The 72,089-nt window shown below is 41.9% G+C and overlaps 2 protein-coding genes across 4 annotated transcripts; one reads left to right on the top strand and one right to left on the bottom strand.

Moving 5' to 3' along the window:
• Positions 1-28,566: 28,566 nt before the first annotated feature.
• Positions 28,567-41,555, top strand: LOC308306136 (protein NLRC3-like; the record flags this gene model as incomplete). Its single annotated transcript, XM_080751035.1, has 6 exons — positions 28,567-28,582; positions 28,714-30,481; positions 31,133-31,175; positions 33,982-34,016; positions 34,984-35,042; positions 40,976-41,555. 6 exons carry the CDS (start codon positions 28,567-28,569, stop codon positions 41,515-41,517), a joined length of 2,463 nt encoding a protein of 820 aa, XP_080607161.1. The 3' UTR covers positions 41,518-41,555.
• A 13,550-nt stretch (positions 41,556-55,105) lies between these two features.
• Positions 55,106-61,835, bottom strand: LOC308290868 (neurogenic locus notch homolog protein 2-like). Of its 3 annotated transcripts, XM_080732781.1 has the most exons (6): positions 61,430-61,835; positions 60,380-60,474; positions 58,973-59,060; positions 58,496-58,636; positions 56,795-57,051; positions 55,106-55,839 (listed from the first exon to the last, which is right to left on the bottom strand). In XM_080732781.1, exons 3-6 carry the CDS (start codon positions 59,007-59,009, stop codon positions 55,738-55,740), a joined length of 537 nt encoding a protein of 178 aa, XP_080588907.1. In that variant the 5' UTR covers positions 59,010-59,060; positions 60,380-60,474; positions 61,430-61,835; the 3' UTR covers positions 55,106-55,737. The 3 variants fall into 3 exon arrangements, with proteins under 3 accessions (XP_080588907.1, XP_080588908.1, XP_080588906.1); XM_080732782.1 differs by lacking the exon at positions 61,430-61,835 and having other exon boundaries at positions 60,380-60,507; XM_080732780.1 differs by lacking the exons at positions 58,973-59,060; positions 60,380-60,474; positions 61,430-61,835 and having other exon boundaries at positions 58,496-58,956.
• Positions 61,836-72,089: the final 10,254 nt, after the last annotated feature.

Genomic DNA, 72,089 nt, shown 5'->3' with positions numbered 1-72,089 from the left:
TTAGTGTAATCACTGACTGTACTTTATGTTTTAGTTTAGTGTAATCACTGGGGATGGTGTTTTTTACTGGTGTTTCAGTCCGAGTGTGGGGAAAGGGTGCGTTCGGAAATGCGCACCGGACTGCGCGGGCGTTTATCGTGGGCTTGCCCAGGCCTTACGGCCTGGGCATAAATATAACGATTGCATTCACCACGGCTTCGTAACTCGCGCGGCGCTCCGCCGGCCGCGCGGCCCTGGCCCGCTCTTCGCGGCCACTCGCGCCTGCGGCGCTCGGGGGCGAAGAGCAGGACCAAGGTCCGCTGGCCTTCGCGCCGCTTGCAATGTCGTGGACAATAAAACGAGCGCACCCTTTCATACACTCTGACTGAATCACCAGTAAAAAACACTCTCTCGTAATCACTGACTGCACTTCACTTTATGTTTTAGTTTATTTCTACTGGGGCTACAGTCATGTTGTGTTGGAGGAGGGGAATTACACTTTGGAATAGCCTCCCAGGCTTCTTGTAATGTCAGTTATAGTGTTGGATGAGTATAGTGACAGAGACTGTCAGAGATAGACGTTTAGGCTACACCTTGGACAGGAACGATATCTAGCAGATTCTAGCCTAATAATAAAGTATGGCCGAGTTATTAATAGAACTGCACGACCGTTTTGAATGCAGCTTCAAAACCTGTGTGTCATTAACAATAACAACAACAACAGCAGCAGCAGCAGCAGTCAGTGAGAAAGATATGCCGTAAATAAGATTAAGAATATAGACTATATGAACAACATCTATCTAAGCCCATCCTCACCTCCCCTTTCCACTGTAAATATCTGCTTCTTCTGTTTATTTTATTGGTGTCAGGTAGATTCGCCTAAAACTATTGATGTGGTTACGGAGTTCGTATAGGATAGCTGTGTGTGGACTAATGGTCACTGTTTGACAGCCAGGTAGTCTCGCGTGGCCAGAGGGTTGCCTCCGCGATTTGGTCAAATGCTCCCAGCATACAGTCTGGCAAACCCAAGCCCCCAGAACCCAGGGCTAGATTTGAAGCAGCCCCGATGGTGGCCAAAGTTGGAACTGCAGCCTAAACGCGCATTTTGGGCCCGCCCCCTCCACTCCAGACGAGAAGCTAACCGCTGCAGCCTGCGGGAAGTCTGCATGCAGCATGTCTGCAGACGTGGGTCTGAAGACACGGGTTTGCAGACCCCATACTACTTGACTGCCCCCTAGTGCTTCGGTGACTGTGCAGACATTGTAGTCACTTGGACAGGGCGTTTATCGTGGGCTTGCCCAGGCCTTACGGCCTGGGCATAAATAGAACGATTGCATTCACCACGGCTTCGTAACTCGCGCGGCGCTCCGCCGGCCGCGCGGCCCTGGCCCGCTCTTCGCGGCCACTCGCGCCTGCGGCGCTCGGGGGCGAAGAGCAGGACCAAGGTCCGCTGGCCTTCGCGCCGCTTGCAATGTCGTGGACAATCGAGCGGCTCCGCCTGGAGCTAAGGCTGCCACTGGGAGCAGTAGAGAGGTTGACCTGGGTCTGCAGTGCTGGGTCTGCAAACAGGTCTGCACTGCAGACCTGTTTGCAGACCCAGGTCTCGCAGACGCCTTCCCGCAGGTTGCAGCAGTTACTACTTGCTCCAGACAGGAGAGGAGAGCAGCGTGACGTCATTTTGGAACCACGGTGGTTCCAAATTCCCCAGAATGCACCTGGATTAGCTACATGCTAGCACGTAGCCGTTGCTTCAAAACGCCACTGAGCACTTGCATTGAAATGATAGTGGGGGCGGGGCTCGTCCGCTCTCTATTTTATATATACTCTATGGGCAAACCGGGGAAGAAACGATGAGTGCGAGATGAAGCGGAAATGAAGCCCCCCACGTCACTTCCGCTTCAGTCTCACATCACACATATTTATCATTATATAAATAAAAATCATATAAACATGTTTAGCTTGCTGCTTAGCAGAAATTACATTTTAAAATATATTTTATTGAATGGTAATGCCCGTTTCCGATACTCGCCGTTAGGGAGCTGCTGTTCCAGACTCTATATAGCATTCAGAGATTGTGGAATAGTTGTCTGGCTACGCGAGACTAACAGCCAGGTAACACCACTGTCACAGTCACTGTGAATATTTAAATGACAAAGAGATAATATGCAAACATGGACAGTCAGTCTGACAGCAGAATTGAGAGTAGGAGAAATGAGTCTTCAACTGCGGTGAAAAGACTCTTGTCTGTGTGTCTGTCTGACTGCCTGGCTGTCTATTGTGTGCTAGTGCAACGGTTCTCAACCTGTGGTTCGGGGGCCCAAATTATTTTAGGGGGGTCCCCAGATGATTAACTTAATGTGAAACATTGTTTTCTCTCTCAACAGTAAACAAACCAACATAAGGAGAGGGTATCTGCACACTTCTAAAGTGACGATTTAAGGACGTTTTAATACTTCTAAAATGACAAATTAAACATTGGCCAAATTGTCAAATATTAGATGCAGACATTTTTAAAATAGCAGATCTACATGCTCACAACGCCTCGTAGATCTGCTATTGTCCCAATAGAACCGTGTTATACAAAATGTAACGGTTCAGGGTGGGGGGTCCCCGGTTAAAATTGATTATTTGGGGGGTCGTGGTCTGAAAATGTTGAGAACCACTGGGCTAGTGTGTGTGCCTACAGTACAAAAGACAACAAATGCATGGCATTGTATTTGAGCTTGTTTTCATGCAGGGTGAACCCTGTCCTCACGTCAGTCAGCTGAATGATCTTCTATTGTATGTTTAAACACTGACTACAGTCATAGCATAGGCTACTCATAACATAATAACTTGGGGGTGGAAATGAGACATGGTGGGACTTGCCCAACTCCTTCCCTGACTGTTATGTGTTGGTTCCTCTGTGTAGAATAGATGACATGATATCATCTGACTGACTGCAGCCCTAGAGCTGTAGAGGCGGGTCAAAGTCACATTATAAAGGAAATGAAAGTGCGCAGCTCGGGAACCATTTTGAGAAACGATAAAAACTGTGAACTTGGCAGTCTGGACAACATGTGAGGATGACAAAACAAAACACAATAAGGACCAACAAACGTAAAGTAAGTGTTGTTGTTTTAATATTCACTACTAGAACCACTTGGTTCTCACAGGAACAGTTTATAGGCTACTTTATGCTTCTGGTTTCTACTAAAGCTAACACTCCCTGTTGTCTAGTCTGCCTGTCTGTAGTTGTTCTCTGTGGTTAATCTGGTTAATCTGGTCACCAGCAAAATACAGGGTAAGATGAACCACTGGGTAAGATGAACCACCCCTTTATCTTTAAAACTATACACATGAGTTGTCATTTGACCTTAAAATAAGAACACAAACATCATTTCCACCTGGCTGTGGAGTTTACAGACACCTGGGCAAAGTGGAAAGCATATTTCTACCCCAAAAAGTGTTTTTTGCTGGTCAAAGTCAATTTTGTACTTTTATAATGATTTTTATGTTAAAGCAAATGTACCCAGGTCTGAACTTATATAGCATGTATGTTGGTGATATCCCAATGTATAAAACTACGTGAATCATTTAGCTAAAGATGAGCCTTAAGCATCAAGCTAGCCAGGTTTTGTCAAAATGGTGGCTCTGGGGCAAGATGAATCTGCACATGCCTTGGGGTAAATTGAAATGTGAATCACCATTCATATATATTTTTTTATTAGGTATTTGCTACTAAAATGATGCTGAATCATCTTTCATTTTGATGAATACACTAATTTAAGAGAAGTTTTTAATATTATATTAATAATTGCAAATATTAAAAGGTTCTGAATAACAAACGTTATTTAATTGGTTGTAATATTTTTTCTTACAGTTTAAATAACCGTAAGAAAGGAAATAAGACTATTTGCAAAAGGGAAATGTGTTATTAAACTATTTCTGATAAGTACATACATTCTTTGTTCAAGTTTAAACTGTTAAAAGTTAAGAATATCACGTGGGTCAACTTACCCCTTTACTTGGATCAACTTACTGGGGCAAGTTGAACCACATGACCACTTTTTTTTAATAAGTCATATTTTTATGGTCCTTTGTCATAGACACTTACTTAACATTTCAAATGATAGCAGACATCCTGAAATATGTCTAGATGTTTTGAATTTACTACCATCTCACTTTTTCTTGATTCCAGGTCAACATAAGCAAAAAGTGGTTCATCTTACCCCGTTCTCCCATTTAGACAGAGCAGAATAATTATAACTAGAAAAATATTGTTCCTTCGAAACAATTGTGGGCTCGCTTCAAGCCAGAAAACAATGGCTATAAAAGCACAAAATGTCAAGATCGCAGGCAGTGCTCTCTTTGACGTTACTGACGTCAAAGATTGGTCCATTTTGTTCCAAAAATGTGTTATGCAAAAGTTGTCGCTATGACAGGCCAATGTGAGAAGGTTGGTATCTGTTCCTTGACATATTGGGAATGTGCTTGCAAGATTTCACGCACATCCCAGGCTGTGTTCATGATTTGAGGTGTTTTTGGCTTTGGCCACTTTATTGCTGCTTGCAGCTATATTTATTATTATTATTTTTTTGTGTGTGCACTTCATAGGCATGTTAGATAAAGGTCCTTAGATTGCGTGTAGAATGTTTCATGCAAATTGCAAAAAAAATCCTAGAATAAAAACGGGTTTAAGCGTTTTAAAAAACGCTCAAAATTATATAGCGCCCCCCTTTGGCCATTTGGGGTAAGATTGGTTTCAGTGATATTTGAACTAACCCTCTACACTATTTTGTCATGAAAATGTGACTTTGCATGTATGTTTTAGAGGAAGAAGAATAATTTGCATAAAAATGCAATATTGATTGAATTATTAAAAAAGCATGTTTCAATTTTAAAGAAATCCGATCTGACAGATCTTTAGATATCGGTCCAAAGTTCACGTAAAAAAAGTTTTGTGCACGTGACGCGACAATTCCAGAATAAAAGTGGGTTTACGCGTTTTACAAACTGCTCAAAATGGCGGAAAATCTTAGGGCGGAGCTTACTTAACAACGACACAGATGTCTTCTGCTTGAGTCAAAGCACGCGTGTAACAAGTTGCATGTCTTCAAACGAAACGAGTCATGACTTATGCCCGTTTGAAGTTTGAATTTTCAAATGCTTTGTATAGCGCCCCCCTTTGGCCGATTGGAATAAAATTGGTTTCAGTGATACTTTGACTAACCCTCTACATCTTTGCCAAATGCCATGAATGTGTAACTTTGCATGTATGATTTAGAGGCCGAAGAATAATTAGCATAAAACCGCAATATACATTGAATTATTAAAAAATCATTATTTAACGTACAAACTTCTCACCACATAGACTGTGAAGATATAGGTTCAAATTTCATGTGAAAAAAGTTTCATGCGCGTAACGCGAAAATCCCAGGAGGAGATCGATTTTTACTGTTTTTCATATAATTCCAAATTGTGGGAGACCTAAAGGTCAGAGGTCAAAAGTTAGAGGGTAAAAGTTGTTCGGCATGAGGAGACGCATAAGTGTATACAGGTTTCATGGCTGTATGTATAACACAGCACGAGCTATACCTGTTCAAAGTTCGCACTTTCGAAGGCTTCCTACAGCGCCACCATTTGGCCGATTGCTATAATAAATAATAGCACACTTCGCCACTGTAAGCTGAACACATTGATGTTTTTATTTTCATTTTCTCACTAAGTATGTAGGAGTAGAAAGGAACCGAAGATCCCGTCTACTGATAGATAAATAAACAAATAAATAACTAGAAAAATATTGTTCCTTCGAAACAATTGTGGGCTCGCTTCAAGCCAGAAAACAATGGCTATAAAAGCACAAAATGTCAAGATCGCAGGCAGTGCTCTCTTTGACGTTACTGACGTCAAAGATTGGTCCATTTTGTTCCAAAAATGTGTTGTGCAAAAGTTGACCCGCTGGTGGCGCTATAACAGGCCAATGTGAGAAGTATGGTATCTGTTCCTTGACCTATTGGGAATGTGCTTGCAAGATTTCACGCACATCCCAGGCTGTGTTCATGATTTGAGGTGTTTTTGGCTTTGGACACTTTATCGCTGCTTGCAGCTATATTTATTATTATTATTTTATAATTTTTTTGTGTGCACTTCATAGGCATGTTAGATAAAGGTCCTTAGATTGCGTGTAGAATGTTTCATGCAAATTGCAAAAAAAATCCTAGAATAAAAACGGGTTTAAGCGTTTTACAAACTGCTCAAAATTATATAGCGCCCCCCTTTGGCCATTTGGGGTAAGATTGGTTTCAGTGATATTTGAACTAACCCTCTACACTATTTTGTCATGAAAATGTGACTTTGCTTGTATGTTTTAGAGGCAGAAGAATAATTTGCATAAAAATGCAATATTGTTTGAATTATTTAAAAAAGCATGTTTCAATGTTAAAGAAATCCGATCTGACAGATCTTTAGATATCGGTCCAAAGTTCATGTAAAAAAATGTTTTGTGCACGTGACGCGAAAATTCCAGAATAAAAGCGGGTTTACGCGTTTTACAAACTGCTCAAAGTGGCGGAAAATCGAAGGGCGGAGCTTACTTAACAACGACACAGATGTCTTCCGCTTGAGTCAAAGCACGCGTGTAACAAGTTGCATGTCTTCAAACGAAACGAGTCATGACTTATGCCCGTTTGAAGTTTGAATTTTCAAACGCTTCGTATAGCGCCCCCCTTTGGCCGATTGGAATAAAATTGGTTTCAGTGATACTTTGACTAACCCTCCACATCTTTGCCAAATGCCATGAACGTGTAACTTTGCATGCATGATTTAGAGGCAGAAGAATAATTTGCATAAAACCGCAATATTTATTGAATTATTAAAAAATCATTATTTAATGTACAAACTTCTCACCACATAGCCTGTGTAGATATAGGTTCAAAGTTCATGTGAAAAAAGTTTTGTGCACTTGACGCGAAAATCCCAGGAGGAGATAGATTTTTACTGTTTTTCATATAATTCCGAATTGTGGGAGACCTAAAGGTCAGAGGTCAAAAGTTAGAGGGTAAAAGTTGTTCGGCATGAGGAGACGCATAAGTGTATACAGGTTTCATGGCTGTACGTATAACACAGCATGAGCTATACCTGTTCAAAGATCGCACTTTCGAAGGCTTCCTACAGCGCCACCATTTGGCCGATTGCTATAATAAATAATAGCACACTTCACCACTGTAAGCTGAACACATTGATGTTTTTATTTTCATTTTCTCACTAAGTATGTAGGAGTAGAAAGGAACCGAAGATCCCGTCTACTTATAAATAAATAAATAATGACAATATCTAAAGTGTGCTCGCCTTATAGGCGAGCCCACAATGACAATATCTAAAGTGTGCTCGCCTTATAGGCGAGCCCACAATTACACACACACACACACACACACACACACACACACACACACACACACACACACACACAATGTTTCCGTTGCAGACCAGATGTGCAACATGCAGAGAGCAGGCCACGTGGTTGAGGGGAAGCTGCCTGTGTGAAACACAAGTTGTTTTAAGGAAGTGGTTTGGTTTCCTTTTCAGTATTTAACGTTTGTGAATGTAGTAAGCTATTTTACAATTAACAGTTATACAATATATTTTAATACAAAGGAACTGCTGAACTAGCCGACATCTCAAAGCTGCCAGCAGTCCATGACTTGGTTTAGAGGATGATACATTATTTTAACCAGGGTAAAGTATGTGAATAGTATTATTAACATGCAATGGTGGAAAAAGCAGCCTACTCACATGTTTTACTTAAAGGACAACTTTAGTTTTTTACAACAAGGGTTCACATTTTAGATTGTAATTAAAGAATATAAAAGATGAGTGTTAAAATTATTTCATTTACTTCTTTCTATTGTTTTAGGGATTCTTATTTCAGCACGAGTACAAGTGGCTAAAAACAAAGTTGTCCTTTATATAAAAGTATTAATACTGCAATATAGAAAGTCCAGAATTCAAAATCTACTTGAGTAATTAAGTACAAAAGTATTGGCATCAAAATGTACTTAAAGTACCAAAATTAAAAATACAAAATGTTTGAAAATAGCAGATCTACAAGCTCACAATGCGTCGTGATGCGACACGTTGTGAGCTTGTAGATCGTCTATTTTCAAATAGCCATGGTATATGATGAAAAGAAACATCACAAGGATGCAACTGGGATGTTGCCTGGGGTCGACGGGGGTTTCGGGTCTCGCAACATCATACACCCTCGCCCAGGTGACCCAGCCAGGGTTGATCAAGTCCCGACTTACGTACCAGTAGCTATCCACGATCAGTCCTATTAGTATAAAATAAGGCCAAAGTGTTTTATTATTTATATTTGCAAAGTATCTGGTACTTAAATGTAGTGGAGTAAAAGTAGGCCTACAATATTTGAATCCGAGATGTAGTGGAGTAGAAGTAAAAAAATTGGAATTACTCAAGTAAAGTACAAATACCTCAAAATTGTACTTAAAGGGATATTCCACTTTCAAAAAAACTTTTGGTCATTGTATGGTCTAATCAGGCTTGTATGAACACCCTGAACAGTTTTTAATTTGCTTCATTAAATATTTAGATATTTGATGTAAATGTTACCAGGCCCAACATGCCCAGGCCCTCTCCACATACACACCCATTGTAACTTCAAACTCCATTTTAACCTTGATAGATTCATCAAAAACACCCATTATTTTTTCTGGTGACTCAAACTACCCTCCTAATATGTGAGCAGACCGTGTTTTTTCAATAACTTTTTTCATTTATTTTCAATAAAATATTATTGTATTTAATGTTTTCCATTTTCCCAAAGAATTATTAAAAATAAAAGAAAAAAGTTATTGAAAAAACACGGTCTGCTCACGTATTAGGAGGGTATTATGAGTCACCAGAAAAAATAATGGGTGTTTTTGATGAATCTATCAAGGTTAAAATGGAGTTTGAAGTTACAATGGGTGTGTATGTGGAGAGGGCCTGGGCGTGTTGGGCCTGGTAACATTTACATCAAATATCTAAATATTTAATGAAGCAAATTAAAAACTGTTCAGGGTGTTCATACAAGCCTGATTAGACCATACAATGACCAAAAGTTTTTTTGAAAGTGGAATATCCCTTTAAGTACAGTACTTAAAGGAACTATAGTCAACTTTTTCATTGTAGGGCCGACACTTTGTTTACATCCTAGTCTATAGACTAGAATGTAAACAAAGTGTTGGTCTGACAATGGCCAAAATGATTATTTTATCATTATTTTACGCTTTTTGTGGTCATTTTTGAATAGAAACACATATATGAAGTTTATTTTTTTATAAAATATTTTCGAAACATTATTTTTATTTTAGCATCCGTTTTTCAAGAAAAAGTTGACTATAGCTCCTTTAAGTATATGTACTTAGATGTACTTAGTTACTTTACAACACATGATATTCAAAGGACACAAGGTCTCCCTGTTCTTCTATTGTGACATTTCAATTATGTGGTGCAGTAGGACACCTGTTGGTTGACAAGAGCTACTGCATGCATCTGCATCTACTGTAGTCTCATCATTATGATGGTGATATTGTTGTTCATCTACTGTAGTCTCATCATTATGATGGTGATATTGTTGTTCATCTACTGTAGTCTCATCATTATGATGGTGATATTGTTGTTCATCTACTGTAGTCTCATCATTATGATGGTGATATTGTTGCCTCATTGCATGCTCACAGTTAATATTTCAACATATCATCCTATGTCAATGGCATATTGATAATACAGAATGATATTGAAAATATTACTGACACCGTTCTAGAAATGTGTTGTCGGCAACTAAACTCTCTCTCTCCCTCTCTCTCTCTCTCTCTCTCTCTCTCCTCTCTCTCTCTCTCTCTCTCTCTCTCTCTCTCTCTCTCTCTCTCTCTCCTCTCTATTTCATTGATTGTAATCTTGACAGGTTTAATGAAGAGCAACATGGAGAGCAAGAAGGAAGCTGACAAACATCACATCCACAGAGCAGAGTCTCCAACACCCAGCTGTGTGTCTATGAAGAGTGACCGCTCTAAAGGAAGAGGTCCTCTCTTCAGTGATGAACCTGGACCTCCACACACACAGTATGTCAATCCTCCTACACAATATATAACACTATAATATGACAAAGTGATCTCATGCTAAGTTATATGTGCAAATTACTATAAAACAAGACGTGTTCGTATTCAATCATTAGCTATTAACTTAGTGTTCAGTTTGTGATTGAAGTGGTACAAATCACAACAATATGGTGTTCAGTGGTGAAGTGATTTTTATCTCTGCCAGACTGAAGGCCAAGAATCTGCCTGTTTTCTGTCTGTCTGTCTGTGGCTAATCTAGCAAACTACTAGATTGAAACGAGTCACATTTCTTCTGCACACTGACAATAGGTAGAGGAAGCCAATCCCTGCATTATGTATATATTTTCATGGTGGCGCTATACCAGCCCACTTTACATTTTGGCAAATGAGTCTTCAACCATCAAAGACTGATAATGTAGCCAACCCGGCCTGGTGGAGATACAGTCTGGGGTGAGATGCCGTGGGCTCGGTTGGGCTCGGTGAGCCCAGACGTATCAAGCTGCACGCACACGTGCCCCACGTGCACGCACACACACGCACGTGCACGCGCATCGTTAAGGTGTGTGACCCACGGTCAACACTACACTTCAATCCCCTACCTGGCTGCTTTGCATAACAATACTCTGGTATGCTTTTTTTAATAATTCAATGAATATTGCAGTTTTATGCAAATTATTCTTCTGCCTCTAAATCGTACATGAAAAGTAACATGTTCATGGCATTTGGCAAAGATGTAGAGTGTTAGTCCAAATATCACTAAAACCAATCTTACTCCAACTGGTCAAAGGGGGGCGCTATATCATTTTGAGCAGTTTGTGAAACGCTTAAACCTGTTAGGATTTATTTAGCAATTTGCATGAAACATTCTACACACAATCTAAGGACCTTTATCTAATATGCCTATAGAGCATCGCAGCGGAAGTAGAGTCCTGGTGTCACTTAATATTCCCCATTCATTTTCGCCATAGACTTTTACAAAAATATTTATAACAATTATGTTAAGTCTCGAACCAAGCCATCCAGGATGGAGGTGAATCATGACCATACAACCTTTGATGCTATGTGAAAACATTAAGGCTGGGACTTTAACTGATTAATTGTGATTAATTAATTACAGAAAATTAACGCGATTAAAAAAATGTACGCATTTTAATCGCACTTAGTTTTTGCACCACAGAACCTTCAGTTCCGGGCATAACGATCATAGCGATGCACCAACCAAGAAGAGACAACAAACGCAAAGGGAGAAGTAGCCGATTAGAGCGCTTTGCTTGGCCTAGTGGATGCGAAATTTAGATTTAATTTGACTCGCTCGTACAACAAAATGTGTTTTACTTGGAAAAAAAATGCTTCTCAGGTCAAATATCGATGTGCGATTAAAATGCGATTAATTGCGATTAATTAATCACAGAGCCTGTAATTAATTAGATAAAAAAATGTAATCGCATCCCAGCCCTAGAAAACATATTTTAATATTACATTATTTGATATACTACATTTAAAGGGATATTTCACTTTCAAAAAAACTTTTGGTAATTTTATCATCTTATCAGGCTTTTATGAACACCCAGAACAGTTTTTAATTAGTTGATTGAATATTTAGATATTTGATTCCTTGTTGAAAGTGGAATATCCCTTTAATAACTACCCTTTGTTTAGCGATTTTCAAAATGTTCTTTTCATAGAAACAAAGGTTTTATGGTCATGATTCACCTCCATCCTGGATGGCTCGGTTCGAGGCTTAACATAATTGTTATAAATATTTTTGTAAAAGTCTATGGCGAAAATGAATGGGGAATATTAAGTGACACCAGGAATCTACTTCCGCTGCGATGCTCTATGAAGTGCACACACAAAATAAAATTAAAAAAATATATAATATAGCTGCAAGCAGCAATAAAGTGGCCAAAGCCAAAAACACCTCAAATCATGAACACAGCCTGCAATGTGCGTGAGATCTTGCAAGCACATTCCCAATAGGTCAAGGAACAGATACCACCCTTCTCACATTGGCCTGTCATAGCGCCACCAGCGGGTCAACTTTTGCATAACACATTTTTGGAACAAAATGGACCAATCTTTGACGTCAGTAACGTCAAAGTGAGCACTGCCTGCGATCTTGACATTTTGTACTTTTATAGCCATTGTTTTCTGGCTTGAAGCGAGCCCACAATTGTTTCGAAGGAACAATATTTTCTAGTTCTCATGTCATTTTGGTCAGTCATGGTGTCACATGTCATTTACATGGTTTCTGTTCCCTGTAGTATATTGACGAGGCTTGACAACGACTTTATAGTTCAGTGAGTTTACTTATTCCACAGCGTAGCATACAGCAGCATAGCATTCACATAGTAACAACTGATCTACTGAAAGTTGCACGACAGTACCGTTAAGTGTACTGTAGCTACGGGTGCCCAAGAGGCACAACACCTCATATGTGACATCCCCCTTTTTATAGATTTTTTCCATTACATTTCATTTTCTTTTAATACATTTCTCTTTTTTTTTTCTTTTTTTTTTATGTTTTCTTTTTTCTTTTTCTTTTTTAACCATATCGAACAGGTGGTTTACTTTGCCGACCAGACCTGGTGTGATACGAGAGTCCAGGTTGTTCAACAGTTGTTGCTGTTGGGACTGTAACAACTGCGTGCTCAGGTGAACTTGGTGGTGGTGTTGCAGGTCTGACACTTGTGTCACAGTCTTTTGTCCCAGAGCCTGTGTTCAGATCACTGTCCTCCTGACCAATGTCACGTTCGATAGTAGCAGGAAAGGTTTCCTCACTCGTTGGTCTCAGATGTTTGCGGTTTCTCCTGTACTGTCTCCCATCAGGTGTACGGATAATGAAGGATCTAGGCAGCTCGTGTCTTTGCAGAACCACAGCTGGCTGCCAGGTCTTTCCTCTCTGCATCCTGACATTGTCACCTGCTTGCAACTCAGACAGGCTGGTGGTTTGCCTGTCAAAGTACAGTTTGTGCTTATCTTGTTTTTCTCTCAGCTTGCTGCGTACCTGATCAGACCCCTCTGGAGTAAGCAGTGTGGTTGAAGTTGGCAATTTTCCTTTTAGCCGCCTTCCCATTAGCAGCTGTGCTGGTGATAATCCTACACCCTCCAGCGGTGTGTTGCGATATTCCAATAGTGAAATGTAGGGATCACCATTGCTGTCTTCTGCTTTTTTCAGCAAGTTCTTAACTGTCTGTATTGCCCTTTCTGCCTGACCATTAGATTGGGCATAACCAGGACTGGAAGTGAGGTGTGTGAATTCCCACTTGTTTGCAAAGTCTCTAAACTCAGCACTAGCATACTGAGGAGCATTATCAGAAATCAACAAATCACAAATACCTTGCCTAGAGAATATCGATTTCAGTGCTACTATGACACTGTTACTGGTGGTATTCTTTAGCTTAACGATTTCTGGGAACTTAGAGAAATAATCCACACACAGTAGAAATTCAGATCCTCTGAAATGAAAAAGATCAGTCCCTACTTTCTCCCACGGCCTGTGAGGTAGGGGGTGTGAGAGCAGCGGCTCTCTCGGGTTGCTGTTATGGTTCTCATTACACATGGCACACTGAGACACCATTTCCTCAATTTGTGAAGACATGTGTGGCCAATAAAGAATGTCTCTGGCTCTTTCTTTACACTTCACAATTCCTAGATGTGACTCGTGTATCTTGTTCAGCATCTCCTGTCTCATTTGAGTTGGAACAATGAGCTTGGCCCCTTTAAACATCAGTCCTGATGTGTGAGTGATTTCATCTCTAAAGGTCCAATAAGGCTGCATTGTTTTCGGTACTGCACTCCGTTCCTTGGGCCATCCCCTTAGTGTAATGTCTTTCAGTAACTGCATTTCGGGGTCGTCTGCAGATGCAGTTCTGAACTTGTGCAGTTTCTCCTCTGACACAGGTAGCTGAAGTGTGATTGAATTCACTTCCAAATCTTTCTCCAGCAGCTCCTCTTTCTGCTCATTAAGGAACGCACGGCTCAGTGCGTCTGCTATATGAAGCTCCTTGCCTGGACGATAGTTGACTTTAAGGCTGTATCTTTGCAGCCTCAGCAGCATCCTCTGTAGCCTCATTGGAGCTTGATGTAAGGGCTTTTTAAAGATGCTCTCCAGCGTTTTATGGTCACTCTCAACTTGAATGACCTTCCCATAAACGTACTGGTGAAACTTCTCACATCCATAGACAATGGCAAGTAGCTCTTTTTCGATTTGCGCATAACGGCGCTGACAGTCACTGAGTGCCCGTGACGCATACGCTACTGGCTGTCCCTCCTGCAGTAGGACTGCTCCGATGCCTTCTGAGCTGGCGTCTACTGACAGAGTCACTGGTTTGTTCACATCATAGAACTTTAACGTTGGAGCATTAGTGACCAGCTGTTTGAGTTGCTCAAAACTCCTCTGCTGTGGTTCCTCCCAGTGCCACTCGGTGCCACCTTCAAGCAGCTTTCTTAAAGGAGCACTGATTTCTGACAGGTTAGGAATAAACTTTGCGAGATACTGGATCATGCCATTGAACCTCATTAATTCCTGTTTATCCTGTGGCGGTGGAAGCTGTGTCACTGCTCTGATTTTTTCCTCATCCGGTTTCAGTCCACTGGCACTGAGTTTGTGTCCAATGTATTTTATCTCCGTTGTCCTGATTGTGCACTTCTCTCAGTTGAGCTTCAAGTTATTGTCTTTTGCTCTCTCCAAAAGCAATCTCAGCCTGTGATCATGCTCTTCCACAGAGTTTCCCCACACAAGCATGTCATCAATGATATTCACAACTCCTTCAAGCCCCTCGATCATCTGTGCTATGGCCCTCTGGAACACCTCGGGTGCCGAGCAGATGCCAAACGGTAACCGCAGGAAACGGTACCGTCCAATTGGGGTATTAAAGGTGCAGAGCTTTGAACTCTCTTCATCCAATTTGATTTGCCAAAACCCTTTATTTGCGTCTAGTACTGAGAAATACTTAGCGTTTGGCATACGGGAAACTACTTCCTCAACAGTCAGTAATGGATAGTGCTCCCGTTTAACAGCTTCATTCAAGTCTTTTGGATCCATGCAAATACGGATTTTCTTAGGGGTGACCACAGTAACCATACTATTGACCCACTCTGTTGGCTCTGTCTGCCTTGTTATGACGTCCATTTTCACCATGCGGTGTAACTCCTCCACCACTCTGTCTCTAAGCGCCACCGGAATCCTCCTGGGAGCGTGCACGACAGGTGTGACAGTGCGGTCAATCTGAATATGGTGCTGACCAGGTATGCAACCCAGTCCACTGAATAACTCCTCATACTCTTTGAGGATGTCATCCTCCTTTGCAAGTTCATGCATCCTCTTCACCAAGCCTAATTTCACACACGTGGCTCCCCCCAGTATAGCTGGTACATTTTCTTGTGTGATTTCAAACTCAATGTTGTGCTTCTGGCCTTTATATTCACAGGTTAGAGCTCTCTTGCCCAGCGGTGATATTTTCTGCCCAAAGAAAGCAACAAGTTTGCTCTTACTCGCCTGGAGTCGGCCTCTGACCTCCAGTGCATTGAATGTTTTCACTGACATTGCATTACAGTCTGCGCCTGTGTCCAGTTTAAAAGTCACAACTTTTGAATTTATTTTTAGGCTTTCCATCCATTTTCCTCCCTCAGTTTCGGATGACTCCATCACACCGATGTGCTTGTCATGTGACTCCATCACACCGATGTGCTTGTCATGCTCCTTACTGAGTGTGCCAATAAACATATCAGCATTTTCCTCTTCACTTTGCTCTACTGCATGCATTCTCTTTCTATATGGCTGCTGATTCTGTGTCTGACTCTGTGATCTACACATCTTGGCAAAGTGATTTTTCTTGTGGCATTTGTTACACTCTTGGCCAATTGCAGGACATTTATTTGGTCCATGTTTGAAACCACATCTGTTGCATTCAGAACCACTCTGTTCTGTACTTGATTTCAATCTAAAGTCTTTTTTTCTGACAGTTTTCACAGCATGCATTTCCACTTCTTCTGTCAGTGCTTTGACTTGAGTAGTAGTTATTTCACTTGCCCTGCAAATATCAATGGCCTTTTCTAGTGACAAATCTGATTCTCTTAACAGTCTGCCTCTCACTTGATCATTAGTAATGCCACACGCAATTCGGTCACGTACCAGTGAATCGTGCAGATCTCCAAACTCGCAGTCCTTTGCCTTGTGCTTTAAATCCGTCACGTAGGAATCAATGGGCTCCGACTGCTTCTGTGCTCTAGTGAAGAAGATGTGCCGTATATACGTTAAGTTTTTCCTTGGCTCACAATAGTCCTTAAACTTCTTCTTCAGCACGGCTATTTTATCTTCTTCCTCGTCGGCGAAGACGAACGTATTGGATACTTTAATCGCCTCCTCTCCCGCGACCGTAGAAAAGTAGCGCACTGCACTCTTTCGGATTTCTCATCGACTCCACTGGCGACACTGAAGAGTTCATAACGCTGAATCCAGCTTCTCCAGTTCTCTGCGAGGTTTCCTTGTAAACTCAAATTTGGCGGTGGCTGGAACTGTGCCATCTCGCTCTTCCTTCTCCCGTCTTAACTTCTGACACCATGTAGTATATTGACGAGGCTTGACAACACCTTTATAGTTCAGTGAGTTTACTTATTCCACAGCGTAGCATACAGCAGCATAGCATTCACATAGTAACAACTGATCTACTGAAAGTTGCACGACAGTACCGTTAAGTGTACTGTAGCTACGGGTGCCCAAGAGGCACAACACCTCATATGTGACAGTTCTGGTTCTGTACAAACATTATGGACACAAGACATTAACTATCAGCATCCTTTATTTGAAACATGTCATCACATCTGCACTGAGCCTTTTCAAACACACTCACACACACACACACACACACACACACACACACACACACACACACACACACACACACACACACACACACACACACACACACACATACACACACAGCAAATATAGAGCAGGAAATAGATAGGAATATCTGTCTGTCTGACTTTTTATTACTGTTTCTATTGCTATTTTTGCAGTTTTTCCTGTGGTTTCAACATTAAGAGCCAAAACAGTTCTACTCTCTCATACAAATAAAATGACTTTTTCATTCCCATGATATGTACTGCATGATATGTACTGCATAGTACTGTGTTCTATTTGTCTGTCATTCAATGTTATATGAGATACTTCAATGGTTTCCAGTGGAAATAAGCTTAGTCTTTTCATGGATCTCCTTTTAGTAGACCTTGTACCAGTGAACTGTACCGTCATGAAACTGTACCTTTTCCTATGCAAACTTCTAATAAAGTCTTCAATCAATCAATAAATGTATAAACATTGTATGATTCCAGAAGTCACAGAGCAGAGTCTCCAACACCCAGCTGTGTGTCTATGAAGAGTGACCGCTCTAAAGGAAGAGGTCCTCTCTTCAGTGATGAACCTGGACCTCTACACACACAGTATGTCAATCCTCCTACACAATATAACACTATAATATGACAAAGTGATCTCATGCTAAGTTATATGTGCAAATTACTATAAAACAAGACGTGTTCATATTCAATCATTAGCTATTAACTTAGTTTTCAGTTTGTGATTGAAGTGGTACAAATCACAACAATATGGTGTTCAGTGGTGAAGTGATTTTTATCTCTGCCAGACTGAAGGCCAAGCATCTGCCTGTTTTCTGTCTGTCTGTCTGTGGCTAATCTAGCAAACTACTAGATTGAAACGAGTCACATTTCTTCTGCACACTGACAATAGGTAGAGGAAGCCAATCCCTGCATTATGTTTATATTTTCATGGTGGCGCTATACCAGCCCACTTAACATTTTGGCAAATGAGTCTTCAACCATCAAAGACTGATAATGTAGCCAACCCGGCCTGGTGGAGATACAGTCTGGGGTGAGATGCCGTGGGCTCGGTTGGGCTCGGTGAGCCCAGACGTATCAAGCTGCATGCACACGTGTCCCACGTGCACACACACACACACACACACACGAGTGTGCACGCACGTGGTCAAGGTGTGTGACCCACGGTCAACACTACACTTCAATCCCCTACCTTGCTGCTTTGCATAACAATACTCTGGTAGGCAGTTCTCACCTACGTCCTCATTTACACTTGTATATGCGGCCAGCAGAACGTTGGCCTTGCATTCTTTGTAGACCTTTAGCTCCTTTGGGAACCTCTCCCTCCGCTATGCAGCTCCGAGATGAGGTTCCTCACACTTGTCATCCACAATCGGTCAATTGGGGGAAGCTCCGCCGTTCGTGAACACTTCTTACCTTTTGTGAACATTCTATCCAAAAAGTAAAGGTCCTATACCGGTCTCTCATCGGTTTACTTCTCAAGCGTGGAAGAAAAATTAAGCAGCGTGTTGAAATAAAGAGTTTAAATCGCTCATTTTGTCAGAGCTGCATAGCGGAGGGAGAGGAAAGGAGCTAGCAGACTTTATTGTGTGTGGATGAGTCTATGTAAAGTCTATGTAAAGATATTTTATATTAAACTTAAAGGAAAATACATGAATTGAAACAAATGTAACTAAATAATAAGAAATATAATTACATTAAAAATGTTGTTTGTTGTTGAATAGCCTACAGTATTTCAACTATAGCACCGTGCGGCAGGCATGCGCAATAGCATCTGCATGTACACATGCGCATGCACGTGACGTGCACGCGCGCACGTGACGTCATGAATTTAGAGGGCCACCACTTCAAAAATCCATATCACAAAACTGGAAACATTATGCTTTCTGTTCTACTTATTCTCATGTCATTTTTTGACAGTCATGGTGTCACATGTCATTTACATGTTCTGTTCCCAGTCTGGTTCTGTACAAACATTATGGACACAAGACATGAACTATCAGCATCCTTTATTGGAAACATGTCATCACATCTGCACTGAGCCTTTTCAAACACACACACACACACACACACACACACACACACACACACACACACACACACACACACACACACACATACACACACACACACACACACACACACACACACACACACACACACACACACACACACAGCAAATATAGAGCAGGAAATAAATAGGAATATCTCTGTCTGACTTTTTACATTTTTTTCCTGTGGTTTCAACATTGAAGAGCCAAAACAGTTCTACTCTCTCATACAAAGAAAAGGACTTTTTTATTCACATGATAAATGTATAAACATTATATGATTCCAGAAGTCACAGAGCAGAGTCTCCAACACCCAGCTGTGTGTCTATGAAGAGTGACTGGTCTAAAGGACTTGGTCCTCTCTTCAGTGATGAACCTGGACCTCCACACACACAGTATGTCAATCCTCCTACACAATATATAACACTATAACATGACAAAGTGATCTCATGCTAAGTTATATGTGCACATTACTATAAAACAAGTCATTCAATCATTAGTTATTAACTTATTGTTCAGCAGTGTTGGCAGTGTTGGGAAACTTCACTTTCAAAACGAACTAGTTCAAGTTCAAGTTCAAAACTTCTAAAATGAACTAGTTCATTTCATAGTTCATAATTCTACATTTTGAACTAAAGTTCATGGTTCCTCAAAATTAACTGACTTAGTTCTTTTTCGTTCTTTTTTTAACCATAATATTTTTATACTTTTGGCTATTCAAATGTATTTTCTTTTAGACGTTGCTGCAAGCTATTATTTGTCAAAATTATATTTAGGTGCCTTGCCTTGTGCCCAGTCTCACCCTTATTGTGAAGGCAGACGTTTCTAACCGTCCGCCTTGGTTAAAATAGCTGATCTACAAGCTCACGTTGTCTCGTGGATGTGATGCGTTGTGAGCTTGCAGATCAGCTATTTCGGCATGCAACACTCATCATACGACGAAGCATAGTCAGGCTTTACTTGGGTGGGAGGCGACATAATGATGAGGAGACTCAGCGCTTCATGTTGTAAAGAGAAGCACACAGCTGCAGATAGCACCGCTCAGGCACTCACATATTAACGTCAGCGAGCCTGCAGTTGGGCAATCTGAGTACCCAGAAGTTCTTTTTCGGCAGCTGCAGGTGCTATTGGAGCATATGTGAATGTAAAGAAAGACGAGAGGACATGCGACCGCGGACCGCCGCACGAACGGGGCGAACGGGCCGATCAGCGCCGTTCACGGACGTCAGAATGAATGTGTTCGACAATAACGTACATCAACCGGAAACAATGAGCGTTCAGTTCACGTTCGCCCAAAATATGAACGTGTTCATGAACGATCGTTCATTGAACGCGTTCGGGTACAACACTGAGTGTTGGGTATCGTTACTTTGTATAGATTAAAAACGAATCCGTTCCGTTACTCTGCTAAGTAACTTAACAAGCTACTTTTCGCGTTACCGACCATTAAACCCACTGCGAGGGAGTTTGGTAAACATAAAAAAGAGTGCAGCCTACCGGATTGTTGTGGCTGTCAGCTGTGCGTGGCTGGCTGCGTGCAGCTTCAACGTGGATAATGTAATGACGTTGATCTATCCTTTATACCTTTCACCAAGTAAATCCAAAAATAGTGTGAATCCTTCCACAGCCTTACTAAAGGGCTTCCCTCAAGCCCTGCCATGTCGTGTCGTCCGTGACTAAATTAATGTAAACAAGACGCGCACAAAGTTCTCCTTATGTCTCTAATAGTCAGATGACCGCGGGTAACCCCAAGTTACACCAAATTTCGTAACCTGTCGTAAACTGTAGAATGACTACGCTACCACCACAGGCTGGCAACCCATTTCTGGTCGGTCACCCTTTTCCTTTTCCGTGTAAAAATGCGGGCCAGAGGAGAACAGCTCATTCAGGAAACAGCGCAAATGTGTCAGATGGATTATTTTTCCTTTGTGGCAACAGAAAGAACAGGGAATTATAGGTCATAAATACCTAATTAACGCCGTTATTTTTCAGAAAATGTAACTGTTAATGATCCTACTAAATTGCAAATGTAACTTGTTAAGTTTCTCCGTTGCCACCAAACCTAACGTCGCTACGTAACGTTTTTAGTTATAGCACCGTTACACCCAACACTGGTGTTCAGTTTGTGAATGAAGTGGTACAAATCACAAAAATGTGTTCAGTGGTGAAGTGACTGTTATCTCTGCCAAGTTGAAGGCCATCTGTCTGTCTGTCTGTCTGTCTGTCTGTCTGTCTGTCTGTCTGTCTGTCTGTCTGTCTGTCTGTCTGTCTGTCTGTCTGTCTGTCTGTCTGTCTGTCTGTAGCTAATCTATCTAGCAAACTACTAGATTGAAAAGAACCACATTTATTGTGCACACTGCCAATAGGCCAAGGAAACCAATCCCTGCATTATATTCATATTTTTGTTGTGGCGCTATACCAGCCCACTTTACATATTGGCCTATGAGTCTTCAACCATCAAAGTCTGATACAGTAGCCAAACCCAGCCTGGTGGAGATATGCACTCTGCTACTCATTCTCATGTCATTTTGAACAGTCATGGTGTCACATGTCATTTACATGGGTTCTGTTCCCAGTCTGGTTCTGTACAAACATTATGGACACAAGACATTAACTATCAGCATCCTTTATTGGAAACATTTCATCACATCTGCACTGAGCCTTTACACACACACACACATGCACGCACGCACGCACACACACACACACACACACACACACACACACACACACACACACACACACACACACACACACACACACACACACACACACACACACACACACACACACACAGCAAATATAGAGCAGGAAATAAATAGGAATATCACTCTGACCTTTAATTACTGTTTCTATTGATATTTTTACAGTTTCAACTAGGCCTGTCCTCTAAAAATTGACGAATCGACGCGTCGTTTTAAGCCCCGGGAATCGACGCCAATTGTTTGAGTCAGGCGAAAATATATATTTTTTTTTTATCACCAGTTAGCCTACTACTGCGGTGCACTGCTGGACTGGTGTCATGTACTTTCAATTGAGAGAAGTAGCAATTGGCGAACAGTTATTTATTGTCGCACCAGCGTAGGGGTGAAAGTGAGACGGAACGGCCAGAACCGCCGCTTCGTTAAAACATTCGGAGCCGGGATGGTGTTCTGTTAAGAGGAGAAGCACGCTGTCATAATCCCATATTAAATAACCTGCCACTGCACAAACGCACGTCCACAAAGTAAACAATCTACTAAAGTCAAATTAACATACACAAGTGTAGGCTACTAGTTACATTTTCTAATTAAAGTGCTTCTGTATTGTTCCAGTGTTGTAATCCATGATGAATGATTGTGTTTCGCTGTGTTTGCGTCCATGACATGTCCACACTGCTGGCTCTAGCTGGGAGCTGTGCCTCCCCCTGTCTATGATCCGTTCTAAACACTGACTCATTACTCTGTCAGTGCTCTGTTTCCCGCGACTGCGGACTGGATCCCATCGTTCATTTAAAAGAGCCGTTCAAGAGAGCGGAATCGTTCGCGAATGTCTCATCTATACAGCACGCTGCCGAGAGACGGGGCAGAGTTGAACAGCGAAGATGTTTTATTTGTACTCTATGGTTGTACACTGCTATGCAGATAACATTTGTGCTCGCTCACCGATATCACCGAAAACACTGTGTATTCAATTAATCTTAATGTATTATGTTGACGTGGTTTAAAGCAACACTTTTTTCTTATTTTTTTTTTTTTTTACACAAAGTAGACTATAAAACGATTCGTCGACGCGTTGGAATGAACCCCTCGAGTCGAGTCGACTTCAAAAATCCTGAGTGGAGGACAGGCCTAGTTTCAACATTGAGGAGCCCAAAACAGTTCTACTCTCTCATACAAATATATTTCCATTCACATGATAAATGTATAAACATTGTATGATTCCAGAAGTCACAGAGCAGAGTCTCCAACACCCAGCTGTGTGTCTATGAAGAGTGACTGGTCTAAAGGACATGGTCCTCTCTTCAGTGATGAACCTGGACCTCCACACACACAGTATGTCAATCCTCCTACACAATATATCACATGACAAAGTGAAAAGAGCCACATTTGTGCACACTGCCAATAGGCCAAGGAAGCCGATCCCTGCATTATGTTTATATTTTCATGGTGGCGCTATACCAGCCTACTTTACATTTTGGCCTATGAGTCTTCAACCATCGGTCAAAGTATGATAATGTAGCCAACCCGGCCTGGTGGAGATATGCTCTCTGTTCTACTTATTCTCATGTCATGTTGGACAGTCATGGTGTCACATGTCATTTACATGTTCTGTTCCCAGTCTGGTTCTGTACAAACATTATGGACACAAGACATGAACTATCAGCATCCTTTATTGGAAACATGTCATCACATCTGCACTGAGCCTTTTCAAACACACACACACACACACACACACACACACACACACACACGCACACACACACACACGCACACACACACACACACACACACACACACACACACACACACACAAACACACACACACAGCAAATATAGAGCAGGAAATAAATAGGAATATCTCTGTCTGACTTTTTACATTTTTTTCCTGTGGTTTCAACATTGAAGAGCCAAAACAGTTCTACTCTCTCATACAAAGAAAAGGACTTTTTTATTCACATGATAAATGTATAAACATTGTATGATTCCAGAAGTCACAGAGCAGAGTCTCCAACACCCAGCTGTGTGTCTATGAAGAGTGACTGGTCTAAAGGACTTGGTCCTCTCTTCAGTGATGAACCTGGACCTCCACACACACAGTATGTCAATCCTCCTACACAATATATAACACTATAACATGACAAAGTGATCTCATGCTAAGTTATATGTGCACATTACTATAAAACAAGTCATTCAATCATTAGTTATTAACTTATTGTTCAGCAGTGTTGGCAGTGTTGGGAAACTTCACTTTCAAAACGAACTAGTTCAAGTTCAAGTTCAAAACTTCTAAAATGAACTAGTTCATTTCATAGTTCATAATTCTACATTTTGAACTAAAGTTCATGGTTCCTCAAAATTAACTGACTTAGTTCTTTTTCGTTCTTTTTTTAACCATAATATTTTTATACTTTTGGCTATTCAAATGTATTTTCTTTTAGACGTTGCTGCAAGCTATTATTTGTCAAAATTATATTTAGGTGCCTTGCCTTGTGCCCAGTCTCACCCTTATTGTGAAGGCAGACGTTTCTAACCGTCCGCCTTGGTTAAAATAGCTGATCTACAAGCTCACGTTGTCTCGTGGATGTGATGCGTTGTGAGCTTGCAGATCAGCTATTTCGGCATGCAACACTCATCATACGACGAAGCATAGTCAGGCTTTACTTGGGTGGGAGGCGACATAATGATGAGGAGACTCAGCGCTTCATGTTGTAAAGAGAAGCACACAGCTGCAGATAGCACCGCTCAGGCACTCACATATTAACGTCAGCGAGCCTGCAGTTGGGCAATCTGAGTACCCAGAAGTTCTTTTTCGGCAGCTGCAGGTGCATATGTGAATGTAAAGAAAGACGAGAGGACATGCGACCGCGGACTGCCGCACGAACGGGGCGAACGGGCCGATCAGCGCCGTTCACGGACGTCAGAATGAATGTGTTCGACAATAACGTACATCAACCGGAAACAATGAGCGTTCAGTTCACGTTCGCCCAAAATATGAACGTGTTCATGAACGATCGTTCATTGAACGCGTTCGGGTACAACACTGAGTGTTGGGTATCGTTACTTTGTATAGATTAAAAACGAATCCGTTCCGTTACTCTGCTAAGTAACTTAACAAGCTACTTTTCGCGTTACCGACCATTAAACCCACTGCGAGGGAGTTTGGTAAACATAAAAAAGAGTGCAGCCTACCGGATTGTTGTGGCTGTCAGCTGTGCGTGGCTGGCTGCGTGCAGCTTCAACGTGGATAATGTAATGACGTTGATCTATCCTTTATACCTTTCACCAAGTAAATCCAAAAATAGTGTGAATCCTTCCACAGCCTTACTAAAGGGCTTCCCTCAAGCCCTGCCATGTCGTGTCGTCCGTGACTAAATTAATGTAAACAAGACGCGCACAAAGTTCTCCTTATGTCTCTAATAGTCAGATGACCGCGGGTAACCCCAAGTTACACCAAATTTCGTAACCTGTCGTAAACTGTAGAATGACTACGCTACCACCACAGGCTGGCAACCCATTTCTGGTCGGTCACCCTTTTCCTTTTCCGTGTAAAAATGCGGGCCAGAGGAGAACAGCTCATTCAGGAAACAGCGCAAATGTGTCAGATGGATTATTTTTCCTTTGTGGCAACAGAAAGAACAGGGAATTATAGGTCATAAATACCTAATTAACGCCGTTATTTTTCAGAAAATGTAACTGTTAATGATCCTACTAAATTGCAAATGTAACTTGTTAAGTTTCTCCGTTGCCACCAAACCTAACGTCGCTACGTAACGTTTTTAGTTATAGCACCGTTACACCCAACACTGGTGTTCAGTTTGTGAATGAAGTGGTACAAATCACAAAAATGTGTTCAGTGGTGAAGTGACTGTTATCTCTGCCAAGTTGAAGGCCATCTGTCTGTCTGTCTGTCTGTCTGTCTGTCTGTCTGTCTGTCTGTCTGTCTGTCTGTCTGTAGCTAATCTATCTAGCAAACTACTAGATTGAAAAGAACCACATTTATTGTGCACACTGCCAATAGGCCAAGGAAACCAATCCCTGCATTATATTCATATTTTTGTTGTGGCGCTATACCAGCCCACTTTACATATTGGCCTATGAGTCTTCAACCATCAAAGTCTGATACAGTAGCCAAACCCAGCCTGGTGGAGATATGCACTCTGCTACTCATTCTCATGTCATTTTGAACAGTCATGGTGTCACATGTCATTTACATGGGTTCTGTTCCCAGTCTGGTTCTGTACAAACATTATGGACACAAGACATTAACTATCAGCATCCTTTATTGGAAACATTTCATCACATCTGCACTGAGCCTTTACACACACACACACATGCACGCACGCACACACACACACACACACACACACACACACACACACACACACACACACACACACACACACACACACACACACACACACACACACACACACACACACAGCAAATATAGAGCAGGAAATAAATAGGAATATCACTCTGACCTTTAATTACTGTTTCTATTGATATTTTTACAGTTTCAACTAGGCCTGTCCTCTAAAAATTGACGAATCGACGCGTCGTTTTAAGCCCCGGGAATCGACGCCCATTGTTTGAGTCAGGCGAAAATATATATTTTTTTTTTATCACCAGTTAGCCTACTACTGCGGTGCACTGCTGGACTGGTGTCATGTACTTTCAATTGAGAGAAGTAGCAATTGGCGAACAGTTATTTATTGTCGCACCAGCGTAGGGGTGAAAGTGAGACGGAACGGCCAGAACCGCCGCTTCGTTAAAACATTCGGAGCCGGGATGGTGTTCTGTTAAGAGGAGAAGCACGCTGTCATAATCCCATATTAAATAACCTGCCACTGCACAAACGCACGTCCACAAAGTAAACAATCTACTAAAGTCAAATTAACATACACAAGTGTAGGCTACTAGTTACATTTTCTAATTAAAGTGCTTCTGTATTGTTCCAGTGTTGTAATCCATGATGAATGATTGTGTTTCGCTGTGTTTGCGTCCATGACATGTCCACACTGCTGGCTCTAGCTGGGAGCTGTGCCTCCCCCTGTCTATGATCCGTTCTAAACACTGACTCATTACTCTGTCAGTGCTCTGTTTCCCGCGACTGCGGACTGGATCCCATCGTTCATTTAAAAGAGCCGTTCAAGAGAGCGGAATCGTTCGCGAATGTCTCATCTATACAGCACGCTGCCGAGAGACGGGGCAGAGTTGAACAGCGAAGATGTTTTATTTGTACTCTATGGTTGTACACTGCTATGCAGATAACATTTGTGCTCGCTCACCGATATCACCGAAAACACTGTGTATTCAATTAATCTTAATGTATTATGTTGACGTGGTTTAAAGCAACACTTTTTTCTTATTATTTTTTTTTTTTACACAAAGTAGACTATAAAACGATTCGTCGACGCGTTGGAATGAACCCCTCGAGTCGAGTCGACTTCAAAAATCCTGAGTGGAGGACAGGCCTAGTTTCAACATTGAGGAGCCCAAAACAGTTCTACTCTCTCATACAAATATATTTCCATTCACATGATAAATGTATAAACATTGTATGATTCCAGAAGTCACAGAGCAGAGTCTCCAACACCCAGCTGTGTGTCTATGAAGAGTGACTGGTCTAAAGGACATGGTCCTCTCTTCAGTGATGAACCTGGACCTCCACACACACAGTATGTCAATCCTCCTACACAATATATCACATGACAAAGTGAAAAGAGCCACATTTGTGCACACTGCCAATAGGCCAAGGAAGCCGATCCCTGCATTATGTTTATATTTTCATGGTGGCGCTATACCAGCCTACTTTACATTTTGGCCTATGAGTCTTCAACCATCGGTCAAAGTATGATAATGTAGCCAACCCGGCCTGGTGGAGATACAGTATGCTCTCTGTTCTACTTATTCTCATGTCATGTTGGACAGTCATGGTGTCACATGTCATTTACATGTTCTGTTCCCAGTCTGGTTCTGTACAAACATTATGGACACAAGACATGAACTATCAGCATCCTTTATTGGAAACATGTCATCACATCTGCACTGAGCCTTTACACACACACGCACGCACGCACGCACGCACACACACGCATGCACGCACGCACGCACGCACGCACGCACACACACACGCACACACACACACACCGAAACAATGTCAACACGACGCACAGAGACGCATGCACACAGCTACACACAGCCACACACAGCACATATAGATGAGGAAATAGCCTCTAAGCTCACAACACTTTGCAGTGTGAGATTGTAGATAAGCTATTATGTTCCTGCACAGTGCTTGCTGGTGAATAATGGAATGATAGTTTCATGTTCTCTATTCCACTGAATAATGTAATTAATGTGTGTTTGTAGAATGCAGATCGGCACACCCAGTCAGACCACACGTGGACTGAAGACACCCAGTCAGACCACACCTGGACTGAAGACACCCAGTCAGACCAGCAGTGGACAGAGAAAGACTGGACACAATGTACATTAATTAACACAGTTAATAACTGAAGTGTTTGAAATGACAGAAGACATTGTCAGACTAAATGTCCACAATGTGTCATCATCAGTATCCATGTTAAATAATGATGCTATACATGTATCAACTCTGTATGAAAACCAGTGATCCACTGTTGTTTCTTTTGCCTGTTTTTCTTAGTTTTATTAACCCCTTAAACCCCATGTGTTGTTTTGTGGAGACCCTCAGGGCTCTATACTAGTGTATTTTCTGTTTTCACTCAACACTTTTTAGCTGAAAATAGCAGATCTACAAGCTTACAGATCAGCTTGTAAGTTTGTAGATCTTCTATGTTCTGTCAAAGTTTTCCCTAGAATACAGATGTTGGGATTTAAGTGGTTAAATTAATAATGTGCATACACAGCTGTAAGGATGTAAAGTTATAAATTCAACTGAATGTTTAAAATGTCTTCATTGTCTTCTCATAGCAGGTGTCAGTGTGCAGGAGGATTTAAAGGTTTATAAGATCACTTTGAACAGTCTGGATCGTGTGACAGACGTCACTGAAGTGCCCTCCCTCAGCAGCATCTTCACAGCGCTCTACATCACAGTGGGAGAGAGTGAAGGGGTTAATAACCAACATGAGGTCTACCAGCTTGAGACGCTCTCCAAGAAGAACACCCTCCATGACCAACCAATCAACTGCCGTGACATCTTTAAGCCCCTCCTCCTTGGCAGAGAGACACCAATCAGAAGAGTTCTGACCAAGGGAGTCGCTGGCATTGGAAAAACCTTCTCTGTGCGTAAGGTCGCTCTGGACTGGGCAAAGGGTTTGGAAAATCAAGATGTCATTCTCCTGGTTCCCTTCTCATTCCGGGAGCTGAACTTGGTCAGAGATGAGCAGCACAGTCTTCTCTCACTGATCCATGTTTTCCATCCAACGTTGAAGAAGGTCACAGCAGAGCAGCTCGCTGTCTGGAAGGTTGGCTTCATCTTTGATGGTTTGGATGAAAGCAGGTTGTCCTTCAACTTCAACAATGACATCATCTCTGATGTCACAGTGACATCATCAGTGGACGGGCTGTTGACAAACCTCATCGAGGGGAATCTGCTCCCATTGGCTCTCATCTGGATAACCACCAGACCTGCAGCAGCCAATCAGATCCCTCCTGCATATGTTGACCTGGTGACAGAAGTACGAGGGTTCACCGACCCCCAGAAGGAGGAGTACTTCAGGAAGAGATTCAGTGATGAGGAGCTGGCCAGCAGAATCATCTCACACATGAAGACGTCAAAGAGCCTCCACATCATGTGTCACATCCCAGTCTTCTGTTGGATCAGCGCTACCGTTCTGGAGGACATGGTGAAGACAGACGAGACAGGACAGCTGCCCACAACCCTGACTGCCATGTGCTGCCACTTCCTGTTGGTCCAGACGAAGAGGAAGGAGCTGAAGTATGATGAGGCTCATGAGGGGGAAAAAAGAAACAAGAAAAGAAACAGAAAAGAGAGAGAGAATCAACAGCAGCTCATGGAGAAGGACAGGGAAGTTCTTCTGAAGCTGGGCAGGCTGGCGTTTGAACATCTGGAGAAAGGCAGCATCATGTTCTACCAAGAAGACCTGGAAGAGTGTGGTCTGGATGTGAAAGACGCCTCGCTGTACTCAGGAGTGTGCACAGAGATCTTCAAAAGAGAGGGCGTGCTCTTCCAGAGAGCAGTCTACTGCTTTGTTCATCTGATCATCCAGGAGTTTCTGGCTGCAGTCTACCTGTTTCACTGTTTCACACAGAAGAACATGGAGGTACTGAAGACATTCCTGGGGGGACGTGACATATTGGGACGTGAATACACCAGTGACATGTCCTTGGCGGACTTCCTGTCCGGAGCCCACCGTAAAGCCGTAAAGAGTAAGAATGGTCACCTGGACCTGTTTCTCCGCTTCCTTCATGGTCTCTCACTGCCATCCAACCAGAGTCTGTTAGGAGGCCTACTGGTTCAGACACAGTACAGTCCAGAGAGCATCCAGAGAGCCATCAACAACCTGAAGAAGATGAATGATTCCCTTGCCTCTCCTGACAGATGTATCAACATCTTCCACTGTTTGATGGAGATGAATGACCACTCAGTCCATCAGGAGATCCAACAGTACCTGAAGTCAGGGGACAGATCAAAGACAGAACTGTCTCCAACCCAGTGTTCAGCTCTGGCCCACATGCTGCAGATGTCAGAGGATGTTCTGGAGGAGTTGGACCTGGACAAATACAACACATCAGACGAGGGCCGACGCAGACTCATCCCAGCTGTGAGGAACAGCAGAAAGGCTCGGTTAGTAGTCATGTGAATAGAAAACTTAGAACAGAAACAATGTACTGTACCTTCACACCACTACACTATAACTAAACATGATAGTTAAATCAACAGTGATACGAACGCACGCACGCACGCACGCACGCACACACACACACACACACACACATCACATACACACACACACACACACCCCCCTCAAAGTTACAACGGCCAATCTAAGACAAAAGGGTGACAGAGCTTTTCTGTGGCTGGCCCAGCTCTCTGGAACAGCCTTCCATCAGACTTAAAACACATCTCTTCACCCTAGCATTTGAGCCCTAGACCCCTCCCTCCCTGTGCCTTTTACCTGTCATTGTTTTATATCTTAAATGTTTTGTTTTTATAGCTGTTCTTACAAGGTTTTAAATGTTTACAAATGTTTCTATTGTTTTTGCTTTGTATTGTATTTGTTTTTACTGGTTTCTCATGATGTACAGCACTTTGGTCAACCTGGTTGTTTTTAAATATGCTTTATAAATAAATGGACTTGACGTGTGTGTGTGTGTGTGTGTGTGTGTGTGTGTGTGTGTGTGTGTGTGTGTGTGTGTGTGTGTGTGTGTGTGTGTGTGTGTGTGTGTGTGTGTGTGTGTGTGTGTGTGTGGTCTGATTGACCACCTCTAATTACAGACTTGTTGGCTTTGGTCGTCTCCTCAAGAAGGAATACATGGAAGTTGTGTCTTCAGCTCTCAGTTCTAATCCATCCCATCTGAGACACCTGGACTTAAGTTACAACCACCTGGACCTGGATCTACTGGATCTACTCTGTGCTGCACTGAAAAGTCCTCATTGTAGACTGGAGACTCTACGGTGAGATTAATTTACAATCATTATTTCCATCAGTGATTTATCATGTGATTATAATATGAATATTGTGGCATGAATAATGTTGATATCATAGTAACACACATTGACTGGGATAATGAGGAGGTACAGTAACTACAGTATGTACATGTTCACTAAATTCACTCAAACCACTCAAAGACTGTCTGTCTGTATCAGGGTAAAAACAAATCCAAGTAGCAATATCACAATGCAGCTCTGTTACTAGTAAAAGTAATAAATACACTTTATTACCAAATACTCATTATGCAGAATGCCCCCTTTTTATGTTTTCAAAATTTGTCGAAATAAAAAAAGGGTATAATAGGTGATAAAATAGGTGGTTTATGTATATTGCAATAATCTAAATCAGATCTGAAGTAAATGGTTACTAAAGTTTTCAAATAATTAATGGGTAGAAATTACAGTGTTTGCCTCTATAGATGTAGTGCAGTAGAAGTATAAAATATACAAAGTTGACATAATCAAGTAAAGTAAATAAAGTAAACTAAACTTGTACTTAAGTACAGAAGTTGAGTAAATGTACTTGGTTCCATTCCACCACTGGTCTGTATCGTCTCTTTCTCCAGCAGATGTCCTTCCTGTGTCTGTGACATCAGCAGTTATCAGCTTCACTTGTCTTAAACTGTCCATCAATTGACCTTTGACCTGTTAGGTCTTATGTGTATAATGAAGCAATAAGCCACAAGAGGCATGTGGTTACCCAGTATTTTATAACGTCTGAAAGGCGTGGTGAGACACGAAGCCAAGCCGAGTGTCTCCAACCCTCTCAGCCGTTATAAAATACAGGTAACCACATGCCTCTCAGCCGTTATAAAATACAGGTAACCACATGCCTGTGTGGCTTCTTGCTTTTCTAAAACGGTTGCAATATGGCAACATGAAAAATCATAGACATGTACCAATTAAAACTGTTCTATTTCACTAATAATTCACTACAAGGTCTGCAAGAAAGTAGTTCCCAGCTACAAGAAAGTAGTTCCCAGCTACAAGAAAGTAGTTCCCAGCTACAAGAAAGTAGTTCCCAGCTACAAGAAAGTAGTTCCCAGCTACAAAAAAGTAGTCCCCGGCCAGGCTGCAGAAACACCTGTTGCAATCAGAATGGGGTATAGGGGGGGCGCTTGGTGTTTTTACAAGCCCCATCCAGAGTCACTCAGTTACCGTCCTATGTGTGTGGGCGGTAGAGTTCTCAACGGGCCTGAAAATTAAGGCCCGTCCCTAACTGGGCCCTAACTGGGCAGGCCCGAGGCCCTACCCGGCCCTACTTGTTGGCATACATTTTAGGCCCTACCCGGCCCGAAAACCTTGGGTCGAGTCGGGTATATGTGTCCCAGCGCGGCTGACGGCTAGTCATTGAATTCTTTTTTCATTTTCATTTTTTCATTTCATTTGAAAGCTGGGAATCATAGCTACAAAATGATATATTGGTTGTGGAGATTGACCCAACAGTTTTGATTATGGCTTATAGAATGATGCCATGCTGAAATACTACTTTTGAGATATTCAAGTTCTAAATTTGGGAGGACCAACAGAATTATGTCCCGATCTCTCACATTAATTAAAAAAAGTCTTATTTACATGCAGAGTTAAGCTCTGGCGTTTAAGTGAAATGTAGCCCGATATTTATGACATGCTTTTGTGGCTTTATCAAATTTTAGGAACAAAATAATAATAATAATAATTTCAGCCCTGGTCTAAAGTATTGGCTTCAGAAATGACTGCCCCAGTGTCATGGTCGGGTCTATCATATAGTAATAGTAATAAAATAATAAAAACTAATAATAAAATAATAAAAACTAATATTTTATTTTTTCATTGAGCCCGAGGCCCTACCCGGCCCGACTAATTAGCATACATTTTAGGCCCTACCCTAGCCTATATGTCGGTCGGGTTCGGGTATGGTCGGGTTTGGAAAGAATTTAGCAATAAAAAAATAAAAATAAATACATTTTCTTTTTTCATTGAGCCTGAGGCCCTACCGGCCCAACTAATTAGCATACATTTTAGGCCCTACCCTACCCTAAATGTCGGTCGGGTTCGGCTATGGTTGGGTTCGGGCAGAATTTGAGAACTCTAGTGGGTGGTGCTTAGAAGCCCCGCACGGCAGGATTTAAGAGAAAATCAAGCGCTCCCTTCTCTAGTTCAGCTTCACAACACTGTGGAAAGAAATAACACACCTGGGTTTGATATAAACTGATTCAAGGTGTGGATTATTGTGTCATTTAGACACTGGTTTAATCAGAAACCAGCCAATCAGAATCAAGTATTGGAACTAACCATTTTATAAACTCTGTTTTCAGTCTCTTTGCTGGATCATCTGTTTTCAACCTGTTGCTGTTTCCTGTCTGTTGGGAGATTAAGTAAAGATTATTTAGTTCATGTTACTCTGTCTGGTTTTCTACTCTAAAACCCAGACAGTCCATCCAGACCAGGTCCTTTAATAGGTGGTTGTAAGCAGGTTCTCAGAATAATGTATTTTATAGCAGACAATCAAACATTGTGTGTTTTATTTCTCATTTAGACTGATGAACTGCTGGTTGTCAGAGAGAAGCTGTGAAGTTCTGGCCTCAGCTCTCAGATCTAATCCTTCTCATTTGAGAGAATTAGACTTGAACTTCAACGTGTTGCCGGTGTCTGGACTGAAGAACTTCTCTGGACTGGAGTCTCTGCAGTGAGTAGACTTGGACTGTGTCCATGTTGGTTAGTGCAGTGATTCCCTTGTTTCATGTTCCAATGGCATAACGTCTATTGTGCTAGTCTGCCCCAACAATCCCCTCCTCCCACCCCATTTATACAGTCATGCACCTGCTGAAGATTCATGTTTATGTGTATAATCTGTTGCAGTAAAATATCCAGGCAAAATACGCAAAATAAGATTTTCAAACATTTTGTACTTTTACTTTTAGTATTTTAAGTACATTTTTATGCCAATACTTTTGTACTTTTACTCAAGTATATATTGAATTCTGGACTGCTACTTGTAACAGAGTACTTCTACAATGCAGTATTGATACTTTTACTTAAGTAGAAAATGTGAGTACATTTTCCACCACTGCATTTTTCCGCATAAAGTTTATAAAGTCATCCTCAACCGTCGTTCAGAACACAAAACTGTGCTGTGAAAAAACAGTGCTCCTGTGTGTGTGTGTGTGTGTGTGTGTGTGTGTGTGTGTGTGTGTGTGTGTGTGTGTGTGTGTGTGTGTGTGTGTGTGTGTGTGTGTGTGCGCTGCGCGCGCGCGCGCGCGTGCGTGCGTGCGTGCAAATCGACTCTGTTTAGGGCAGAAGATATAATCTCGTCCCTTGCTAAATAAAACATAATGTCTATATTATCTGCTCCATTAAAATTCAAATAATGACAATTTAAATGAATCCTACTTGATGCAACATTCATTGCACTCCTTGTAAACTGAGCTTTGTCACGTTCATAAAGGTATACTACAGTAGCCTAGTAAGAAAAGGGTGGCTCACCTTTTCAATCACCTTTTTTTAATCAAAACACATATTTTTATTTTGCAAGTTCCCACAATTTTAGCAAATTCCCATAATTTCACTAGTAGCAGAAACACTGTAGTGTCAGGTAGTGGAGACGTTGTGTTAGACAGTCAGACATTGATGCATTGTTGTTCTACTTCCTACAGAGTGAAACATGGAGGAGAATTCTGGAATTCTAATCCTAAACCTCAACTCCTCTCAAGATGTGAGTATCTGTCTGTCTGTCTGTCTGTCTGTCTGTCTGTCTGTCTGTCTGTCTGTCTGTCTGTCTGTCTGTCTGTCTGTATTTGTATACAGTGTGTTATCCTCTGTTGGCCCCTCCCTCCCTGGATGCTGTCCTGAAAGCTCTTCAGTAGAGCTTCCAGTGAATGCAGGAGGTTTCTCTGCTCTTGGCCTGGTCCTTCACACCAGCTGATGCTTGTTTACAAAACACTCCCTCTACCTGACACACCTTCTGTAATGTTCAACCCTCCTTCTGCCACACATTCTGCTTAATGTCCCCCAAACACACTGGCCCTCATTTATCAACGTGGTGCAGATCACAATTTTGGCGTACACCGAAATGTAGTTAAGTCTCTGCATTTATCATTTCAATGTGACTTTGACGTTGGTGTAGGGTAGGATCAGATCTCACATCAAGTTCAGAGGTGGTGTAGGATTCATCTTACACCTCTTATTCCATTGTAGACATGCGGGCAGCATTGTCTAACTATCTGACAGGCAATGGACACATGTATCCACTCAAAAATGTATATCTTAGTAACACACTAATAAATAATCCTGTGAAAATATAACATTTTATAAAAGCATAATAGCCGGCTACATCATGGACATGCACGCTGATTTTATTTCCAAGTTACAATGACAAACAATTTAAATCTAGCGATATGGAAGCAATCTACATTAAGTGCTTTAACACTAACAGTATATTGCAGATCTGGCTCAGAACAAGCACAGATACGAACGCATGCAAGAGCATTTTCGGGACCAGCTTGGCGTGGCTGTAATCTTACATTTTCGTGGACTGTGAGCCTCCAATTTATACAGTGCCGTGAGTCCTTTATTAAGGATAAAACCTGAAGGTCCAAACCTGGCTGTGCCCAGCCCAGCGCACGCTGTGGATGATTTATTTGGGGGTCCACGGCCCAGCGGGGAGATGGCCAGCCCGTGCGGGAATTGTATATACCGGTACATGATTGTTATAGTTTAAGCACTCAAAGGCGCATTGCGCTCGTCGCCGATATTGGGTTAAAATGTATATCCAAACATAACCGTGGGGTCTCTCAATGTATACAGTAGCTACTGTACACTATGCTGGAGTTAATGATGAAACCCCACGCTCCACCTGTGCCCACAGCGCACCATCTTCCCCGTGGGCGCCGTGGATTTATTTATGCCACCTGGAGATCACTCAACACGTGTGTGTGTGTGTGTGTGTGTGTGTGTTTGTGTGGGACAGGAAGGGAACATATTAGCTTTCCTTTCGTTGTTAGGACGTATTCCGCTTGTTCTGGCAGTAAAGTCGGGGCTTTTCAAGAATATTTAAGGGCGTGTTATTTAAATTTCAGCCTGCACATTTATCAAGGCTGAGATCAAATGTACTCCAGGTGTGTCTGTTTAGGACGTGTTCATAAATGCCACTTGAACTTGGCCTTCGCAAAATTTGGGGAAAAATAACACTGTTTTTTACACTCCATTGATAAATGAGTGCCACTGTCTCTGGGTCACTCCTCCTTTTAGTTGGCTACAGACCATGACTGGAACAAGATGCAAATAAGCCTGGAAATGGAGACTTTTAGGCCCTATTTTGAACAAGCTCATATTCCTTAATAAAGTGATAACAGCACCATCTGATGCACAATTGGTACAGTATTATGCAAGTGGCACTGAACACAAACATGCTATTATGAACCTTGACCTAAAAACATACAGTTTAGAGGATCAGACCAGCTTTTATGCACAAACAGAAATGTTTATTAAGACAGAGCCTCCTCACAGTCCTCAGGTATTATTGAGGTACTTGTACTTTACCAGGTTGTTTCATTTCTTCAATACTTTGTAGCCTATACTTATACTCCATACTTTCTGAGGCAAATATTGTACTTTTTACTCCACTACAATTATTTGACAGGGTTAGATTTAAATTATGAATAAAATACACACAAAACCACTTAAAGCCTATAATTTGGCTTTTCAAACAAATAGCAGATTTGCAAGCTCACAACGCACTGCATCTCAGTGCTTTGTGAGCTTGTAGATCTGCTATTTGTGAAAGAAAAACTTGTAAACTTTCTGGAATATATTTTGATTCCATTACTTTTGTACTTTTACTCAAGTAAAATTCTGAATACCGGCCTTTTATTTTTTTACTGTGGTATTACTGCATTTACTTACCCCATTTAGGCCTAACCTATAGTAAGGCCTAAATCAGAAATTTGCCTACAAAAACTAATATGTTGCTACCTCCCATACACCAACACGGAGCTAGAAAGGAACGCCCATAAACGTCACATCCGGTTTTGTCGTGGGGGAAAACAATACACTTTTCTCCATGTAGTTAATACAGCGTACACAGTACACTATCGTTTTAATCACGTTCAGAGCGATTTTTTTGGACGATAAAACCCTCGACAGCCAAGAAAAATCCATCAGAAGGACTTCTGGAACGCAATCGTTCACTCGCCGTCGTAAAGTTCACTTATTATTAAGATAACAAGCCTATTATGGATGACTGATTGATTGATTGAACGCACCGCTGTGCAGCACGGAGCTACTGTACCTCGCAACCTCGTCTAAACTACTACTCCTGCCTCATCAAAACCTCTGGAATAAAACGGGACCCAATTTTACTCTTTATACGTTGACCACATATTCAGTCTACTACACCAAATCTATTTTTGCCAATCTATGCCGTGCCAAAAATCAACAAGCTCGCACATAGGTTGGACCCCGGTTATGTTCTCCCTGGCATATAGGATATAGAAGTCGGAGTTCAAGTGGTTTGTAATCAGAGTCAGATTAATATATTCCCCGCAAATTACACAAGCACTGACTGAGATGGAGATCTGTCGTTTCTGTAGGCTATCCAAGTTACACAAGCATGAGATGAGATCGGAGATCTGTTTTTCTCTCCATCTACTCTACTCCCTGTGTTACAAAAAAAAACATGTTTGCACATGCAGTGTTCATTTCAATCCTGGTAGAGACACTAATATTAATATGAGATATGAATATGATCAATTAAACGTGCCACAATATAAATCCAACAGCCAGGCCCATTAGTCGTCAATAGATTTGAAACGTGAATATGGTCTAAATCCATTCCAATTGCCTAATACACTTACAATGGCATCCTCCTCCTGTGTCCTTCCCGTACGTGTTCCTTGAACATCATTGCTGAATTAATGGCCTTTGTTTTTTGATATTGTGATTAGTGTAATTGATCATGTTCATGAAAATGTGAAAGTGTGTCTCTTACCAGGTGATTAAATCAGTCAGATAACCATGGCATTGATCCGACCAGTCCTATAAGGACAACAATTAATCCCGATGCTACTGCAGATAGTTTTTTGTCCATTTGCAGTAAGGAATCAATGTAATTAAGTGGTTTATAATCAGACTCAGATTATCCCCCGTGCATGTGTCAGAGTTGCACAATATAAGCACCCGTGGTCCCCCTCTTCCCTCTATGCTACAAAACCTGTTTACATTATGTCTTTAATCACCTGGTAGAGACACAATTACAATATATGATCAATTAAACTTACTCTAATATCAAAAAACAACAGTCGTTAAGTCGTCAATGTTGTTTATAGAACACACGTAGTGAGTTCAAGTAGGATAGAGACCTGATCTTTGAATATATGGCAGGATCGACGCCAGTTTAAAAGTATTTTCTGCAGGTTTGAAACTATTTAGGATAGGATTGTGTTGTGTTGCGTTGTGTCAGTGTGTAAATCCTTGCATGATAACAAGCTGTTAATGGCTGTAGACAACTGGAATTCATTTAATGTGCTCTATAACCATCATTGATTAATTAATGCTTTTCGTTTTTTGATACGATAAGTTTAATTTATCATAAAAAAAAATGTAACAGTGTCTAATACCAGACGGATAGTCTAGATAACCCATGGTCTTTGATGATAATAATAATAAATTGTATTTATAACGCACTTTACATTTGAAGCAAATCTCAAAGTGCTACATTAAAATCGAAAAACTAAAACAACTAAGAATTAAAAAAAAAAATTAAGAATTAAAACGAGAACACAGTGAATAAAATCAGAACATTGATCACCTATACACAGCTAAGAAAAACACATAAAACATCCAACGACTGTCTAGGGCCTAGGCAAACGCCTTGTTAAAAAGAAACTGATGCGACCTGTCCTTAATAATATCAGACAATATTTAATCCCAAAGCTGTTTAATTTTAAATGCATCATTTTTTGTCCATTGGCAACCAAGGAATCAATGTAAGACATTGCAATTAATTAAAACATCGCTATACTATTAAAAAATCGGATTTGAAAAACACGGAAATACCCATTCTACTAATGGGGGTTGGTGTAATGTTTTCCCCCACGCTTGACTCCGCCCCCAGCTATGACGCGCTGATGACAGAACGCCGTGTTGGTGTATACACTAAAATGTGTTCCGGCCTGAATGGGCTAATTACGACCGTCAGGTCGCAAGTTACTATGAAAAGCTCCACCGGCTGTCTGTCCGTCCGTCACGTCACACTTTTGGCTCTACTCTTATCTCTGCCACCGTTGCCCCAATCTGGGAACCCAGATCAAAGAAAGGGCGACGCCCACTAGGTCTGTCTCTCTTAGCGACTCTGAGGCTGTCTCGAGAGATTACCGTTGCCCCGATCCATGCTAAACATTGCACACACACTCCTAGCAAATCACAACCTCCACCCCTCATTTCTCACATGGCCCACTTCTAGCGCCACCATCAGGCCGATTTTTGCAAAACACATTTTTGGACACTGCTCCTACAGATTTTGGCCTAAAATCACCCAAGGCGGTACAAAGTCATGTCATCAACATGGATCTGTCCCATTTCCCATATTCCCTCCTGATTGGCTACGATTGCCTACTAAACTTTGTGTATGCGACGTGGCGGTCGCTTATCTCCCGATTAGGGGGAGTTACGAATGGCTCAATTCGTAACAAAGAGGAAGCTCACACAAACCCCAGAACGTTTTAATTTTTTTTATTACTTAACCCTAAATAAACCAATATAACAATCAACTCATAAAGAATCATGGAAGTCAGTAGTATCAGTGATGTATGTGAGTGTATGTGAGGGTGCGTCGGTCGGGCGGGTCGGGCGGTTGCAGCGGGGGGGCCCTTTGATTTGGAGAAGCGCCAGGGCCCGTGGATTCTTAAATCGTCACTGTTAACTGGAACAAAAAGGAAAAAGTGCTCCCATCTTGGAGCCAGGTCAGAGAGTTAGAGACTGGCCCTGCAGCCTCTTATATAGAGGGAGCACCAGGTGGGCCAGATCACTGATCACACACTCCTCCCTCCAATCAGCCTCTGAAATACAGGCACCGGGTTAGAAACCATGACAACCATATTAGTTACCCTGGGTTGTCACCCCCCCCCCCCCCCCCATTAGACCAGGGCCATACTATGGGCCTGCCAACAGAGTTGACCTACAAATATTCAATTGTTCCCATAACTTAAGGCATAGATTGCTTGCTAGATGTTAGGGATTCCTTCACCACTGTATTTCAATGTCACACCCCCCCCACTCAGCTACTTGGAATCAAGAGGCACTTTTAAGAGCACAGCAACTTTATCTAAGAAGCACCTTTAAGAGCTCAGCCAGTTTGAAACTAAGAAGTATTTTAAGAGCAGAGGAGCAAACAGGGACACAAACACATGATTACCTGACCCCTACACACCTCAAAGCGATGTTTTACACAGTGCACCAGCAATTCTATCGTCAGAACCTTTACTGTGCCTCAAATCCAAATAGTCTCTCTCTCTCCCTCTCTCTCTCTCTCTCTCTCTCTCTCTCTCTCTCTCTCTCTCTCTCTCTCTCTCTCTCTCTCTCTGTGTGAATATTGTAATACTTTTAAAATATTAAATATTTTTAATGTTTCCTGTCTTGTTCTCTCATCAGACTTCCATCGTCTCACACTGGATCCAAACACAGCGAGCAGAACACTCTGTCTGTCTGAGAGCAACAGGAAGGTGACTCGGCTGCCAGAGGGGGAGGAGCTTCAGTCATACCCTGATCACCCTGACAGATTTGATGATAAGTGTAATCAGGTTCTGTGTACAGAGGGTCTGACTGGACGCTGTTACTGGGAGGTAGAGACGAGTGGACAGGTTAAGATAGGAGTGGCTTACAGAGGAATCAGCAGGAGAGGAAAGGGTCCTAATAGACTTGGGGACAATGATCTGTCCTGGAGTCTGTACTGTGGAGGCCTTTACTGGGTCTCTCACAATAGTAGGACCACTTACCTCCCTGTTGTTTCCTCTGGCTCCAACAGAGTAGCAGTGTATGTAGACCATGCTGCTGGGACTCTGTCCTTCTATAAGGTGTCCTCTGATTCACTGACACACATTTACACCTTCCAGTCCACATTCACTGAACCACTCTACCCTGGGTTTAGGCTATGGGGTAAACCCTCCTCAGTGTGTCTTTGTGAGGACAGATAATGTCTCTGATGAGTTGACATCAACCAATATGGTTGTTATGGATGTGTGTTTGAACCCAGGAAGCAATCCAAGGTTTCCAGGCGACAGCAACATAGTTTATGTATATATTTATTACAGTGTATGTATATTTATATGTACAGTCAATACTGCAATGTAGAAATACTCTGATAGGGGAGTTTCCGGTGGCGCTGAACAAGATGGCAGCTTAGTAACAGAGCTCCTGCACCAGCCTATAATTTCCCCTAATTCAGTGAGTTTAATACATCTAAAGTGATACAAACAAAGGAATATGAGTGGGGGAAAGACGCAAGGAGAGAAAAAAGGAGGATACGAGCTAAGAAAAACCACCGTTAGGTCAATGATCGGGGGCGACGCAAACGTCGAGAAAACAACAACACAAAATGGAGACCGCGGGGGTGGAAGCGACGGCGGCGGCGACGACAGAGGCGGCGGTAGCCGCGGAGATGACGGCCAGGGCGGCGTGAACCACGGGAGCGGCGACCGAGACTGCGGGAACCGGGGAGACGGCGACAACAGCGGCGGGAGTCGCGGAGGCGGCGACCGCGGCGATGCGAGCCGTGGAGACGGCAACCGCGGTGGAGGAAACCGTGACGGCGGTGATCGACACCCAGTGATGGCACCGAAGCCACTACTGATGGATATGGCTTCTCTTAAAACTGTGGTGAGCGAGGCTATGGCGGCGGGGTTGGCCACAATCCAATCAGAACTTAAAAAAGACCTTTCTGAATTCCGAAAATGCCTTGGAGAAGATATTAAAAAACAAATGGAGGAATTTAGAACGGAAATAAACAGAAAGGTACAGGATTCTACAGACAAGCTGGATGGAGCAGTGAAAAGAATGGGGGAAATGGAGGAAAGCTTTGCCACCATGGAAGAATGGGACATTGGAGTTAAAGACACCCTCATTCAGATGCTCTCTAACCAGCAAGAATTGGAGGACAAACTGACTGCAATGGAAGGATATTCACGTAGAAATAACATAAGAATTTATTCAATTCCAGAGGGCGCAGAAGCGAATTCCACAGTCACATTCATAGAAAATCTGATAAAGACTGAACTGGGGGATATAAACCTGGTACAGGACCAGAACTTTGGAATAGAACGGGCTCATAGAGTTGGGCCAAAGCCGCCTGCGACCGCTCCACCGCGCTCCATATTGGTCAAGTTCCTTCAGTTTCCAGTGAAAGAGGAAATACTTATTACAGCCTGGAAGAAGAAACCCTGTGTTCAAGGTAAACGGGTCTATTTCGATAACGACTACCCGGAAGCTGTACAAAAAAAGAGAATGGAATATGCTCCAGTCAAAAAAGCTCTCCTGAATAAGAAAATACGCTTCAGAACCCCGATGACTAAAATACGAGTTGAATTTGAGAAGGGCGTGTACACAACATACGACAGTGCAGCACAAGCAACTGAAGACCTCAGAAGCAAGGGATTCACCGTGGAGAACTTCACCCCAAGGAACAAGAAGAAGAAGAAGGGTATGACAGCGGAAAAGCTTGCTGAGCTTCTGCCATGGAAAATGGTGAGGGCCCAGCACACTGGAGCCAAGGATCTGTTCCAGCAGCAGATTCGGGAGAGGCTGAGTGAATATCGCAGGAAGGAGCCTGGAGAAGAGGGAGCAACGCAAGACTAAGAGGAGGGGTGAGCGCCTTAACCCCCGGTCAAATGGAACTCGAGGTGTGTTATAGATAACTATGCAAATAACAGTATCCTTTAAATACGTTTAAAAGTTTTAGATAATGGCTGGTGCTTTGGTAATGTTTGAGCCACACATCTGTTTTTGTTTCTTTCTGCTTACGAGGGGCCCCATTTAGTGGCTAGCACCCCTCATTACGGAAGGCCTTCTTTGATGCCTTCACCTGTATTAGGAACTTTTGTGTTATTGTTGTTTTTTATTGTCTTATTTTCTTTTTCTTACTACTTGTTGAGGTCTGGGATGTTGCGGGTACAGTGTCAACCTTTTGTTATGTGGGATGTTGTCATGGTCTGGAATGATACAGGTCTGGGATTTACACTATCTGCTCACTGGTGGGTGCTGAATTATGGCATACAGGGCTTAAAAAAGAAAGAAAAACATGCAATACCAACACTATAATTTATTATCCCTAAATGTAAATGGGTTAAATAGCCCAGTCAAGAGGAGTAAAATGATTGCAAAAATAAAAAAGGAGAAGATTAATATTGCATTCTGGCAGGAAACCCACCTGTCCGATATAGAGCACGAAAAGCTTAAAAAAATGGGCTTTAAAAATACCTTCTTCTCCTCATATAAAAATGGTAAAAAGAGAGGTGTTGCCATTTTGATTTCTAACGCAATTCGATTTGAATTCATATCCAAAATAATTGATAAGGAGGGTAGATATGTCTTATTAAAGGGGAAAATTGATCATAAAGAGGTGACACTATTTAATGTCTATGCCCCACCAGGGAGTGATATGTCTTTCTTTAGGAAAATATTTAATTTGGTTGCTTCAGAGACGTATGGTACCTTGATTTTGGCAGGGGATTTAAATATCTTACGTCATTCTCAGGACTCCAGTAACAAGCAGAGACGTAGAACTCCTATAGAGAAACGTATTAATAAATCTTTAATGGACCTGGGACTGATGGATGTGTGGCGCGCTATGCATGGATCGGCCCCAGGATACACTTTCTTTAGCGCAAGACATTCAGTACATTCAAGGTTAGATTATATCTTTACATATAGTGGGGATCTACACAGATTGAAGGAATGTAAAGTGGGTCAAAGAGATCTATCTGATCATTCGGGGGTCTACCTGACCTTTCATTTAGATAGTAGAATAAGGAAAACATTATGGAGAATGAATACTAGCCTTTTGAATAGCACTGCTTTTAAGGAAGAAATGGAATCGGAGTTGACCGCCTATATACAAGTTAATGATAATGGAGATGTCAACCCTGGTATATTATGGGATGCGGCCAAAGCAGTTATCAGAGGAAAGATTATAGCCCGAACAGCCATGATAAAAAAGATTAAAGCACAACAACTATTAAAACTACAAGAACAGCTAAGGGAATTGGAACAAACACACATAAAAAACAAAGAACCTGCTATAATACAGCAAATCAGAAATACTAAACAAGAAATTGATAAAATAATGAGCGAAGAAGTGGAGAAAAACCTAAGATTTATGAAACAAAAATATTATGAAGCTGGACCCAAAGCAGCAAGATTATTAGCCTGGAGGCTCAGAAAACAACAGGCCGAAAACACTATATATAAAATCAGGGATCCAACCACGAAAGAGATTGTTAGTAATATGGATGCCATACAGAAGGCATTTGAAACACATTTTAAATCACTGTACTCCCAACCTGATCTAGCAGACAAGCAAACAATTGTAACATTTCTGGAATCATTAGATCTCCCCTCGATTGGCACAATAATGAACAAAAAACTAATTGCCCCAATAACACAAGAGGAAATAGATGAAGCCATCTCTAGTTTGAATTCTAATAAGTCTCCAGGGACCGATGGCTTCGGCAGCGAATGGTACAAAGCTATGAGAGAACAACTACTCCCCCTGTTGGGGAAATGCTTCAACTACGTATTGAAAAATGACTTCATTCCTCCTTCATGGAATGAGGCCTTTATATCTGTTATTCATAAAGAGGGAAGAGATAGGATGGAGTGTGGGAATTATAGGCCCATAAGTGTTCTAAACACAGACTATAAGCTATATACATCCATCTTAACAAAAAGGTTGGGAGAGACAATGGATTTTCTCATAGACGAGGACCAGAGTGGATTTTTGAAAAATCGTCAGACTCAAGATAATATAAGGAGGACCTTGCACGTCATAGAGCAGATTAATAAGGACAAGACTAGTGCTATTGCCATCAGCCTGGACGCCCGTTGTGCCTTTGATTGTCTATCTTGGGAATTTCTATATTTAGTGATGCATAGATTTGGTTTCTGTGAGAGTTTTATAAAACGTATCCAATCAATCTACTCTGCTCCCACGGCAAGAATTAAGATAAACGGTAGTCTTTCGGACGCTATAGCGCTTGAACGTGGGTTCAGACAGGGCTGCCCAGCTTCACCCTATCTCTTCAATTTATTCATCGAACCTTTGGCCCAAGCAATTAGACAGGAGACACAATTAAAGGGGATACATATAGGAGGAGAGGAGTATAAGGTCGGCATGTTTGCGGACGATGTGATTGTCACAATTATGGACCCAGGATCAGGACTACCCATATTGATGGAAATGTTGGAAACATATGGGTCCTACTCTGGATATGTTCTCAATGTAAACAAAACTCAGGTCTTGACATTCAACTACAACCCTACACAAGAATTCATTACAAAATATAAATTTAATTGGTATTTACCCCATATTAAATACCTAGGTGTTAACCTACCCAAAGATCTATCTCAACTGTATGATGTTAACTACAAGGGTGCAACTAGAAAAATGTATGATGACTTAGACAGATGGAGCATGCTTCCTCTGGATTTAGGGGATAGAATAAGATCAGTTAAAATGGTAATCCTACCCAGACTGTTATACCTCTTTTTGTCATTACCAGTAGAAATACCCATGAAACAATTCAGAGAATGGAACAAACACATTTCGCGTTTTATTTGGGACAAAAAAAGACCTCGGGTTAGATTTTCTACCTTACAACTGCCCCGGGAGAAGGGGGGCATGTCTCTTCCATCTTTAAGGGACTATTATTTATCAGCACAGTTGAGACCCCTTGTATACTGGTGTAACCCATCATATGTTGCCAAATGGAAACGTATAGAACTATCTTTAATGGATAAGCCAATACAGTCATTATTGGGTTGCATTGACGGAGGGAAGGGAATGCCTTTAACATCAAGTCAATGGGTAAATCTATCACTTAAAATTTGGTTTGAGGTGATAAGATGTTTCCAACTTCAGAGGGAAGCTAAGCTTCTAAGCTGGCCGGCATATGATCCTGACTATATGCCATCACTGCTAGACAGTAGATATAGACAATGGGTCCGCCTTGGTATCACTTCCATATGCACAATAATGAAAAAAGGGGATATTGACAGCTTTGAAAAACTAAGTCAGAAATATGGACTGGTCAAACAAGATTTTTATAGATACTTGCAGTTGAGGGATTTTTTCGGCAAAGAAATAAAAAGGTCTAAAGAAGAGATTACACCAACTATAATTAAGGTATTCATTGAAGCTTATGACTCAAAGAGTATGAGGGGTCTTGTAAGCAAATTGTATAATGGTATAATGTCATTGAAAAAAGATTCTACAATGTATATAAAACAACGATGGGAAAAAGAAATGGACATTGTGATAAGTGATGATGTATGGTTGGAAACATGGACAATACAATCAACAACAACCAACTCTTTATCTTGGAGAGACTTCAGTTGGAAAAATCAAATCCGCTTCTTTATAACGCCTAAGCAGAAGTCCAAGCAAACAGGCAACCAATTGGACTGCTGGAGGGACTGTGGAGAAACAGCTGTAGATCATGTGCACATCTTTTGGTCTTGCCCTGTGATACAACCCTTCTGGACAGAAATAACAACATTGGTTTCGAAAATAATGGGCTTCAATATCAGCGATACATTTGAGTTCTTGTATCTTGGACAATTTCCAGATGAACTGAGTCAGGACGATTCATACTTACTCAAGATACTACTTGTGGCAAGTAAAAAAGCCATAACTAAGAATTGGTTGCAGAAAAAATGCCCTACTATAGACCTATATGTTAACATTGTGAAACAATTGCATCTTATGGAACAAATGACCTACTCTCTGAGACTCCAAAAGGAGGCAGGAGAAAGGAAATGGGAGAAATGGTTAAGACATTTGGGTGAAGCAGCTGATTCTTTATGAAGGTTGATGATATCCTACATGTTACTAATCGTATAAATATAACTACATGACAACTGTGCCGGGCGTCCCATGACCTCTTATATTTTATTATTGTTTTCTTTTATTGTATTTTATTGTATTTTTATTTATGTATCTTATTTTTGATCTACTTTTATATCTGTCTTGCTTATTGTCTTATTGTTTATATTGTTGAAAAATGTAAAATTATTGAGAAATAAAGAGTTAAAAAAAAAAAGAAATACTCTGATAAATTCAGAATTCCAAATATGTTTGAGTAAAAGTGCAAAAATATTGGCATCAAAATGTACTTAAAGTATTGTTGATTTTGTTGACAAAAAATATGATGAAAAATTCCTGTCGACTACCTTTTTTCACTGACTAAATAAAAGCTAAACAAACACTGAGCTGTGATGACTAAAACTAAGACTAAATATAGAATTGTCAATTCCATAAAATGTCAGGGAGGGACTATTAGTGGAGAAGAGATCCAGTAGAACTAAAAGACAAGTCATTTTATGTTTGGTTGTGCTCGGGTGTTGTTCTCTGAAAATAGCTGATCTACAAGCTCACAACGCGAAAATCAGATGACAAAAATATGACTAAAACTAAATGGGGGGGCGGGGGGGGGGGGGGGGGGGGGGGGGCTCTCATAAGGATGCAGCTGCAGTACACAGTTCTCCCTTACCCAAAGTGGTGGCAGTGTCTCAATTGTGGGCTGGAATGTGTAGGCGTCCGTGTCTCTATAGAATCAATTTTCAATTTCAATTCAAAGGGCTTTATTGGCATGAGAAAACATATGTTTACATTGCCAAAGCAATGTAATGTCACACTGTGGTGCTCTAGACATGTTTTCTGTCTACTGTCTCCCCTCTGCTCTGTATGGCTAACACATTCAACTATCAAATTAAATGTTAAACACTTCATCTATTTAGAAAACAAGAAGATATTATGTTGACTAAGACAGTCCATACATTTGGAAACATATTTTTACTTCAATATTGTCTTCAGTTCATGTAGGATTACTTTAAAAGTAGGCTAACTACAGTTGAATTGCAATGTGACTTCTATGGGCTGGCTTGCAGTGCACCGTTCTCCCTTACCCCAAGTGGTGTCACTGTCTCAGTTGTGGGTGTGAATCTGTAGGCGCCCGTGTGTCTCTATAGATGTCTTAACAGTAAATGCACGCGCAGGTCTGCACCAAATGAACCCCACCGCCCATAGGATGCAATGGATAAGTGGTCACTGCACTCACGTTTAAAAATGCATTCCATGTTTATATTGCACGTGACATTGTTGCTTATGTTTAGCATAACATCCACTGGCAAAACTATTTCTTGTCCAAACAATACCCTGTAAGGCAGGGAGGGGTCTTCAACGTTTTCAGGCCAAGGAACCCTTAGTTGAGAGAGAGATGAAGCAGGGACCCCCACAACCCATAGATTCCATATAATTCCATCGTTTGACAGCACAATCATCAGTGTATTTTGGATTCATGTCAATTTGTGTTTTCAAATATTTAACCACTTGAACCGTCAATACTTAATAAACTTGACCTTTCACTCTGTACTTAGTCTGCTCTTTTTTCTCCTCTTCACCAAACCTCTTTGCCGAAAATAGCCGATCTACAAGCTCACAACGCCTCGCAGCGCGAGGCGTTGTGAGCTTGTAGATCGGCTATTTTTGGCTAAAGTTATCAGAATATGTACGCTAGGGTTCAAGAAGTGATTAATATAAAAAAGGAGAAAATAAGCTTCTATCACGCAAAGATTTGGAGGACCCCCTGTAGTAACTCTGAGGACCCCCTAGGGGTCCCGGACCCCCTGTTGAAGACCCTTGCTGTAAGGAGTCATGTGACATCTTCATGGATGTGTGTCTGTTAAGAGGTTGTTGTATTTTTGGACGTAGTCCATTATGTATGTTGATGATTGGTCGCAGTCACTGTCATTTATTTGTATATTTAAGTCAAGACTCTGAACCCCCAGTTGCTCCTGATGAGCAGTAGGTGGCGCTGTATAAATGCACCATTTACCTTTTTATGTTCTATGCAACTTTTAATTACAAAGCCTAAAAGGCAAGTCTGATTTAAATGTTCCAAAGACAAATACACAAATCATTGATTGCAATAATTTGTATGACAATCAATTTGCACTGTCCTAGTGTCTATTACTGTTTTTTATTATTATTATTGCTATGTTTTTGCTTTTACTTTTTTTTAATTAATTTTTAATTTTGTGTGAAGCATTTGTTGTGTGATTTGTTTTTGTTCTTTGCAACAAAGGAAGGTGACTCTGCCAGAGGGAGAGTCACAAATTATTTTACCAAATATGTTTATATCCATCAGACAATTCCAATTTACTGTGGATCTTTTTTCTACTTTTATAAAAAAATAAATGTTGAATACAACCAAATCTTTGCAGTTTCCTTAATAGTGGTATACTTTAAATCCTCAGGTCAAGCTCATTAAGTCTAATCAGCTGTGTGATTAATATGAAATGCATTATGCTGTCTGGGCCCGTTCCCATACACACCCATTGTAACTTCAAACTCCATTTTAACCAGGATAAAGTCATCAAAAACACCTTTTTTCTGGTGACTCATACTGTCCTACTAATACATTTAGTTTTTAATATTCTTTTGTGGGAAATGGAAACATTCAATACAATCAGATTAACGTTCATGTTTCAGCATGGATTTATCACCTTCTGTTTTTAGTTACTGTAGTACCCCTCTTCAACCTGTAGGTGTCCTACCTGACCACAGGAACATAACATAACATACTCTATACTCTAGAGTGGTCAAAATAATGTCCTATTCACAAAAGAAAAAACTAGAAGCAGTGCTCTTCCGAGCACAGGTCTCCACCAGGTCAGGTAGGTCCTGGTGGCACGCCACTAAATGTGAAAAGGGTGTCATGTTTTCTTTGGCCTTTAACGGCAATGTGACATGATTGCATGCATGATTTGAGGCATTTTGATCCAAAAATGTGTTTGGTAAAAGTCGACCTGCTGGTGGCACCATAACAGGCCAATGTGTAATCACAAGCTGCCTGTAGAGATACTGTCTACCCATTTGTGTGATTTTTGGACAAAATCTGCAGGAGTACTGGCAAAAGTTAGTTTTGCAAAAGTCTGCCTCATGGTGGCGCTAGAACAGGCCCATGTGAATTAAAAACGTGGGGCAGAGGTTCTGAATTGGTATCCAGGGAGTGTGTGCGCACCGTTTGGCAGTGACCAGGCCAACGGCGCCAGAGATTAGCTGGTAAAACCTGATGGACGGACGCACAGACACACAGACACACAGACACACAGACACACAGACACGGACGGACGGACGGACGGACGGACGGACGGACGGACGGACGGACAGGGTCGAAAACGGAGTCTCTCCCCATGCCTTTCGGCTGGTGGAGACAAAAAGTTAGGGATTGCAGTAAATTGTAATGTTGCTCTAATACATGATTGTCTTGAACTAGCAAGAGGCAGTGTGCAGGTCTAATCTTTCATCCTACTACTTTTTGTCTTTATTTAAAGGCCAGTGGTTCTCAAAGTGGGGTTCCGAGGACCCCCAGGGGTCCTTGAGGGGGTTCAAGGAGGTCCACAGCTAAATTAGTCTGTATTATAGTGTATAGCATCACATCAAAGAAGGAAAAATACCACATTTTATAAGCATCTCTTAATTTAGAAAAAAAGATATTGCTTTCTACAAAACAAATATCTACCTTAAATTAAATACATTTGTTCAACCAATGAAAAAAAGGAGAGCACTCAAAATGGCCAGGGGGACAGGCGGGCAGACTTGTGCACTTTAGACAAAACATGTTCAATAAAATATATTTTTTGCATGCACTTTTTAACTATCAATAAAAATAAAACAATTGTGGGAAATACATATGAATTCTATTATGTTTAGTTGTTTTGTAATAATTTAATTTAAGAGTAGGCCTAGTCATGTCATGTGACATGATTTTCTTTTGGCATTCACGTGTGATGGAATGGAAGACGGAAGTAAGTGAGTCTGCCCTCTTCCTACCTGAACCTGTGTGCAGGGGCGTCACACCAAATTCTGGGCCCTGGGTACAAGGATTCACTGCGGGCCCCCCATGAATGTTAACTATTGAAAAACAGCAGATATACAAGCTCACAGCGCGGCACCGAGTGCCGCGCTGCAAGCTTGTAGATCTGCTATTTTTGAAAAATTGTGAAAATGTGTGTAAGAAACCTAAGTTTCCATGTCAGTGATGCTCAAACTTTTTCATGTGAAGGACCCCCAAAATTCTATGTATTTACACAGACCCCCATCTCAAAATATTTAGTTCCAGGGACCCCCCAGAAGCAAAATTTTAGTTACAAATTTGCGCTTAAAAAATACAGATATTCAAATATTTGCACACATTTTCACGACTTTTCAAAAATAGCAGATCTACAAGCTTGCAGCGCGGCACTCGGTGCCGCGCTGTGAGCTTGTATATCTGCTATTTTTCAATAGCTAAAGTTACTAGGGCCCCTCCACCTTGGGCCCTGGTAACTCAGTCCCACTTTCCTACCCCTTGTGACGCCCCTGCCTGTGTGTACCACAGACATAAAAAGGTTGACGCCTCTTCCGGCTCTCTGGTACCCGTCTCGCCTTGGTGGGCATTTTTGATTGACAGGCTTCTGTGTGCGTAAGGTCGGTGGGCAGGTTTGAATGGAAAAGTCCCGGAAAAGACGCGTTGTGATTGGCCAGTAGTCTTTTTGAGCCCTCGACACTTCCTCTTTTGAGCCCACCAAGGCGAGACGGGTCGCTCCAATCAACTGCAGTGGGTGGACGAGGTATCTAGCTTTTTATATCTGTGGTGTGTACCTGTAGCGTGACTGATAGCTCAAACAAATTCAGCAGCAAACATGGATATCCGTCCATTTCTGAAGCGTAAAACGCCAACACAGGAGCCGCAGCCGCCTGACGACGGCAGCCAACAGCAGCCGGTCCCGACCATAGCAGCAGATTCTGCCGAGATACCAGCGGCCCCAGCAGAGCCGCCAGGCCCGCAGCCGCTAGCAACAGCCCCAGAACCACCACCCAGCCCGGGGCCATCAGTTAGAGTGGATGAGGCCCCAGAACCACCACCCAGCCCGGGGCCATCAGTTAGAGTGGATGAGGCCCCAGAACCACCACCCAGCCTGGGGCCATCAGTTAGAGTGGATGAGGCCCCAGAACCACCACCCAGCCCGGGGCCATCAGTTAGAGTGGATGAGGCCCCAGAACCACCACCCAGCCCGGGGCCATCAGTTAGAGTGGATGAGGCCCCAGAACCACCACCCAGCCTGGGGCCATCAGTTAGAGTGGATGAGGCCCCAGAACCACCACCCAGCCCGGGGCCATCAGTTAGAGTGGATGAGGCCCCAGAACCACCACCCAGCCAGGGGCCATCAGTTAGAGTGGATGAGGCCCCAGAACCACCACCCAGCCTGGGGCCATCAGTTAGAGTGGATGAGGCCCCAGAACCACCACCCAGCCTGGGGCCATCAGTTAGAGTGGATGAGGCCCCAGAACCACCACCCAGCCCGGGGCCATCAGTTAGAGTGGATGAGGCCCCAGAACCACCACCCAGCCCGGGGCCATCAGTTAGAGTGGATGAGGCCCCAGAACCACCACCCAGCCCAGGGCCATCAGTTAGAGTGGATGAGGCCGTGGGGCCTTCGGTGGACAAGCAACCTGTTCTATCTGAATTCCCCCAAAAAATGATTGGAAAAAGCAAAAGATCTTTTTCCACCATTTATTGCAATAAGCACCCATGGATGGAATATTCTATTGCACCGTCTTTTGTTTTCCCTGCCGGCAGTTCCAGAATGACAGCAGCGTCAAGGATTCATTTCGTAAGGATGGAGTGAGTGACTGGAGTAAGCTGGGCTCTAAACTGGACAAACACGCAATATCTGAAGGCCATAAGAACTGCATCATTAAATGGGACAACTTTAAAAAGAGCACATCTACAGGCTCTATTGCAGCTAAACTATCAGATAGTCATAAAGCTACTGTTGAGAAGAACAGATCTTATTTGTGCAAAGTGGTTGATGTCTGTTGTCTGTTGTCTAAACTTGGATTGCCTTTCCGTGGACACAGGGAGGGGAAAGAGTCAGACTCACAGGGCAATTTTTGTGAGTTTTGCAGCTGGTATTCTAAATATGATTCTGATTTTGAAAGCATGCAGTCAAATTATTTTAATTCTACAAGTCCAAAATTCCGGAATGAAATAATTGAAATATGTGCTAATTTGGTTTATGCAGACATTGCAAAAACTGTGCAGAATACTTTTTTTTTCTTCTATTATGGCAGACGAGGCCAGGTCCTCCAAAACAGAACAGTTGTCGATGTGTTTAAGATAAACAGAGCAGCTTGAAATCAAGGAGCGTTTTCTGTGTTTCCTTGACTGTTCAGCATCTCGTGATGCGGCTGGGATCGTGGACGCTATAAACACAGGACTGGAGATGGGTGGTCTCAAAAACATCCCAATTGTTGCACAGAGTTACGATGGTGCCTCTGTAATGTCGGGGCACCTGTCAGGAGTACAGCAGCGCATCAAAGAGACCTATCCCTACGCAGCTTATATTCACTGCTTGGCACACAAACTAAATCTGGTGCTTGTAGAGTGTTGCACTGTCAATCGCAGCGTGAAAACATTCCTGAACGTTATTGATAAACTGTTCTCTGTATTTGCACAACCGTCAAATCACCATAAATGTATTGAAATCCAGAAATCACTGCACATGAAAAAAAGGAAATGGTACAGCCCAGTGAGACGAGATGGGCATGGAAGTGGAGGGCCGTGCATGCAGTTAAAACCCACTACTCTGCTATCACTGGGTGCCTAAAAGACATTAGTGATGAGGGAGGGAGATGGGCTGTTGATGCCACTGGCCTAAATGAACACATGACAAGAATGTCATTCATTGCATGTCTGGTTTTATCTGAGGATATACTGCGTGTGATCCACGTTACACACAAGGCCCTGCAGTCCAGCAACTCCACGCTCTGCCAGGCTGCAGAAAATCTAAAAGCTCACTTCAAATCTCTGAGGCAGGCAAACACTGATACGTGGAGCACGGTGTGGGAATCAGTGATAAAGTTCAGCGAGGACAAGGTGAAAGACGTGGCGGCGGTGACTGTAACTGAGGAGGATGCTGAAGCAGCAGCAGCCCCTGCCCCTGGCCCAACTGCAGACCACTCCCCCTGCTGAAAAAACCAGCTAAGACCAGCTTAAGCTGGTCCAGCTAAAACCAGCTACTTTTTGCTGGTCTTAGCTGGACCAGCTTAAGGGTAGGTTTTCACCGCCATCTTGCTTTTTGACCAGCTTTATGCTGGTAGGTTTAGCTGGTCTATGCTGGTTTAAGCTGGTGTTATTAGCTGGTTTTGGTTTAGCTGGTAGCTGGTTTAAGCTGGTATTATTAGCTGGTCAAAGCTGGTTTAGGTTTAGCTGGTCAAAGCTGGTTAAAGCTGGTAGCTGGTATAGCTGGTATTATTAGCTGGTCTAAGATGGTTCAGGTTTAGCTGGTCTATGCTGGTAGATGGTTTAAACTGGTATTATTAGCTGGTAGCTGGTCTAGGCTGGTTTAAGCTGGTAGGTACATTAACTTTGCCTGGAAAGGATGCATGGTCATGGTGAATTTCAGCCAGGTTCTCACAGCACATGCCATATAAAAACAGTATATAAAAGTGAGCAAAATCATATATCAATTTCATACATACATACATTTATTTAACACAGCTTACAAAGAACCTCAAAAACAACATTCATAAATAAATAACAAATAAATACATAAACTTCAAGATCTGTGAGAACAGTTGTGCTCGTCAAATTTCATACCTAATTTGGTTTAACCCATTTAGGCCTAACCTCCTAAATCAGAAATTAGCCTACAAAAACAAATATGTTGCAACATACTGTACATGTACTGTAAGCCCCTCCCATACACTAAAATGTGTACCCGGCCTGAATGGGTTAAAGCTTTATGGAGCAGCATCTTCACATACATTTGTCAGTACATGAGCAGTTATGACCAATGATTATTCCATCGGGAGTTACTTCCACAGCAAGTAAATGAGGACTCTCCCTTTTTTTCCCATGGATCTGTAGCATTTTGCATTCATAGAAGTAGCTATGAGCGTTAAGTCACATACATGAGTTTGTGTGTGGATAGTTGCGGCCCAGTTGTGTTTGTGGGTGGATAGTTCTGGCCCAGGCCTGCTGCAGTCTGCATTCTCTCTGTAGTTCATTGAACTTTGCGGTGATAACGCAACCATTGCCATTGTCCAGGGTGAGATATCTGCAGCGCCTCTACATCTTTTGTCTATTGTCCTTTCTTTAGATGTCCTTTTTTCTGAAATGAATCTCCCCATAGCCGTCTTCCTCTTGTAAGATCTTCTGCATTAATGGTCTTCTCCTGCAGCTACCACTGGAATCAGTCTGAAAGAAAACAAACAACAATCCCCACCAACAAAAAAATATATAATTAGAGGAAAGAAAAGATGAGTATTAAAATGTTTTCATTTACCTCTATTGTTTTATCGATTTTAGTGCGTACAAGTGGCTAAATATGTAATTTTAGACACAATAAGCTGTCAATTTCTTTGTTACTATTTACACCAGCACCTATTTTTATTTTATTTTTTATTTTATTTAACCAGATAAAAACACATTGAGACATGATCTCTTTTTCGAGTGTGACCTGGCCAAGAGGCAGAAATAAAAAATTACACAATCCTTGCTTACATACAACTTACAAGACATCACAACAAAAATAGAACATCCATGATACACAAACAGATACCTAAAAACTCCAAAAATACAAAGTGTACACTAAATAATAAACTAGTTTGCAATTCACAGGTAGCAGTACACGCACAGTGTGCCCAATGTACCCAAAGGAAGAGATCACAGAGCAAATTAATTACAGGTCTGAAAAAGTGCAAGCGTTTGTAGGTCTATAAGTCACATCTGCCCATGAAAAAGTGTAGTTTTTTTTAATGTCCAACATATTTGTATTTAACTTCGTTAAGTTAACATGAGTATAACTAAACACATTTTAAACTAAATCAAAGTGTTACATTTCACGATTCCAATTCAAAAGAAGCAAAAATAGCATATCTACAATAGCAGGCTCAAGTGGTTAAATATCTAAAAAAAAAAAAATGTTTTACATGAATCCAAAATACACTGATGATTGTGCTGTCAAATTATGAAACTATATGGAATCTATGAAAAGGTTTGGGGGGGTCCCTGCTTCATCTCTCCCTCAACTAAGGGGCCCTTGGCCTGAAAACGTTGAAGACCCCTGATCTAGTAAGCATAAGCGGTTTTGCATAATAAAACTGTAATCACGATGTTAGTTCAACATGGAATTCCTATGCTATTCTCTCACCTGGAAGACTCCCTGCATGCGTCGGCGGACACGGCGACGTGCAGCGGGGTTCTGCCCATGTGGTCCAGCAGCCTCTTGGCGGCATCTGCGCTCTCCCGTGTGGTCGGTCTGCACCGCCAGCGTGGCACTCTGGGTGATGAGGTCCGAGATGATGCTGGGGCCCGGCTCGTCGCCTCCGCTCTCCTCCTCGCCGTGCAGGCCGCACTCTGAGCTTCCTCCGGTACGCAGAGACGCCAGCATCAGCGGGATGATGCTGTCTGGGGGAGAGGATAACAGAGGGATACATGGTTCAGCCGGGGTTCATCTGGAGGAGTTAAGGTCGTTACACACTGCTGTGTTTTTTCTGCCGAATATAGGAGCGAATTTCAGAGCACTTAAATAAAGAAATCAACCTCACGTTATGTTAATCACGATTGCACACTCGTGCCCAATTCGTATTTATTTTTCGACCACAGGGTCCCTTGCTCTCTCTCTCTGTCTTTGCCCTGAAAAAAAGTATTTCGCAAAGAAAAAACGCAGCAGTGTGCAACCAGCTTTACAGTACATTTTCTATTTATTTCCAAACCTTCAAAATGTAAACTATTCTGTTCTCCCCAATTGACGAATTGGGAGTCATTCTCCCAGTTCCCTTTGAACTATGCACTACACCAGGGGTGGGCAACTTTGATGATTGAGAGGGCCACTATATTTCCACTGTCACTCCAGAGGGCCACATTGCATATTGCTACGTCCTACTTTGTCATTCTAGTATCTCATACAAAAGAAGCAAAAATAGCCGATCTACAAGCTCAAAACGCGTCGTGCTGCAACACATTTTGAGCTGTAACACTTTGATTTAATTTAAAATGTGTCGCTGGTTTTCCATGTATGCACTACACACTCCCTGTTGCTTCTAACCCCTACTGTTGGTCTTGCGGAGCACGTATACAACTACATGCATCCTCCGATGCACATGGAGTCACTGATCGTTTATTTTCACCTGTCAGTGAGGTGTGCATAACGGATGCTATCCCTCATGATTCTACTCCTCTCTGAACTGGTGCCCCAACCAGCAAGGTGGGAGTGCTGAGAGGCATGTAGTTTACCCCTTGCTTTAGTCAGTGTGTCGGACACCCAAATTTACAATAAAATGAACTATCCAAAAACAAATTCAAGTTCATGGCGATTGAGCCAACTGTATTAAAACCAACCAACATCCAAAGTGCTGACAATATCCTTACTGAATGTGTATTATTTTGTAAATGGCCGTATTAGACCGAGAGAAGAACAACAGTGAAGAAGAAATAAAAAAAGGGGGCAGAATAGACCAGTTCCACCTGATGTGGGAAAGATTTCTTCTCCATGTTAATGGATTGTAATGACAAGTGTTTCTATTTGTATGGATAGCATAGCATAGAAATCCTCCTTCCCTTTTTATTTTTAGCTGTTTTTGTTTTGGACTCTTGTGTAGGTATTTGGTTATGTTGTGTTGTTCAAAAATCCAATAAAATATGAATCACACACTCACACAGTCTCTCACACACACACACACACACACACACACACACACACACACACACACACACACACACACACACACACACACACACACACACACACACACACACACACACACACACACACACACACACACACACACACACACACACACACACACACACACACACACACAAAAGAAGCAGTCAAAACAATAAGCCATACCCGGTCCTTTGACATTGACACCCAGACAATCTGAGTCCAGGTCGGCCTGAGGTCGGGTGAGGAAGAGGTCAGCAGCCTTGCCTTGCTGCAGCGTCCACTCTCTCCTCCATCCATGCTGGGCAGCAGAGGCCTGTCTTCCATCTGGCAGGGGTTTTAAATACGCTTTAGTACACATGGCTTTGTCTGTTTGTCCTGTGTCTGTCCGGACTGTCATTGGTCAATTGGTGTCTGTTTGTATGGCCAAGGTCAAATTGGCCAAGGTTCGCGGGACGCTTAATGAAATTAACGCACTTCACACTGGGGGTGATTTTGACGTTCTGTATAGTATTTATGGGCTAGAATATATACTGGATGGTTAGCAATGTTTTTGTCCATGGTCATGTTGCGTTTTATTGTCTATTTTTATTTCACTTATTCTACCAATGTGAAGCGAAAGCCAAGTGTTCACAAGTAAAGTTTCTGTTCCATTCTTCTCACCTGTGGTTTCTTGGGTGGAACCTCCTCCTCCAACCATCTCTGACTCCTGCCTCCATCGATAAGGGCCCCGTCCTGGGTCTTAAAGTTCCTAAGCAGAGAGAATCAGCGCTTTCATTTCAAGCTACAACATATACTGTGTGTGTGTGTGTGTGTGTGTGTGTGTGTGTGTGTGTGTGTGTGTGTGTGTGTGTGTGTGTGTGTGTGTGTGCGTGCGTGCGTGCGTGCGTGCGTGCGCACGCACACAGAGCAACGTGATTGTTTTATCAAAGGAGCCCTCTAAACCAGTGGTTCCCAAACTTTTCAGGCCGCGACCCCCAAATAATCATATAATTTACCTGGGGACCCCTCATCCTGACAAGCACTAAGAGTTGAGGAATTACATTTTGTATGTGAAAATAGCAGATCTATATGCTCTCAACGCTCGAGGCGATGTGAGCATGTAGATCGGCTATTTTCAAAATTTCAGCCTCTTATATTTTACAATTTGACCAATGTTTAATTTGTCATTTCAGAGGTATTAAAAAGTCCTTAAATTGTCACATTAGAAATATACATTAATTTAATCATCTGGGGACCCCCCCAAAATAATTATGGTGGTCCCGACCCACAGGTTGAGAACCACTGCTCTAAACAACAAAGGCGTTCTGTAAGAATAGCAACAGAAACCCCTCATCCATCCATCCATCCATCCATCCGTCCACTCACTTCATTCCAAAGTATAATACAATAGAAACATGGCAAAGGGAGCAATGATATGGTTTGCCCATAGGCTTGTGGATTCAAAGCTTTCTGCTGTTTCTGTAACTATTTCTGTGTACTTCCAGTTTCTGTGTAGAAAAGAAAGCCACTCATTGCATATGTGCTCACTCCATTCTACTTGTGTGGCGTGATGTAGGCATATCTAATTAATATTAATGTTTGTTTTATATAGATTTGTATCAGTGGGCCGTGGTTTCGCTGTACTTGCAGCCAGAGAGCAGACACTTCGTCAGCAGACCACCTGCAGTTACACTCACTGTGGTGTCTGTTATCTGGTTCTCTCTCACAACTTCAAGTCACAAGTCAGACAGTTCTTTAGATTTTAGGGTAGTTACTTTCTTCGTATTTGGTGTTTATCATATTAGTATTTTCAATGGTCGTTGACTCGTTCCGAGCCGAATCACCACCGTGTTTACATGCCGTGGCCCGTGAGAGAACGCTGTTATGCGGCTGCTGATTATTAATCAAACTAATAACAGGCTTCTATGCATGGCTGTAGTTATTTTTTTTAAGGTGACACTGTGACCCGTTTGCCGTTCGGTTTTGTCATAGCTTTGTTTGTTTGGCTCGGCAGCAAATGTGTATTTCTGGTTGAAATATTGTGCAGCCGAGACAACATCATAATGCTGACTTTTTCACCAAACATACCTCTCAGTTTCAGTTGCGTTGGGGTGAAAGCTGATGTTTTTCAGCAAATCCTGTGGTTTTCAGGACAGCTGTCCCAAAAATTTCACCGCTTGCTCCTTGACAAAGAGGGAATATTTTGTATGCAACCCACACCACCACAGTGACCACACCCTATGTGGATCAGAAATGAAATAGAATTTTTAGAAATAAGTAAACTATCGTGACTGACACTTTATGGATGACAAACTTGGCACAAAATGGCTTATTATGGAAACTCAAGTCATTTTACACAGTTAAATAGCCTAGTTAAGAACACAAAACAAATAATGTATTACCTAAACCAGGGGTCTTCAACGTTTTCAGGCCGGGGACCCCCAAACTGATGGGGAGATGGAGCAGGGAGCCATATTTTTTATTTTATTTTAAACATGTACAAGTTACAGCGAGCAGGGTGGGCCGTACCACTACCATTTCTAAACATACTGAGAACCAATGTCAATAATATCAACAATCTGTCAAATGCATAGTAGTCATGTATTCAAGCTATTCAAAATGGATAGTCATGATTTATTGTAAAAAAAAAATATATATATAATCTTTTTTTTTTTTTTTTTTTAAAGCAATAATTTCGCGGACCCCCTGGCCCTGCAGTACCTCCGCGGACCCCCTAGGGGTCGCGGACCCCCTGTTGAAGACCCCTGACCTAAACAAACACAACAGAATGGGTGTATTATTATTATGAGCAAGCTATCAAAGCCACACGATGAAATGCAGTATCTCTCACTCTCTCTCACTCTCACTCTCACTCTCACTCTCACACACACACACACACACACACACACACACACACACACACACACACACACACACACACACACACACACACACACGTAATTCAAAGTAGACCTATTGTATAAATAAACTCAAGACAATTCCAGCATTGTAGCCCCTTTTACGAACTCCCGTTAGCATCGCGCTAGCGCTTTATGCTAGCGAAAAAAGGGGTTCTGCACTGACTGACCGTCATGTTTCAGGGCTATATTAATAGTATTTCTGTGTGTCAAAACTCACCTTAAGATGTCCGCTTCTGTTCTCCTTTCTTCTATCTTCTCTGAATCCGGTTTATTGCTGTGTTTATTGCATCCAGCAGCGCAACGCAACATCACAACTCTGTTGACAATGACTAGAGACAGCAGAGCAGCGCGAGCGAATCTTGGCGCCTCCTCTCGGATAAGCAACCTAGAATGCACCGGGCGTGTCGCGTGCAAAAAAAGAACAGATCTACAAGCTCACAACGCGTCGAATTGCGCAGCGTTGTAGATCTTTAGATCTGTTCTGTCTGTAACCACAGCAACGCAGCTCGCACAGAATGCTCTCCAATGCATTCTTCTGTCCTATGATTCTGTCACTGTGTGACTGCTTTTTTTCTTTTCCTTTTTCTTCTATTGTTCTAAGTTCTGCTTTGGCTTCATCCAGGAAGGGAGTTTTCTTTATAATGAATGGATGGATGCATTAATGGATGCATGTTGTCTTAATGATATTATAATAATAATTATAATAATCATAATTTATTATACATATTTTATGTCACATACAAGAAATGTAAAATAAATACATAATTTCTAGAAGCCTATATAATTTCCCTGAATTAGTGATATGTCTCAAGTCTATCCTTATGTGTAGAGGAAAATAATAAAAAATAAGGGAATGGATCATAGTCATTGAGAAAGTGATGTAAAATACTATTTCCAGCAAGGCCAGTCAGGCTAGATAGATTTTTAGCAGGAGACTCCTGATTGTCTCCACCAGGCCGAAAGGCATGGCCGAGACGTTTTGCACCCTGGCTGTGCAAACGCACTCCCTGGATTTTCGTGTGTGTGTGTGTGTGTGTGTGTGTGTGTGTGTGTGTGTGTGTGTGTGTGTGTGTGTGTGTGTGTGTGTGTGTGTGTGTCCAGAGCAGAACCTCTACCCCAAATGTTTCATATAATATAAATATAATATAATCCCACTACATAATCAGAACTGCACCAAAAAATAGTGTGTGTGTGTGTGTGTGTGTGTGTGTGTGTGTGTGTGTGTGTGTGTGTGTGTGTGTGTGTGTGTGTGTGTGTTTCCATCTGTAACTCCACGTTCAGCAGTTTGTCTAAAAAACATAATACAAAAATCAATAACGCATGTACCTTGCCCAACATCAACTTTATCACATTCAGATGTGTCTCTACTTCTCATAATCCCAAAATGTTTACAATTTTTCCCCACATTTTGGCCTGTAGGCGGCATATATTGCGCAATCCTTAGTTGGGAGTGGAGTGTCATTATCATCACCAACGTCTCAGGTTACAAGAGGGAAGGGGGGGGGGGTCAGATGCACACACACACACACACACACACACACACAGAGAGAGAGAGAGAGAGAGAGAGAGAGAGGGGGGGGGGGTACAGTAAAGTACAGTAAGGTAAAGTACAGTACAGTACAGCAAGGTACAGTACAGTACAGAAAAGTACAGTACAGTAAGGTAAAGTAGATTACAGTAAGGTACAGTAGAGTATGAATGGATGGATGGATGGATGGATGGATGGATGGATGGATGGATGGATGTGGATGGATGGATGTGGATGGATGGATGGATGGATGGATGGATGTGGATGGATGGATGGATGGATGGATGGATGGATGGATGGATGTGGATGGATGGATGGATGGATGGATGTGGATGGATGGATGGATGGATGGATGGATGGATGTGGATGGATGGATGTGGATGGATGGATATGGATGGATGGATGGATGGATGGATGTGGATGGATGGATGTGGATGGATGGATATGGATGGATGGATGTGGATGGATGGATGGATGGATGTGGATGGATGGATGTGGATGGATGGATGTGGATGGATGGATGGATGGATGTGGATGGATGGATGGATGGATGGATGTGGATGGATGTGGATGGATGGATGTGGATGGATGGATGGATGGATGGATGGATTTGGATGGATGGATGGATGGATAGATGGATGTGGATGGATGGATGGATGGATGTGGATGGATGTGGATGGATGGATGGATGTGGATGGATGGATGGATGTGGATGGATGGATGGATGGATGGATGGATGGATGGATGTGGATGGATGGATGGATGTGGATGGATGGATGTGGATGGATGTATGGATGTATGGATGTATGGATGTATGGATGGATGGATGTGGATGGATGGATGGATGTGGATGGATGGATGGATGGATGTGGATGGATGGATGTGGATGGATGTGGATGGATGGATGGATGGATGGATGTGGATGGATGGATGGATGGATGGATGTGGATGGATGGATGGATGGATGGATGGATGGATGTGGATGGATGGATGTGGATGGATGTGGATGGATGGATGGATGTAGATGGATGGATGGATGGATGGATGGATTGATTGCCATTTACACTATTTAGCATTTTGGAAAAAACTGCATATTTAATGTTGAGCTATCCTAAATTTGTATTGCTTAGCTGCCCACTGGACTGTATCCATCTCTGGGTACAGGGGACTTTCGCATAGGAAAGGGGCCAGGCCCCCGCAGGGGGCTTTTTTCTAGTATATATTTATATAAATATAGTTAATATATAACTATAATATATAATTTTGAGTTGTATGACTTGAGGCATTACATTTTGTTTAATATGGCTCTTGCAGATCTACATGCTCAACCAGATCGTCTATTTTCACAATTTCTGCCTCTAATATTTGACAACAATGTTTATTTTGTTTTTTATTTTTTAATTTTAAAGGTTGAATAGTCATTTTAGAAATGTTACCCTCTAAATGTCTATACACTTATACTGTATGCTGTTTACTGTTGAGTGAGAAAACAATGTTAACATTGAGCTTAACATCTGGGGAACTCCCAAAATAATGTTGGGACCCCCCCTGGGGGTCCCGACCCACAGGTTGAGAACCACTGATCTAGTAACTTGTGTATGGACTCATCTGGGGTCCCGACCCACAGGTTGAGAACCACTGATCTAGTAACTTGTGTATGGACTCATCTGGGGTCCCGACCCACAGGTTGAGAACCACTGAAAACTTGACCAGCCTATCACTGGTCTATCCAGCCTTCTGACCAGTCACCAGCTATGTCCAGCTGCTAAGCTGGTCTTTTGCTGGTCTATCCAGCCTTCTGACCAGTCACCAGCTATGTCCAGCTGCTAAGCTGGTCTTTTGCTGGTCTATCCAGCCTTCTGACCAGTCACCAGCTATGTCCAGCTGGTAAGCTGGTCTTTTGCTGGTCTATCCAGACTTCTGACCAGTCACCAGCTATGTCCAGCTGGTAAGCTGGTCTTTTGCCGGTCAGTCCACCCATTTGACCAGCTACCAGCTTTGCTTAGCTGGTCTGTCCAGCCAGCCAGCTGGCTGACCATCAAAGACCAGCTGAATCCAGCTTAGACCAGCTATAACCAACTACACTGACAAACCAGCTGGACCAGCCTGACCAGCTTGTCCAGCCTGGTATACCATCTAAACCAGCCTCAGGCCAGCCTCAGACCATCTAAGACCAGTTAATACCAGCTTATAACCAGCTAAAACCAGCTACCATCTTAAGCTGGTTTTAGCTGGTTTTTTCAGCAGGGCCAGTGACTCCACCCCCCTCCTCCCTGTCGGGTTTCCTGATAACGTCTACTTTGGGCCAACGCCAAATGGATGATGAAAGTGAGACAGTCACAGAAGTGAGTCAGAGTGTGACAGAGAGTGACACATTTCGCCAACACCTTTATCTGCCCGTATTGGATTCTCTGATCGCAGAACTTGACAGGCGGTTCACGGGGGAGTCAATAGAACTTGCACAGGCATGTGCAGCAGTGTTTAAATGTGACAAGAACGGAGTCCAACCTCTCCTAGAAAGATATGCACAGCCACTGAAAATCCATCCTGTCCTGCTTGGAGCAGAGATGGATCTGGTGAAAGCCTCGCCTCGTCAAGCACAACAGTTTCACTTGACCTTGACCATCTTAAAAAGACAGTTAAAAAGGACAGCTATCCCAATCTGTTCAAGATGCTACAGTTGGCACTGACTCTGCCAATTGGATCTGCTACCACAGAGAGGAGTTTCTCTGCCATGAGGAGGATTCCATGTTGGCTGCGCTCAACAACACTTGCCATTCTGAACATTGAGGATGACTTAACAGCAAAGTTGTCGCCTGAGAAGATTGTGGATGTATGCAGGACGCAAGAACAGGCGTTTACTTCTACACTAGGTGAGACAATGATTCAATATGACTTACAGCCTGCTGTATACTGTTTACTGTACTGTGTGTGTGTGTGTGTGTGTGTGTGTGTGTGTGTGTGTGTCTATGTGTGGGCATGCGTGTGCGTGCACGGCTGCGCATAATTTGGTTCACTCAGTGAGTACTGATATAGGCTGTGCTTCAGACAGTTGTGTGCTCATGTTAATAATACTGTATGTGTATGTAGGCTGTGTGCCTGCCAGATAGTGGTCTATAACTGTGTTGGATCGCTGTATTATTGTATATGGAATAACGGTGGCAGAGTCTGGCACAGTAAATTGTATTTGTTTTATTTGTTACAGTAAACTGTTGTGAGATCTTTCTTTTCTATGCCTTGTGTTGTGTTCGCCAATATCATATGAATACTATGATTAAGATCAATATCATATGAATACTATGATTAAGATCAATATCATATGAATCCTATGATTAAGATCAATATCATATGAATACTATGATTAAGATCAATATCATATGAATCCTATGATTAAGATCAATATCATATGAATCCTATGATTAAGATCAATATCATATGAACACTATGATTAAGACGTGCAGTCATTGTTGGGCTGAGAGCTGTGGTGTGCTTCCAAATAACGGTTGACAATTGACATGTTGCTCAAGACTGCCCCCCCCAGGGCAAATGGCAAAGTCCGCCTGCTATTGTCCCAATAGAACCGTGTTATACACAATGTAATGGTTCAGGGTGGGGGGTCCCCAGTTAAAATATGATTATTTTAGGGGTTGTGGCCTGAAAAGGTTGTGTGTTTAAACACTGACTACAGTCATAGCATAGGCACTAGGGCATTAACGAAAAAGTCGTCAAGTCGACTCAGTCGACTTCATTACACAAGTCGACTCCCACCAGAGAACGTCGAAGTTGAAAAAAATAAATAAAATACTTTCTATTGTGAAAAAAATAGCAGATCTACAAGCTCACAACACACAATTTCTGCCTCTATATATTTGACAATTTGGACAATGTTTAATTTGTAATTTTAGAAGTATTAAAAAGTCCTTAAATTGGCACTTTAGAAATGTGAAGATACCCTCTTACTTAAACCTTATGTTGGTTTGTTTACAGTCGAGTGAGAAAACAATGTTTCATATTAAGTTAATCATCTGGGGACCCCCCAAAATAATTGGGGGGTCGTGTGTGATGTGATGATGTCATCAAATGAAAAAGTCAACTTCAACTCAAGTTTTTACTGAGTCGAGTCGAATTGCAAAATTCAGAAGTCGTTAATGCCCTAGGTTACACTGACTACAGTCATAGCATAGGCTACTCATAACATAAAGTTGGAATGAGACATGGTGGGACTTGCCCAACTCGTTCCCTGACTATTATGTGTTGGTTCCTCTGTGTAGAATAGATGACATGATATCATCTAACTGACTGTAGCCCTAGAGCTGTAGAGAATAGATGACATGATATCATCTAACTGACTGTAGCCCTAGAGCTGTAGAGGCGGGTCAAAGTCACATTAGGCTCCTGGGTGCTGCGTTGGTCACCCGCCAACGAGCTCAGCTCTTTGGCTGACTGGTTAACGTACGTGCCCTGTTAAGTAGCGGCCCGGGTTCGCCTCCCGGTTGTTGTCTCGTGGTCACGCTACACAAAGTCAACAACGTGAAAGGAGATCCTAGTATGCTTTATGGCTTAATTACACAGGAACCACTTTATGTATCTCATATAACATTGAAAGACAGACGGATAGAACAGAGTACTTTGTATAGGATAACATCTATTACAAAAGCAGAAAATTAAATAAAAAAACAGGGCACTAAAAACAACAGATGGGGGTTCTCTCTCCTTGCCCTGAAAAACGCATTTCGCAACGAAAAACGCAGCAGTGTGCAACCATTTTTATTTAGTGATAAATCTAGGTTGAACATGATAAGTGGAGCTGCCTCTGGTGTTGTGATTGTGTACATCCTTGACCTTTAGTTTGTCAGGTACATGGGTATCTTGGAGGTGTAGTGTATCTTGTACACCAGGCCCATTGCAAGATGCTGTACTCTGTCATTAGTTTATTATTATCTGGTAGGCCTATTCATAATCATAATGATTTGATGTGCCAAATCTCCCTGCCTCCCTCCCTCTCTACTTTACTGTAAACCACGTGTCTTCAGCAGCAGTTGAGTTGGCCCATGGCCATGTGCATTGTGCAACTGCCAGAAGCGAGAGAGAGAGAGAGAGAGAGAGAGAGAGAGAGAGAGAGAGAGAGAGAGAGAGAGAGAGAGAGAGAGAGAGAGAGAGAGAGAGAGAGAGAGAGAGAGAGAGAGAGAGAGAGAGAGAGAGAGAGAGAGAGAGAGAGAGAGAGAGAGAGAGAGAGAGAGAGGGGGGAGGTGTTTAAAGTGCTTGTCACAGACAGAGTCGGTGCAGAAAGGAAACACACACAGACTGGATAACACAACAACACGATATGCCTACGGATTATCGATGGTTCCAGAGGGACTGCTACCTGTTTAGTGTAATCACTGACTGCACTTTATGTTTTAGTTTATAATCACTGACTGCACTTTATGTTTTAGTTTATAATCACTGACTGCACTTTATGTTTTAGTTTATAATCACTGACTGTACTTTATGTTTTAGTTTATAATCACTGACTGTACTTTATGTTTTAGTTTATAATCACTGACTGCACTTTATGTTTTAGTTTATAATCACTGACTGCACTTTATGTTTTAGTTTATAATCACTGACTGTACTTTATGTTTTAGTTTATAATCACTGACTGTACTTTATGTTTTAGTTTATAATCACTGACTGCACTTTATGTTTTAGTTTATAATCACTGACTGTACTTTATGTTTTATAGTTTATAATCACTGACTGCACTTTATGTTTTAGTTTATAATCACTGACTGCACTTTATGTTTTAGTTTATAATCACTGACTGTACTTTATGTTTTAGTTTATAATCACTGACTGTACTTTATGTTTTAGTTTATAATCACTGACTGTACTTTATGTCCCCAAATTATTTTGGGAGGTCCCTAGATGATTAACTTAATGTGAAACATTGTTTTCTCACTGTAACTGTAAACAAACCAACATAAAGTTTAAGTGTATCGAGGGTATCTGCACATTTCTAAAGTGACAATTTAAGGACTTTTTTAGGTCACATACACAAACTTTAGAAGGCAATGGTAGCCAATCAGGAGGGAATATGGGAAATGGGACAGATCCATGTTGATGACATGACTTTGGAGATACCGTGTACCGCTTTGCGTGATTTTAGGGCCAAATCTGTAGGAGCAGTGTCCAAAAATGTGTTTTGCAAAAAATCACTAGAAGAGGGCATGTGAGAAATGAGGGGTGGATGTTGTGGTTTGGCAGCCAAGGAGTCTGTGTGCAAAGTTTGGCATGGATTGTCAAATATTAGAGGCAGAAATTGTGACTATAGGATCTACATGCTCACAACACACGCTGTGAGCATGTAGATCCTATAGTCACAATAGAACCGTGTTATACAAAATGTAATGGTTCAGGGTGAGGGGGGTCCCCAGTTAAAATATGATTATTTTGGGGGTTGTGGCCTGAAAAGGTTGAGAACCACTGGGCTATTAGTGTGCCTACAGTACAAAAGACAACAAATGCATGGCATTGTATTTGAGCTTGTTTTCATGCAGGGTGAAACCTGTCCTCACGTCAGTCAGCCCAATGATCTTCTATTGTGTGTTTAAACACTGACTACAGTCATAGCATAGGCTACTCATAACATAATAACTTGGGGGTTGGAATGAGACATGGTGGGACTTGCCCAACTCGTTCCCTGACTATTATTATGTGTTGGTTCCTCTGTGTAGAATAGATGACATGATATCATCTAATTCAGTGGTTCTCTACCTTTTCAGGCCGCAACCCCCCAAATAATCATATTTGAACTGGGGACCCCCCTGCACAAGCACTTGGAATTGTAGGAGTTGGCAGTTGGCATTACATTTAGTTTGACACGATCTGTTCCATATTGTGAAAATAGCTCACAGAGCATGTAGATCTGCTATTTTCACAATGTCTGCCTCTAATATTTGACAGTTTGACCAATGTTTGACCAGAGGTACTAAAAAGGTCTTTAAAGTCTTTAAATTGTCACTTTCTAAATGTGAGATACACTTATAAATTATAAGACCAACATACATTATAAGTTATAATGTATGTTGGTCTGTTAACTGTTGAGAGAGAAAACAATGTTAACATTTAGCTAAATGTCTGGGGACCCCCCCAAATAATTTGGGGGTCCCGACCCGCAGGTTGAGAACCACTGATCTAACTGACTGTAGCCCTAGAGCTGTAGAGAATAGATGACATGATATCATCTAACTGACTGTAGCCCTAGAGCTGTAGAGAATAGATGACATGATATCATCTAACTGACTGTAGCCCTAGAGCTGTAGAGAATAGATGACATGATATCATCTAACTGACTGTAGCCCTAGAGCTGTAGAGAATAGATGACATGATATCATCTAACTGACTGTAGCCCTAGAGCTGTAGAGGCGGGTCAAAGTCACATTATAAGGAAATGAAAGTGCACAGCGTATCTCAGGGAGCCATTTTGAGACACGACAACAACTGTGAACTTGACAGTGAGGACAACATGTGAGGAAGACAAAACAAAACACAATAAGGACCAAAAGCTAACGTAAAGTAGGTGTTGTTGTTTTAATATTCACTACTAGAACCACTTGGTTCTCACAGGAACAGTTTATAGGCTACTTTATGCTTCTGGTTTCTACTAAAGCTACCACTCCCTGTTGTCTAGTCTGCCTGTCTGTACTTGTTCTCTGTGGTTAATCTGGTTATGAATCTTATGATTGATGTCACCAGCAAAATACTTATTTAGACAGAGCAGAACATTATTACATCATTATGTTGATTATTTAACCCTATAAGTGACACATGCATTTGGCATAATTATTTATGATATTTTATGACGGTAAACCTGCCGCGTCAGCTTTGTACTCGACGGCCTTTTCCCACTTGGCTGAAACCTTGTCGGTTTCATTGTGAGTTAACAGTGTCATCCGGTCTGGAGCCCGCCTACTGTATCCTGTTATTCTGTAGTGTAGACAAACACACACACACACACACACACACACACACACACACACACACACACACACACACACACACACACACACACACACACACACACTGCTAGTGGAATGGACCACACATGCAAACACAGAGCGTTTCCGTTGCAGACCAGATGTGCAACATGCAGATAGACTTGATCCCAGTTTCTATGGTCTGCTCTGCTTGAATATAAGAGGAGGCTGCCTAATGTCTGCATATGCCTATGACTCACCTTTTCAGACTCTACCAAAACCCATAGCACTACTGAAACACTCAATGACCATACATGAAGCTAGTTAGCATTTGTTTTTAGGTTTTTTTTAGAATCCCTTTTTCTTTACTGATCATAGTGATGTATTATCTGCTTATTGTAAATCGCTTTGGATTAAAAGCGTCTGCTAAATGCCTAAACTGTAAACTGTAAACTATTTGAGGGAGAAGTTGTTTTAAGGGTGTGGTTTGGTTGGTTTCCTTTTGAGTATTTAGTGTTTGTGAATGTAGTAAGCAATGTTACAATTAACAGTTTTAGAATCAAAATAATTGTAATGCAATCAAGAAAACTATGTACTGTATATTTTAAATATTTTAATCCAAAGGAACTGTTGAGCTAGCTGACATCTCAAAGCTGCCAGCAGTCCATGACTTGGTTTAGTGAATGAAACATTATTTTAACCAGGGTAAAGTATGTTAATCAATAGTATTATTAACATGATATTCAAAGGTCTACCAACAGAATGTCTCCCTGTTCTTCTATTGTGATATTTCAATTCTGTGGTGCAGTAGGACACCTGTTGGTTGACAAGAGCTACTGCATGCATCTGCATCTACTGTAGTCTCATCATTATGATGGTGATATTGTTGTTCATCTACTGTAGTCTCATCTTTATGATCATGATATTGTTGCCTCATAGCAGCTCACAGTTAATATTTCAACATATCATCCTATGTCAATGGCATATTGATAATACAGAATGAGATCGAAAATATTACCGACACCGTTCTAGAAATGTGTTGTCGGCAACTAATCTCTCTCTCTCTCTCTCTCTCTCTCTCTCTCTCTCTCTCTCTCTATTTTATTGACTGTAATCTTGACAGGTTTAATGAAGAGCAACATGGAGAGCAAGAAGGAAGCTGACAAACATCACATCCACAGAGCAGAGTCTCCAACACCCAGCTGTGTGTCTATGAAGAGTGACCGCTCTAAAGGACATGGTCCTCTCTTCAGTGATGAACCTGGACCTCCACACACACAGTATGTCAATCCTCCTACACAATATAACACTATAATATGACAGTGGCAGAATGTTCGCCTTGCATTCTTTGTAGACTTTTAGCTCCTTTGGGAACCTCTCCCTCCGCTATG

This window comes from Nannobrachium achirus (genome assembly GCF_963921795.1).
Source record: "Nannobrachium achirus genome assembly, chromosome: 1".
Taxonomy (NCBI): Eukaryota; Metazoa; Chordata; class Actinopteri; order Myctophiformes; family Myctophidae; genus Nannobrachium; species Nannobrachium achirus.
The sequence above is the reverse complement of the archived record's forward strand: the minus strand, read 5'-3'. Positions and strand labels throughout refer to the sequence as shown.

Excerpts from the sequence above, each read along its gene's own strand:
- LOC308290868 (XM_080732780.1), bottom strand. The coding sequence starts at position 58,709 with ATGACAGTCCGGACAGACACAGGACAAACAGACAAAGCCATGTGTACT. Across the intron at positions 57,052-58,495 it reads TGTCAATGTCAAAGGACCGG|ACAGCATCATCCCGCTGATG; the intron begins GTATGGCTTATT and ends CCTCTCCCCCAG. Across the intron at positions 55,840-56,794 it reads GCATGCAGGGAGTCTTCCAG|ACTGATTCCAGTGGTAGCTG; the intron begins GTGAGAGAATAG and ends GTTTTCTTTCAG.